Source organism: Camelus dromedarius, chromosome 13 (genome assembly GCF_036321535.1).
Source record: "Camelus dromedarius isolate mCamDro1 chromosome 13, mCamDro1.pat, whole genome shotgun sequence".
Taxonomy (NCBI): domain Eukaryota; kingdom Metazoa; phylum Chordata; class Mammalia; order Artiodactyla; family Camelidae; genus Camelus; species Camelus dromedarius.
The window spans coordinates 50,939,175-51,011,263 of NC_087448.1; the positions used below are offsets into that span (position 1 = coordinate 50,939,175).

The window sequence follows — 72,089 nt, forward strand, 5'->3', positions numbered from 1 at the left end:
AGCTTACTTACAACTAAAATTTTATTGGTTCCCTGAGCTCACTCCTGATTGGTTATTTCCTTCACTCCTGATTGGTCCATTTCCCTCACTCCTGATTGGTTATTTCTCTCCCTCTTGATTGGTCCATTTCTACAAAGCTTGCTCCTAATTAGTCAACTTTTGTTATACCTTATTTGCATATGATGTTGCAAAGTGTAAACTGGCAGCCTATAAAAGTCTGTGTAACCATATAGAGGGGGTCCAGAGCTTGGAGTGTTAACTCCTCTGGGCCTGCTGGCATAACAAACCTGAGTTCTCCAACTCTCCGAGTGCTGCTTGGTCTCTTGCCTGGATCCAGGTTGCTGTCACAACTAAGCTGTAACACCGAGCTGTAACACATTTTTTTCTGCAACACTACAAGAAGCAGAGGTTGTGATTTTCTATCTCAAAACTGGACCAGGTGAGCCAGACCATCTCCTCTGTCAGAATAAGGAAGTAGGTCTACAAAAGAGGACTAATAGGTAGACAAATATTAAGAAAGGTTTATTGCCTTGAGATCAATCATGACTCAACTGGCCCTAACCCTAGAGTTGGTTAAGAGTCAACTTTTTGGCAATGTGAACCCTTTCTGGAGAAGACTTCCTTAACCTTAGAGCTGGTTGAGACTTAATGTTTCTGGGAGCTGTGGAAAGAAGGTGAGTGTTGGCTAAAGCAGAAGTAAGGTAGGAGCAAAAGGGAAAAGCGTAAAAGGACTAAGGGTCTTGTCTTCAGCCTGATTCCAAGGGGCAGTGTAGGGCATTGCCAAGTGCCATGGAGCCAGTGAAGAAAGATGAATTGTTTGATTACAAGTAATGTATTAAGATAATTATGCAAAGTACTGATCAATAAGTTTCTCCCCTACCTCTGTACTTCATAAATCCCTTTGCTTATCTTTTTTTTTTAATTGAAATACAATCAGCTACAATTGAATGGTCCCCAAGTCTAAAGGTATAGTCATTCATTAGCCACCCACTGGGGTAGCAGAAACAAGGCTACTCATATCAGACAGAGCTAAAGAGAGACAAGCATCTGGAAGCAGAGGGCAGGACAAGTCTCCCAGCTCTCATAGACTTTGGGACAGATGCATGGGGTCAGGAAGAGGAGAGGAAGGATGGTACAGAATGCCTTCTTCTGCAGCAAGGAGCTTCCTTTGCCTGAGCTGGGAGTTTGGTAGATGCTGAATGGCCACCAACTTGTGCTTCCTGCTGCTTTCCATGACTCAGTTATCCCCAGGGTGATGGGAGGGTGGGGATCTGTCTACCTTCAGTGAGACTGAGAAAGGATAAGGTGGATCTAGACTAGGGTTTCTAAACTTTGGTATTATTGATATTCGGGGCTGGATAAATTTTTGTCATACTGCTGTTCTGTGCACTGTAGGATGTTTAGCAATATCCTTGAACTCTACCCATTGGACGGTAGTAGCACCAGCACTCCAGGTGTAATAACTCAAAATATTACTCTATTTTGCCCAGTGTTCATTGCGGGGGCCTAATTGAACCCCAGCTGAGCACCACTGGTCTGAACTAGTCTGAAATCTCCCTCTGAGCCACCAGGGTATATTCTCTCCCTCTCTCTTCTTCTCTTTCTCTCTTCCCCCTCTCCCACCCCTAATCTGCTATAGCTCCTGTCCTAATTGGTCTCCTGTATCCCCTTTTACCCACCCCAAATCAGCTTCCACATTGAAGCCACAGGGATCTTTTTTAAAATGTCTGTCTTGTGCTTAAAGCTCTTTGAACCTTCCTTCTGCATTTGCCATCTGACCCAACCCTGTGTGATCAAGTTGCTCTGCAGACTCTTCGTCTTCAGTCCCTCCCTTATCCTCAGGACTCCAATGACCCTGCCCTCTCATTTTTCAGGTGGACTGTGATACATCCAGCCCCAGGGCCTTTGCACATGCTATCCTTCTGCCCGAGACTCTCTCCTCTTACATATTTTCCTGGTTAAAGTGTAGCTCAAGCATGACTTCCTTGGGGAAGCCTCTCTGAAGGCTCAGAAGGAATCAAGCTCCTCCTGCCAAATGTACTCGTATCAGTACAGAGCTCCTTGGTAGTACTTATCACAGTTGCGATTTTACACTGGAGGGCTGTTACCTAATTAATGTCTATTTCCTCCTCTGAGTCGTAAGATATAGGAAACTGGCACTAATGGACTTCTTCCCTTCCTCCTTCCCTCTCTTTATCTTCTTTCCTTCTTTTCTTCTCTTCTTCTCCCTTCACTTTTTGTGGGTGCAAGTCCATATGAGTCTGCTGATCCAGGTCTGTAGCCCCCACGCTGGGCTCTGTAGCATGTGACATCTGTCTTTCAGTTATTTATGTTTCAACTGATCTCCCTTTCTAGCAACCTGCCACTAATCCTCCACTCTTCCTATGGGCTAAGGCAGTTTTTTGAAGGCATATTGAGTTGCTGGAAAGATGCCACCCAAAGCTGTCTTTGTGGGACCCCTCCAAGGTGAGTAAAAAGCCCCAGCCTTTTGTTCAAAGAAAAAGAGACCCTGAGCCTTCCAATCACATCTCAGCCATTGTGCTGTAGCCCGTGCAGCTGATAATAAAAATAGTTTAAAAAAATCAGACAATGGCAAAAAAGGAAAAATCTAGCTCACTGCATTTATCAAGCAAACTCTGCTTTCACGGGGCTTTTGGCGGCAGGCAAGAGAAAGTACAGTTAATGACAATGGCTGATAGCGGTATTGCTGATGGGCTGTGAACTTGTCTGGCTCCTGTGTTTCTGGTTTGTGGTTCTATCCCAAGTCTGTAATGACATATAAAATAATAGACTGCTTATCCTCTTCCTTCTTCCTCATCGCGAATCACGTTTCTCAAGACAATACATGGAATTTACAGGATGCAAACTTGTCAGTTATGAATGCGCATCACTCAGTAGAGTGTCACTTAATCAAGACCTCCCACCTCATTTGAACTTAAACCTATTTCGTCCACATGGTTCCGCTTTAAACAAGCTTTTCTTGTTTCCATTTTGTCTTTCTTCCATCTCAGTCCCTTCAGGCTGTTTGAAATTCACCATTTCCAGATGAAAGCTTCAGAAAGTGTTCTCTACCAGAGAATAATGAAGCCACAAACTCTTCCAGTCTCGACAAGACAGTGCTGGGGATCTAGAGCTAAAGATCATAATGCAGGCATAACAAAGGGGATTGTTACGGATCTCTACAGGGATGAGGCACTTTTCACATCCATTACTGCACTTTGATGACACTTGCAGTATCCTAAGAGAAAACTCAAGGCCCCAGGTAAAGATGGGAGAGACATTCTTCTTTGTTGGAAATTCCATCTTACTAGGATTTCTATTGTAAACACCCTGAGCCACATTCTCATTTGCTTTACAAACTCAAGGAGAAATGCTCGCTGAGAAGATTCACAGAAGAGCTGGATGGGGGAATTGGGTAACTGGCTTAAGCTCCATGATTGCAGAGACCATGTTTTCTTCAACATCACATTCTTAGAGTTTAACAGAGTATTTGGCAGTTAGTGGTCCCAGTAAATACCTGTTGATCTTCTGTATGTGTAGCAAGTAATACAGCATGAAGATGGATGGGAATTTCCAGTGTAGATGGGAAGTAGGAAGGAGAAAATGTGAAAAATGAGGAAAAGTGGCAATAAGTAAGCTTATGTTATTTTCTTTAAAAATATTTCTTCTTTAGTTATATTGTCCTTCTGAGGCTGTCTTTAAGATGACTTCTTAAATAATTGCTCTTATTTCCATTTTTCATAGCTGAAGAAAGAAAAGTACAAAGCGTGGATCCCCTTGGGTCATGTGGTGAATCTATTTCATTCTTTCCCTGTTTTAAAAATCTTTGTTTCCTTCTTGATCTTAAATAGGTTCGCGTCTGTCTAACATTATTAGACAGGGACAAAAACTGTGCTACCAAAAACATTAGTCTAATCTAGTGCACCATAGGGCGACTTAGAGAGATTTAAGAGGAGTCAAGAGTTACTTGCCTAAAAGAGGCAGCTGTATTTACAGGAGAGATCAGTTCTCAATTTGTGTGAATAAGTTAAATTTTCTTTTGACCTTCCATGACACTAGAGGCCCTAGTTCTGCTGGAAGAATTTTCCAGGAGCTTGGAGATGAAAGTTTATCCAACTTTTTTTTCTTCCTTTTTCCACCAGCACATGGTAGACATCATAACAGGAACATCTTACAATGGTTTTCTTGAGAAAGGAGGTATTAGAGAAAAACAAATATCATGTACTATCACTTCTATGTGGGATCGAAAAATATGATACAATTGAACATATTTACAAAACAAAAACAGACTCACAGACATGGAAAACAATCTTCTGGTTATCAAGGGGGAGGGAGGCAGGGTTAAACTAGGAGTTTGGGATTAACAGATACACACTACCATATATAAAATAGATAAACAACAAGGACCTACTTTATAGCACAGTGAACTACATTCAGTATCTTGTAATAACCTATAATGGGAAAGAATCTAAAAAAGAATATATATATATGTGTATATATATATAATGTATAAATGAATCACGTTGCTGTATACCTGAAACTAACACAACACTGTAAATCAACTGTACTTCAATTTAAAAGAAATAAATTGGCTACATTTTTACCATCTCACATTTTTTTATTCCACGACCTAACCACTGTTCTTGAGTCTGAATCACTCACTGCTACTTTGCTGTGTGATATCTTGTAGATCACTAACCTCTCTGTGTCCACTGTTTCACATCTGTACCTTGAGAATGAACGCTATTCTTTACACCACAATGTAGGGCTAGAGGGAAAAATACAAGTAGATACAAGAAGGCTGAAGTGAGTCATGTTTCTATTCCCAAAGGAAATTCAAATAAGTTTAGAGTTGCTACCACATTTCTTCGAATCTGTTACCTTTGATCTTCACCGTGGCAGTATTTAGGTACCACTAAGAAACAAACAAAAATGCTGTCAATTAAACTAAGACATGTGCCTTCTTATCACATCAATTTTAAGATATGTTTCCATTTTGGAGATGCTAAAACGTGAAAAAAAAATCAACGAAACATGTATAGCATCTTATGTCACTAGAGCCAGGGCCATGCCCAATCTGAGCTATAGTTCAAAAATTATAAAGTAAACATTATCAATTATATGAGCTATTATTTTAGAAGCATTTTGCTACCCACAATTATTATCATGTGAATCCTGAAAGCACAGAACTAGTGACAGCTGTTTTCATGAGCTGTGGATGGACACGGTCTAACAGTCAGCATTTGACTTACATTACAGTTTTATTCAGCTTCCATGAGCCCATTTATTTATTTTAAATCCAACATTCTTTCTATGAGAAGTTCTTTTAAAATAATAGCCACTCTTCCGTGCCTCCCACAAATAACCATCCTTACACACTTGCTGCTGACTCGGCACTGGCAGTTAAACACAGCCTGTTTCCCAGGGCTGCCCTGGCTCTCCCATCCGGCAAGGGGGACGCTAAGGCAGCGTCGGTCACAACGCTGCCACTCCAACTGGCCTTGGTTGTACCAGCTCATCAATCAGACTGCTGTCAGTCTGCATTTAAAAGGGCAGTGAGGTTTATACTTTCCAAGAGAAAAATCTCAAAGTCTTGCCTGATTCCTTTTTTTTTTTTCTGTTTATAATAGGAAACTTTGCTCCATAAAGAATATATACATTCAAAACTGTGGAAAGCGGCTTGAGAGTGACTGTGACCACCTTTATAATGAACAGTAATGGAATTTTGATGGTTTGCTTCCACATCAGTCGGCCCAACTTCCCTTTGAAAGCACAGCGGGAGCGATCTAGACAGATGGGCAGGGTTGGAGAACATTGTATATTCCCTTGTTAATTTGTGTAACACTAGCTGTTATTCGCTACACACTTACTATGTGCCAAGCACTGTTGCAAGGAAATTCATAAGCTTGAGAGACTTTATTTCTCATCACATGTAACAGGCAGGTAATGCTACCAGTGACTTCTCACACGTGGAGGAAACTGAGTGTTACGTATTGAGTTGTGTCCCCTCAAAATTCCTATGTTGAAGTCTTAGCCCTCAGTGTGACTGTATTTAGAGATGGGGTCTTTAAAGAGGTAATGGAGTTAAAATGAGACCATTAGGGTGGGGCTTAGTTCAATAAACTGGTGTCCTTATGAGAAAGGGAAATTTGGACCCCAAGACAGGCACAGAGGGAGAGCCCTAGGTAAACATGAAGAGAGCTACCTGGAACCCAGAGACAGATCCTTCCTTTGTAACCCTCAGAAGCAACCCACCTCACAGACTCCTTGATCCTGCGCTTCCAGCCTCTCAAACTGTAAAACAATGAATTTCTGATGTCGAAGCCAAGTTTGTGGTACTTTGTTGCAGTAAACCTAGCAAACTAATCAAACCAAACCAATGAAGGTGATGCAGTTTGCCAAAGGTCACCCAGCTAATAGGGGTCTATGGTTTGCACGTGAACTTCTCCGTCTGTATCTGGAGCCTGGGCCCCCCCTTAACACCATTCTCTACAGCCCCTGTGGAGACAGAATGAACTCTCTTCCCTGGGCCTCACGCTCCATGAAAATGAATGAGCCCATCAGCATGAGGTTGGTGGTTCCTACAAAAACTGTAACAGCACACAGCAGCTGTTTCCCTGCCATGCCACACTACAGGTGAAATATTGGATACACATGTCATTATTCCGCAGGGAAAAGTGAGGGCCAGACTGACCCAGTCCATCCGTCATGCAGTGTGTAAGCCCCGTGGGAGCCAGAAATGACTTTAGGGACACGGTTTTCCAAGTCGTCCTCTGAGTCTGATGATCAAGGTCACCATGACCTGTGACTCAGGTGCACCTCTGGAGGATGCTTCAAATCTTAAAGTCCTGATCTTGTCATTCAACTGCTCAGAAGCCTGGATGACCATCTGCCGCTGTGCCGTGCAGTATAAAATCCCCAATCTGGTCCCTCATGTGGCATCGCCCTGGCCTGTGTTTCCAGTCCTCACTAGAGTAATACACCTTTTCTCCCCACATGCAGGCACGTGTAGGTGTGCACACACACAGACACACCCTGGACTCACGGCCATGCTGGCTCACTCCCTTCACCCTGGACTCGCCGAGTAAGCTCCCCCAGCCGCACTCTTCCTCCAAGAATTTCCTTGACCTGAAACTCCCTTCTTTACCCCTGTTCACCTACTGGCATCCTACTCACTCACGAAGTCCAATTCAAACCTCACATTCCTCAAAGGCATTTCTCCCGTCCCTTCAAATGGAACTATTTCCCCTCTAATTCAAAGTCCCAGGCCTATTTTCCAGTCTGCCTTCAAATGGAGATAATTATGACTCTGTTATCCCCATGAACTCTTGGGAGAGAGGGCCTCTGCCTGTTCAATTTGTGTGTGTACTCCGCAATATCTAGAATTTACATAGTGGAATATCTAAAATTCACACACTCTTTACATAGTAGGTACTCAATAAATTTTTGCTGGATTTAACGCAGTCTCCTGGGTCATCCCAATGAAGGCATCCAAGCAAGCTCTAAAAAAATTCACCAACCTTCAAGAACAAAAATCAAAGCCCTGGAGCCTTGCCCTTGGCTTTCATTTTAAGCAGAGCCAGCTCGGAAGGGCAGAGAAACTCTTTCTCATGTTTTTCCTGGAAGACAAAGTATGGGCCTGTGATCACCAAGTATGCTTTGTGGTCTCAAGTTCATTGTCTACCAAACATACAACATTTTATTTTGTTCCTAGACTAAACGGCTTTGAACTCCAGGAGTCAATAATAGAACATACTCCACGATTCCTTCACTTTAGGTGACAAAGTGACAGCACAGATGACGCCGTGGCCCCGAACAGAAATGACATTCAGTGTCCGATTAAAAGGTGCATATGGTCAAAGTCAATTTCATTTCTCCAGGTTGCTTTCTTCTTAAGAAATGCAAAGGCAGCACAAAAGAAACACGTTTCCCAGCTCATAGGCCTCACCCTGGGTGACTGTCCAATTTAAAACCACTACCTGATCAGTGTCACTTGATCTGGATGGCAACAACTTCATCAGCAGCACAATCTAAAACTTATGCCCCTTTTCTCTAAGTTGCTTTTGAACTTGATGGCAATTATTTTGTCCTCAGCGGCAGCTGGTGTAATGTGGAATGTGTAATGGTGAAAAGAATGGTGTTAAAAAACAAACAAACAAAAAAGGAGCCTGGAACCATCTGCTCCAAAACAAATCCTGGCTATACTAGAAATTAGGGATCTTTAATATGACTTAACATTCTGGGCCTCGGTTTCATTATCTGTCAAATGTGGGCAGAGGACTGTTTTAAAGGAGTGTTATGATAAACTAACTGAGTCAATAAACCAGGACATCAGTGTTGGATTTAACGTGAACTGTTATGATTGCAAAATGTTCTCTTCAGCAAAGAAAGGAAGCAGCAAAGAATATTACTGGCTTCTGTTACGGGCTGCATCTCAAACTCCCTTCCCTCTGCTTTTTTTTTTTTTTTTTTCCTTTGCAGAATCCGTTGTAAATTATAAGCAAACATACGAGTGATGCATGTATATTTAGTTTCACATATAACCTCATTGTTACTTCCTGGCTTCCTTCCAAGATATCTTACAAGTTATCAATCTCGCCAGGACAGAGTGTGTTTTCTGACCACTTCCCCTTTGCAATTAAGGACTGTGACCACTCGCTTACGCAGACGGAGACCAGCAGCCTTAACCCCAAAGGAGGTCAGAAACTCCCAGCTCTTCCCGCCGAGGGGGCTAGCTGAGAACCCGACACCATGTGTTTTAAGGCTGTGGCTAAGACTGTGACCATAGGAACTGGGAACACCCACCAACACCCAGTTTCCCCCAGCCCCACTTCCTTCGCTTCAATGCCATTAAGCATGGTTGCAGTGCATTTGTGAATGTTTTGAGTGGAGTTAGGTTTCTGGTGTTTATTATTGAATTGCTAAAGATTTGGAGAGACGACAAACAGACGAGTAAAGAAAGAGACAAAAAACATCCTTGACAGACAAGTACTATAAGCAGACCTGGGGTCCACGAAGGTCGGGGTTCTCGCCAAAGCCCCAGGTTTTGGTCAACTGCTCTTTAAATAAAACCTGCCCTAGATGCACAGCAAGGAGGCTTTATTTGCATAGGAGACCTGCCAGTCTGGCCTTGCAGATAGTAGATAAGAGTCAGGCTGGTGGCGAGTTTTCCTGTTTACCATCTACTTTCATGGAGGCGTTGAATGCAAGGCCTTACAAAGGATCTGGGAGGGCCATCTCTTCTCCTCTTCCCAGATTTGGGGTTTCAATTGCCTCTTTGCTCTCTGTATCACCTCTCCACGTTGAACATGGAGAAGATAAACTCCCAAAGGCTTCTCTTCCAAGCGTGTGGGAGGGCTTGGAAGCGGGGCCGGCTGGGCTGGCTATGGAAAGGTCGGGTTGCACCATGTCGTCCACAGGCTTTCCCAGCTGGGCAGGAAGGCTTCCCCATCTGACTTCATGGTGCCACTTACATATATTCATTCACCCACAAAAATTAAACCCACGTGGGTAGAGGCCGTGTCTAAGCTCTTTGCCATTGCAGGCCCCACCTTTACTGCATACTTGCCATGCTAGGTTTTTGGTTTAGTCAATGGGTACACTGTGTCAGTTTTCTTTTCTTTTTTTTATTGTTGAGATAGGACTTCCAAGGACTGGGGAGAGACCAGCCTACGATTTCCTAGGAGAGTGAACTCCAAAGGCTTGTCCATCAGAGTTGAAGAGTCTTGAAGTGCGCAAGCATCCAAGCATCCAAGCATCCAAGACATATTTTATATTCCTTGGAAGTCTAGAATCTTATCACTCCTTTGAGAGGAGCTGAAAGTTTAAAGAAACTGTTGTTACTGGATCTGGTGAGGAGGATGCTGACTGGCACAATTTAAGACTATGAAAGGTCATGCTCTTTGAAGATGACATTGGCTGCAAGAGTGTAACTTACAGCTTCAAGAACCTTAAAATTTTACCTTTTCATCTAATAATTCTTCTAGGAATCTAGCCTAAAGATATAATATGAATATCAACAAAAGGTCTGTACCCAGCAAAGTTCATCACAAAATTACATACGAAAGCCAAACGTTGGAAACAATTTTAAAGTCCAGCAGTAAGCAAAGGCTAGGTAAATGATGGGGTGTCATCATTAAACTGGAAAGTAAGACACTTTGTTGTGGCTGTTTTGATACCATGGATATTTTCTGTCCCCAAAGAACAAACTACTCAATAGTTGGGGAAAAAAGTGATGAATTTAACACGTGCTCCATCTCAGGAATCCTACTTCTTCCTGTTTTGACCCTAAGCCCAGGGCTTTGGTGATTAGGTGGCTTTTAGACATAGGCTGAGTCTATCTGATGTACAAATAATCTGTAATTTAAAATCGAAAGCTTAATGATTTATTTTTAGTGTCATATCATATAGCTGTGATGTTAAAATAAACATGACAACCAAAAAATAGGGTCAAACCTTTACTTACAATGGTGATATTTATAAAGAGTATTTATCGATGAAGAGGAATATTTATAACAATAGCAAGTAAAAAAGAACAGGACATACATGGGCATGTACAGTGCAATCTAAGTAATGTAAACATATTTATATGACTATATAGGCTATTCATGTGCTAAGTTATTTACACAGATTTCACCAGTGAGAGATTATGAGTGATTACTTCTTTTTTAATATTTTTATATATATATTTTCTTATAGGTGCATATTACTTTCATATTAAATTAAAATTTCATAAGAAAAATATTTAAAAAGTGATTAAAATGACAGTTTATTGGGTTGAGTTAATGAGAAAGGAGAACTTAATGGTGGAGAATGTTTTTAAATACTTGAAATGAGATCCTTGGGTAAAATGTGTGGCTACTTCCTCCCTGAGAGTTCTGACTCCCGCTTTTATCCCTGAAGGGGCAGTGAATCTGAGGGCTGGGCAGTCTGGACCACTGATACTCCTTGTGTTCTAAATCTCTGTAAAATTAGGAGACTGAGCAAGGATAGGTTAGTGCTGCAGTATGAAACGGCCATGTTTTTTTCCCTTGACCATGGTTTTTCTGGCAAGTGCTTTATCAGTGAGTTGGCTCAAATCCCTGTCTCAGGCGCCCAGCACTATTAAGAAGTTCCCTATTTTTCAGCACTCTTCCTCATTCAAGCCCCCTTTGAGTATAAGCTCCTTTTATAGACGGTGGAACCCTTGAGGGCTGGAGTTGATCTACTTCTCCCAAGGCCTCCTCTACATGGTGCAGCACCAGGTGTTGATGGATTAGATGCCAGCTTTAGCTAACAAAGCCGGAAGCAGTCTAAGCTGAATGTTTTCTTATCTTCCAGTTGGCTCTGGCCCCTGCTCTCAATCCCTGAGGTCCAGCTCTCTCGGGGATCTAGATCCAGAATAGGATAGACATCAGGAGGGCAGGAGAGTCTCCCGTGGTCTTCAGTTGCCTTTGGGGTTCTCTAAATATGGCCAACTCTCTAATATAGTGGGGGTAATAGGGCAACACTAAATAGCCAATGGAATGGTGTATTTGTAATGGGCAAGAAAATAAAGACATCTCATCTTCTGAACAAAATTAGAGGCAATATCATTCATTTCATTAATAATTTTGACTACATAGGGGCCAGGATAGGGAAGGGGGTATTTTATGCAGTCGGCATTTTATTTCCACGGATCCTTTCAGAATACCGCTTGGACCAGAAACAGCTGGTAAGAGCTACTTTCTATGGAAGCCTAGGTTTTTCCTAAGGCCAACTTTGGGAGAATTGGCCTGAATTCTGGGAATCCCTCAGAGCTTCCCTGGCCTCCCTGGGGACGGGCTGGATCCTGAAGATGCTTCCTGGGGCTCTAGAGATTAATTTACTCTGGGGAATGAGAAAAAGGGGAGCAAAGGGAGAGAGGCATCAAAAGAACTGCCACAAATTACCTGCTACAGTTTGGATAAAGGTGTCCAGGGGAGGAAAAACAGCTCCCATCTAGGGCAGAAGGGTGCCCTGGTGTTTCTTCTGGCTCTATGGTCGAGATGGTAAAGGAAGATATGAGGCAAAGAGATCATATCCCTACTGAGAAGTTTATGGTCCTATAGAGATGGGGCTGGAAGAAGTCTGTTTACTTTAACAGGGCTGCCATACAAGGTGCCATGGACAAGGTGACTTAAATAACAAAAGTCTATTTTCTCACAGTTCTAGAGACTAGAAGTCTGAGATCAAAGGGTCAATAAGGTTGGTTCCTTCTGAGGGGTGTGAGGGAGGGATCTGTTCTCAGCCTCTTTCCTTGGCTTATAGATAACCGTCTTCTCCCTGTGTCTTCATATCATCTTCTCTTTGTATGTGTTAGTGGCCAAATTCCCTCTTCTTAGAAGGATCCCAGCCATATTAGATTAGGGCCCCCCCCTTATGATCTCATTTTAACTTAATTACCTCTGTAAATATTTAAATATGATCGCATTCTGAGGTCCTGGGGGTTAGGATTTCAAAAAGTATGAATTTTGAGGGGTATACAACCCAAAACAAAGCCCATTCATTTCTGGCTATGGTAAACTCTGGCACGGGAGTATTTCCCAGTCTTTAGTGTCCATAGGCCTAGGGTCCTCCACTCTTTATGCCAGTTAGAGAGCAGTGGAGAAAACCAACCCACAGACACACTGCATGCAAGACTTCAGTCTTAGACAGCAGGCACTGCATGAACCACCCACTCAGTCCCAGCCTAGACTGGACATGCTCTTCTTCTAAATGGAGCAGTTGCAGAAAAAGCAAAGTTCTATGGTGAATCCAAAATAGTCTGAAACTATGAAGCTGGGCAGTTTGGTTGTGTGGTGGAGCCCATTAATTATAGTATGTCCTGATCCTGTTTATTTGTCTAAACTCTTCTTGGTGCTGCAAAACTGTCCCCCTTGGACATCAAACAACAAAAAAGTGAGAGACCGTGTAGCGATAGTCATCCACCCTGTGGCTGCAGGTCTGTGGTGGGCAGGGGCAGGAGGACACACTGTCTTACTGGGCTGGGGCTCTACACGATGTGAGTTCACCTGGGTCCCATGGGGAGAGACGTTCCTGAGCATAACTGTGGGTTGGCTGGAGTGGTCTCCAGGACCAGCTGCCATCTTGTTTGTGATCAGCCAAATGTTTTGCAGGTTAAACTGATGGGTTTGGAGCAAGCGGGTTGTGTGATGAGGTGAGAGAAATACTCACAAAGCCTTTCCTAAATATCCTTCGTCCATGTCCCAGACTGTGGTCAAAGAGAGCAAAGACCAGCTGGCCAGTCTTGTTTGTTTAAGCTGTTGACTAATCTGTGAGTTCATGTGCTGAGCTGGTTCATGAAGTTCTTGAACTTTTATTATTCTTGGACTTTTGGCACAGTAAAAATGAAATAAGAAACTGATGCTTTCTTTAAAAGAAGCTATGAGATTGAGTGAATTCAATGTTTGAATTAAGAGATTCAAAGAATTCAAAGAAAAATCTGACTAATATTTTTTTGATGGATATTCTGTGCCAGGCACTGGAATTGGAGTAAAGCTGAACTTTTTTTCTCAGCTCTATCAAGAACTCTATTCACTTGGTCTGCTTCTAAGGTCCGTGGGTCATACTGGGCCTGAGTTTCTGTGAAATGATGTTTAAATGCAAAATACTAATGAGTATTTATAAATCAGGGGTAAAGAAAAGTGAATATAGATCTGTGCTTTCCAATATGGTAGCCACCAGGCTCAGTGACTGGTGAGAAGCTGAGGAAATTCATTTCCTCACTTGCACTAAGCACATTTCAAGTCCTCCATAGCTACCCGTGCCTAATGGCTACCATGTTGGACAGCATGAATCTAGAACATTCTCAACGTGGCAGAATGTCTATTGGGCAACAATGATGCAGATTATGAATACAGAAATCTGAGTTCATGTGGAATATTTTTCATTTCAAAACATTTTGCAAACTGCAACTCATGACAGCTGGAAAGGCCAATTAAGATACTGACTTTATATCTCAGGACTGAAGACAACCTTAAAGACTATCTAGATTCATTTCTCATCTGATGATTAATCTATTCTGCAACATCTCCACCAATCCTTTGTCTGTTTGGGGCTTGAAAATTCTGAGAATAGACATTTACTTTTCAAGGCAGTGGATTTTATCTGTGAATTTCCCTGGTCCAAAATGGTTGGTGTCATTCAGCACAAGGCTCTTAGAAATGTTAATTTTCCTTGGAAAATATTAAGGAAGTCCATATTCTTATTAATCTCTTTACAGATGAGTCACACAATTTCATTGCCATTGTGTATAGGAAGAATAAATGTCAACTGTAAAGGCAAATGTCAAAAATAAAATGAGGTTATGCAGTTGTTTGCCCCATGTCCTGTGGTACGCTAGTAGGTATGCTAATAATAATTTAAAAATTAGGTTTCAATGTATTAACATAGCCAAACAGATGACTTCCTACTAATAGTGATCTTACACATTTTTCAATGATTTTCTTTGTCGAAACTATTTCACCATCGAAAAATGAGTGAATTTTCCAGAGAAAAAATTAAGTTTACCTTTTAAAATGCCCACATTATGAGAATGAAAATCAAGCATGGTAGAAATACTTCCACAGAATGTCTCTGCTTGACTCAGCAGGGCATACTGACACACCCAGCTTTTTCTGAAGGTCTTGTCCTCAGCCCTGTGGTCCTGAGCTTGGCCCCTGCACCACTGAGGCTCACCGGCTATGCAACCCTGCAGCTGCTCTCCAATGTGTTCCTTACTTGTTCAGTAATTCTTCCAAGTCTTCCTCTGCTCTCACCAATCATTTCCAACCATAATTGGCTATCTTTTATTCTAGTAGAGATTTTATTGCTTCAGTTCTTGTGTTCCTTTTCATGCCCACTGGATTTATGTTTAAAGATAAGAACCTGAAATGACCATTCTTGGAAGATTCCTAATTATTGGACTAAACAAAGTGCATAGACTTTGGGACAGCTCTTTTCCTTGGTGTCTTTCCACAGTGTCCACTACTGACTGATGAGGACAGAAATGTCACTGGCTGATAAATGATGCCGTGTAGTGATCATAGAAATAATTACAAGAAGAAGAAGAGGAAGAAGAAGGAGAAAAAACAGGAACATGCACACATTAAGCTTTGTTCTAAAAGCTTTGGCTATGTTGACTCATATTGTATTTCTTACAACCCCATAAGGTAAATTCTGCTTTCTTTATTGTTCAAATAAGTTAACCAAGGCACAGAAACATCGGCCACCAAGGCAGTAAGTGGTAGGGCCTGGATTTCATCACCGGACCCATGGCCCCAGAGTCCCTCTTTTTAACCATTTTAAGGTAGATTTTTTAAATAAAAATAAAACATGAATATACGCATATTAAGCATCTCTATTTTGAATGGGGACCTTTGGTGAAACCCGTGTACTGTTTTATGAGAGGCAGCTTGGTACAACAGAAAGAAACATAAGATCTATAGTCAGGACTGATGGGACATTTGTTCAGGGATTCAATACATATGAGTTTGAACACAGTCCCTTCTGAGTATCTTTTAAGGCTTTTTCTTCTACCTTTCCTAGGAGGCTAATAGAGCCTGGTTTGCACAGGAGCATATAGTGCATGCTTGTGGTGGTGATGATATCTGCCATACTGGTTATTTCTGAAATTCATCTACTCAGAAACACCTAATCAGACATATTTTTGCATATGTATTGCTGCTTCAATATTTTAAGACTGAGGAGGACTCACTTTATTCAACAACACTAACTCAGTGCCTGCTCTGTGCCAGGCATTTTGCTGGGTGATGAGGGTAAATAATGAATAATACAGATTTCACATCCTCAAGGGGCTCATAGTTTACTGGGGAAGACACTCAGGTAAATAGATAAAGACACTATAATGAAGAAAGTGATTGGATAAAGGTGAGTGAGGGACAAGAGAGAAAGGGCTCTTAGAAGAATCTCAGGGAGAAGCCTAGGAGGAGTTGTCACCTGCTCTGAGACTGGAAAGTTGTGGGGACAACTAGATATCTCTCCCAGCATCGTACCCCCTTGCACCTATCACAGTGCCCGACTGACAGCTGGTCTTCATAAATGCTTGTTGTGTGAATAAATTATCAGCATGAACACAGATGCAGGGGTTTGAAATGAAGAGCATAGTGTACAGGAAAATTATAAATAATTCTTTATGTTCTAAAACTAGAACTTTAAGTACTAAGCAGAGAGTGAAGGGGATAAGCCTAAAGGTACCAATGCAAAAAAATGAAGAAAGGGTTTGTAAAGAGCTCAGACTTTATTTTAAGTAATCATAGGCCACTGACCGGTTTCAAATGGGAAAATTATACAGCCAGTTGCATGTGCTAAATAGATCATTCTGGAAATAGGGTTAAGTGGGAGAAGGTTGTTGGTGAAAAGGACAGTAAGGAAGTCATTTTACTACTATGGGCAAGAAATGAGGAGAGGCTGATTTAGAGACAGAGAGGAGGAAGCAAGCATTTGGGGAGGCCAGCAGCATAAGCCAATCCCTTGTCACCCCTCTGACTCTGATCTCTAAGAGTAAAGCAGATAGTATGTGGGGATAGGAGGGTTACCCGAGGTTTCACATCCTAAGGATTCAGGAGAGAAACAAAAACATATAGGCTAGTTTTTGAACAATATTATTTATAGCAACAAGTAGACCTAAGCATTAATAGATGCTGGAAAATCTGAAAAGACAATCAATCCCATAGCTAACTGAGAGGCTCTGGCCAGGTGATTCCCATGCATCCTGGGAGACATGGAATTATGTGATGCTCCTAGCCCTGGTCCCACTGGTCCTCCTCCCCATTGAGGAAGCACCTTCCTCACCACCTCACTCCCTGTGTGTCCACCATTGCCAAAGACACCTCCAGTAACCTGACCTACCCAGGAGCTGTGGGCACTCACACTAGCAGACTTTGGTAGGAAAAGAAAGGACAAAAGGTCAAATGCCATTGAAAGGATCTCAGAAACTTGAAAGAGGAACCCAGGCCAAACAGAACAACTGCCTTGCGGCAGAGGTTTGGTAAAGGAGTAGAGGTGAATTAAAAAATGATTTTAAGGAGAAGTCTTGAGACATAAGGAAGTATTGCAAAAGCTCAATTGAAGAGAAAAAAAATTTCTTAAAGTAAAATTTAATTCTGAATTTAAAAATCCAACAGATGACCTGAATAATAGAATTGAAACTGCTGGAAGATGAAACAAAGATCTTGATGATCCAATCAAAGAACACATGCATGATGAAAAGCAGAAATAAAATAAATGGAAATTACAAGTTCAAGGATAGAGGTCAGGAGAGACACATCTGGGAGACCTAATGTGGTGAAAAGAGGAGTTTCAAAGGGGAGGAAGGAAGAAGAAGAAAGAATAATTATTCCCTGAGCAAAACTGAAGAAGGGAAAGATTCAGGAGACGTTTAGAAGATGGATAAGGTAAGACACTTTAATATCATTAATATCATTTGATTATGTTTTCAGAAACAACTATAATCTCTCTGATTAATTTCTGTATTTCCCAAAAGTTTATTTAAAAGGTCTAATACTTGAGATCATTTCATTTTAAGAATGAGTCTGAGATAATGCTAGTTAATTAAAAACCTATCAAACACAGATGCTTCCCAGAAAGCTGGAGATAAAATTACTTTAGATACTTCCAGCATTGTGCACAAAAGAGATACACAGCTGTGGACAGGTGTACTTCCTTCATACATGATCAAGTTACTTTTTTCACCTCCACCTCCCATTCAGGATTCCCTGAAGTCTCATAATCTACCATTAGAAATGCACTCCTTTAGGGGTAAGGCAGTAGACTTCATGATGACTGCAAACATAAAACCTTAATTCAACTGTCTATTGACACAAGTCAATGTTAATGTGTTATAGTTTATTAGCTAATTTGTTAGCACAAGGGAATGTGATGAGAACAGTTTGCTGGTGGGTTATATTTTTAGGGAGGCCAGACCCAGATGGGAGATTTCAATGGGTCCTCAGTGAGCAGTAATAGCTTGGATCTGAGATCAGAAGAGACTCAGGGGAGAAGGAACACTCAGGGGAGCAAAAAGAATGATAAAAGAACTGGTAAATACAAAAGACAAATGACTCCAGCTTTACAAGGTGGCTCAGGCTGACCCCCATCTCCAGGATAAGATATTTTCTTATTCTTACTACTTATTACAGTAAAATGCATTTTAAATATTACCAGTATGAAGGAATGTAAAAAAATTTTTATAATTCCCAAGCTTATGTTTCCTTATATGGCAGAAGGAACATTGAAGATGTGATTAAGTGAAGGATCTTGAGATGGAGAGAGAATCCTGGATTATCCAGATGAACCCAATGTAACCACGGGGGTCCTTGTAAGAGAGTGGCTGCAGAGCTAGTCAGAGAGAGGACTGAAGGGCAGAAGCAGAGGTCAGAGATTGGAATGACGAGTTTTGAAGATGGAGGAAGGGGCTGTGAGCCCAGGAACTTAGGAAGCTGGAAAAGACGGAACTGATTTGTCCCTGGAGACTCCAAAAAGGATGCAGCCCTGCAGACACATTTTAACTTTTTTAAATTTTGAGGGGAAGGGGAGGTAACTAGGTTTATTTATTTATTTAATGGAGGTGCTGGGGATTGAACCCAGGACTTCGTGCATGCTAAGCACGCACTCTACCACTGAGTCCTTCCCCCTCCCCAGTAGACATGTTTTAAACTTCTGACCTCTAGAACTGTAAGAGCATAAATTTGTGATATTTTACACCATTAAGTTTGTGGTGATTTGTTATAGCACCAATAAGAAACTAATACACTCTCTTAGGGCGAAAGGGGCAAAGAGAGAGGAAGGTGTTACCAGAGCCTAGAAAGCACTGGAGCTGTGGGGAAGGGATGGCCAGTCAGGAGTTGTGGCCACAGGGGAAACGACCAGGACCAGAATCTCAATGAAGCCGAGGAGGGTGGGGTTGGGGATGAGGTTTAGGGGGTGGGGAAGAGAATCAAGACCCTGCTTTCTCTCCCCTTCTGCCTTCTAGACACTGCCAGTGCTTCCTACTGGCTGAACTCATAGGACAAGGGAGCCCAGGATATGTTGGCCACAGAGGTCAGCATCCTGGCCACAGAGCAAGCCAGAGAATGGATTTTGTACAGAGCACAGAGCAGAGGGTTGGACCAATGGAGAAGAACGAGAAAGATTCTTGAATTATGACATCTTGGTAAGAATAATTATATTCACTATTTTAAACAAAAAAAGATTGTATCATAATGTATCTTAAACTATTTATTAGAGATTGAAAAATCACCTTTTTCCTTCATCTTTTTAGCTGGAAGTTACGGTTGCAGCCTTGACTAACTAAATAAACACAGAACTCATTATTGTACAATTCTAATGGTGTGATTGCATAATTGCAGGCAGAGTACCAAACTCATCACACAGCCTGAGATTTGAGAATGTCTAACAGGCTTTCAGTTTTCACAGAAAATTCTAAGCCCTGGGCATCACACTTTCAATAATGATGTAATTAACTGAAAAGTCTGATGTTGGAATTAGAATTCCAATGTAGAATATGCGAAACATGGAGATATTGTGTCTTCATGGAAAGCATCTTACAAAAACCTTCTTCATAGAGATATGAATCATGAGGGCAAATGTACTGTGGAAATACTGACAAATAATGAGAATTCTCATCCTCAGAAGCTGGAGGAAAAGGAGGTCAAGGAATATTGCCGTTTCAATGAAGACCAAATTTAAAATATCTGAGTTTTTCCTATATATGTTCTGAAGAAAATAAAGTGGCAAGACATGAGAAGAGAATTTTGGAATTGCTAGTAAAGTGAAATTAACAGCATAATCTTGAGTCATCCAGCCCAAATACCTAATCTCAGAAGGAAAAAACGGTGCTTATAATATAAACTGAGCTAAGGAGTAGCAGGTCCTTCAGATTCAGCATGCCCAAAGTAAAACTCTTTGTTCTTTGCCCCAGTCTACCTACACCTGTTTTTTTCTCTTGTGTTCTCTCTTTAAGACAGTACTGCTCAGTCATCCAACCAGAAACCTGGGTCACTCTGGACTCTTCCCTTTTCTCACTCCCATGGAAGTTGCCCCCTTTCTTCTGAACATCTCCGAGATCAGTTATCCCTTCTCCAGTTCAATCCTTTCTGCCTTAATTCATGCACTCGCTTCAGCCTGGACAATTTCAGTTACCACCTAACCTGCCTCCCTGTTTCCCCCTTCTTCCTCTCACATTCACCTACGACATTCACTTATGTCAAAATAAGTTTTCTAAAAACAGTCATCCAGCTGTGTTACCCCTGTGCCTAAACATTGTCAATGGATACCTGGTGCTCAAATCCAGCTCCCTCAACATGGCTCAGAAGGCTGCCCATGATCTGGCCCCAACCTGCCTCATCAGGTCACTCACTCTGCAGAGGCTCCTTGTGCTTTAGCTGCACTCAATGTGTTCTTTCCCCCGAAAACCCCCACTCTTTCTGGGCTTCCAGACCTTTGCCCGTATGGACCTCACAGACATCTCTGAAGACCTAGACTGAGTGCTACTTCTGTAAAAACCTCTTGGAGTCCCCTACAGAGTTTGTTGGACCTTCTTTGAACACTTGTAGCATTTGGTTCAGACACCTAAGACAGCACTCACTTTAATTTGGCTTAAAAATCTCTTACCTGTTAAACAAGGAGTCCCTGAGGGTAGGAACTAATTCTTGCTCGGGCTATTAGAAGACCTTATTTAGTAAACAAATGAGAGAGAATCGATGTCCTTGGCAGTGGGTTTCAATGTAATTTTATAGAAAGGGAAGATTTATAAAGTCAACGACCAAAGAGTTACAGAGTATTGTTCAAATTACCCAGTAGGAGGGTATTAGAAATGACAGACTTTATATCACCAAATTAAGAATACGAAATATTTGTTTACTCTTTACTACAGAGATAGTGTGTATGTACATAAATAAAATACTTGTTTACTCTTTACTGCAAAGACAGCAATAATAGTAATGCAATAAAAAGGAACACCAAAACTTTTAAAAATGAGGAGATATTTGGAAGTAGGGAGATAAATGGATTAAACAAAATAGTACAAGTAAGGTGATGCTAAAATGGCAAGTTAAGTGTGACTGTTGATTCACAGTGGCTTCATCCTCTGTAGCGTCACTAAATATTCTTTCTCTGGATTCACAGCATCTTCATTCACCCAGTCACCCAGTCCAGTTCTCCTGCCAGCCACCTCTTATGAACAGTCATCAAGTTCTGTCTATTTTATCTCTTACATACTTAAAAATGTCTCCAAGACCTCCTTTCGAACAAGTGTTTGCCAGATCTAACAGAACGAGGCTGCACTATGTAGACTTTGCCAAGACATACCTCCATCCAACAGATTAGTGGTCCTCAAAGTGTGGTCCTCAGACCTCCTGGGGTCCTTGAGATCCATTCAGGGGATCCTCAATATCTAAGCTATCTTTATAGCAACACTAGGGTCAGAATTTGCTTTTTTACTTTGTAGACATTTGCACTGATGAGTAAAATGCTGGCGCCTTAGAATAATCAAGGAAAGTTGATGTGAAAACTCAGGCATTCTTCATGGCTACAGACTTCAAAGGTTTTTTTTTAAAGCCAGTTTCACTTAAGAATATCCTTGATGGAATAAATGCTATTATTTTTATTAAGTCTTAATACTTGAATATATATCTTTTTAATATTATGTGGGATGAAATGGAAAGTATGTACTGAAGCACTTCTGCTACATAACTAAGTATGATTGTCATAAAATAGATAAACAAGTTCATACTGTATAGCACGGGAAATTATATTCAATATCGTGTAGTAACTTACCATGAAAAAGAATATGAAAACAAATATATGTATGTTCATGTATGACTGAAGCATTATGCTGTACACCAGAAATCGACACAACTGACTATACTTCAGTAAAAGTATATATATACAAAAAAAATTTGATTGTCACAAAGTAAAGCACTCATGAGATTGTTTGAGTTTTAAGAAGGAAAAAAAAAATCCCTTTTCTGGAGATTGACAAAATATATTTGTATATTAATGCCACTGATAAAATCTGCGTTAAACAAAAAACAACAAATTTTTGTTGATCACAGTATTTTCCACTCGAAGGTGACCATGGGACCACCTTTTTTATTCAGCGAATGTTGAGAAACATCCGAAAGAGCCATTTTCAAAGTGTGGTCTGGGACGCCTTAGAATCTCTGATCCTCTCACGAGTTCTGTACCGTCAGAAGTATTTCATAATATACTAAGGCGTTCTTTTTCTTTTTCATTCTCATTCTCTCAAAGGTGTACAGTGGAGTTTACTAGAGGCCGCATGATGTGCAATACTGTAACAGATTCAATACAGAAGTAGATACGAGGCTCTAGTAAGCCAGACAGTAAAGAGATCTGAGAAAGTGTAAAACAGGGTCACTTTTCTCCTTAATTTAAAAAAAGGGATTATTTACCTATAATGAAAGAGAATCTGAAAAAGAATATATATATATACGACTGAATCACTTTGCTGTACACCTGAAACTAGCACAATATTGTAAACCAACTATATGTCAATAAAAAAATTTTTAAATAGAAAAAAATGGTTATTAAACAAATAAAACTGTACTATACTAACATGCTGCTGATACATCAAAAATCTCTCAGTTTAGATTTGTAATATTCCAAATATTTACAAATATAACCCACATAAACGAAAGCTCTATGAGGTCCGCATTAACTCTGATGAATGCGAAGGAGTTCCGAGACCAAAGAACACTCCTGAGAGCAGAATCACTCGTGTGGTAACTGTTATTTTTCCCTGCACAGCATCAATTCCTTTCTTTTTTGATATCTGTACTTTAATTTTCCCTTAACTCAATCCCCTGGCTCAAGGGAAGGCATTTGATTCAGGCTTGTGTATCCAGCCATGCCTGAGTCCAGATTAACTCTACATTTTTCAACTACATGAACCAGTAAATTGTCACTTGACTCCAAAAGAATCCCATTTCAATACACCAGGGTTCCAGGAAATACAGTTTGAGAAATGATGATCAAATCATTGTGCTGTTTATAGCTGAGTATTGACAAAAACTTGAATTTTCAGTTGTGTTCTTGATCTTGGCAAGTCTTACTATCTATTAGTTTAATGGGACTTTGGCTTAATTATGTTATGATTTTGGTAACAGATTAACTGATGAATAGATATATTTATACAATAATAAACATATTAGGAAATTCTCAGTAAATTCAGACATGTCCAATTGAGAAGATACACTAAACAAATAATTATAATAACACAGTCATCTTCTGCTTAAGATAGCCACTGGTCAATTTCTCCCGGGTAACTATTACTCAAGGATTAGTTTTAATCATTATTTTTGCCCACAAAACTTTCTCTGACTATCCAGAATAGGTTAGGCCCCATGATGATTAAAATGTCTTCACTGTTCTTACATTTTTGCCTTCAAAGCAGTCATCACAGTTTTAGTGAACTCTTTGATGATTTGTTCAACGTGTTTCTTTCCCATTAGAATGTAAGCCCCATGTTGTCTCTTGGTCACCACTCTGTCCCTAGGATACAGCTTAGTGCTTGGTATACAGTAGGCATATACTCAATTACATTGCAGAATGAATGCATGAATGTGGGGGTGTCATGATAGAAGTGAAGGGTGCTGTGGGAGAGTAAACAAAGAGAGTCAACCCGGGTTAGGAGAACAGAGAAGTCCTTCTGGAGTAAAGATACCTGAGCAGCAAGAGGAAGAATTGAGTAGGAATGTCATCCAGGTGTGGAGAGGTGGGAGAGGAGTCTACTAGAGTGAGGGGTAGTGTCTGAATGTAAGATGACCTAAGAAAAGGAGTCTAGAGCCAAATTATGAAGGACCACTTGAGGCCTTTATCTCAAGAGTTTAGACTTTATACCAATAACACTTAGGAGCCATTTAAAGACAGGAAGTTGGGAAGTTTCCTTTTTGCTTTAAAAGGAAATCCTGATCAGGATGTACAGAATTGTTCCAGGGCAAGAAAGACTGGAGGTAGTGGACCAGTTAGGTGACATGATTAATTCAGGTGAGAAACAGTGTGGCTTGGACTGGGCTGGAAGCAGAAGCTCTGTGAATTCCTTCAATCATTTTTTTTTAATTGAAGTATAGTTAGTTACAATGTGTCGATTTCTGGTGTACAGCACAATGTCCCAATCATGCATATACATACATATTTTCATTTCATATTCTTTTTCATCAAAGGTTATTACAAGATATTGAAAATAGTTTCCTGTGCTATACAGAAGAAACTTTTTAAAAAATCTATGTTTATATATAGTGGCTAACATTTGTAAATCTCAAACTCCCAAATTTATCCCTTCCCACCCCTTTTCCCTAGTAACCATAAGATCATTTACTATGTCTAAGAGTCTGTTTCTGTTTTGTAGATAAGTTCATAGTGTCCTTTTTTTTTGATTCCACATATGAGTGATATCATATGGTATTTTTCTTTTTCCTTCTGGGTTAATTCACTTAGAATCCATGTTGCCGCAAATGGCATTATTTTATTCGTTTTTATGGCTGAGTAGTATTCCATTGTATAAATATACCACGACTTTTTTATCCTTCAATCATTTTTCATTGAACATGTATTTACTGTGTACCTACTATATACCAGGCAACATTCTAGGAAATGGGGATATAGAGGTGAATAATACAGATAAAATCCTTGAACATACAGAGTTTACATACTAATTGAGGAGTGAAATGTTGGCAAATTAAAGTCAATTAATAGGCCAGAAACTTTCATTACCCTTGAAGAAGCAACATGTGGACTGACAGCGGGGTTTCCAATCCAGCCTGTGGATGCGGGAACACAGTGGGATGACATCTTTAGGGTACGATGGGAAAATCACTGTCATGGGGTAGGGATGTCACTTGAAGAACTCTGTAGGAATGTAATGTATGGTCTTATAAATGAAGCTACTGGGTCAAATAGACCAGAACATGATTCAAAGTTTTGAGGGAACTTCTTGTAATCTGAGGATCAAGATATCAAGGAATAAAAGACACATAACAAACACTGAAAAAGAACAGAAGGGGCTATAGTAAAGTCACTGTGGGTTTAGATATTATTACACATTAAAAAATCTTTGATCCTAGTAAAGATTTACTTTAAAAAGGTGAAATATAGAATTGTTTCCCAAAAGAAGAAAAAGAAGAAGGAAGAGAAAGAGAAGGAAATAACCCTTACTTCTCAAAGTTAACAAACAAAAAGTAGAAAGAGGCCCAGGAGTGCATGGAGTAGGGGACCAATGTTAATTATTTTTCTATTGGAGTTTGAAAAAAATTTTTCTTCCTCTTTCCCCGTCAAACTTGACGTACATATATACACAAATGCTAAAAGCATTGAATTTGAACACACCATTGCATTTGTCTGGGTGCTTTTTTAACACAACCTGGTTACTCTTCCACAACTTGTGCTGAGTTCTACGTGTTTAATTGAGAACCCAAGCTTTGGTAACTCAGAGATACGTCATTTGTGAAAGATCTTCCCCATGGAAGTGCCCTTTACAGAATTACGCAGAAAGAGAACATAAAAGTAAAACGTATTAACAAAAAGTGGAAACATCCTAAGTTTGTATACATGTTTAAATTGGCCAGAACCTCCAGTCCTTCCTGCTGAAGATGTATCAGACTCTGTTAGCGATGTTCGTATTTTCATTTTCTTCCCAAGGGGCACAATTCTGAATAGAGACTTTTTAAGAACCCTAGAAAGTTTTCCTTAGCAAGAAAATTAACATTGAACACCACCACCATCTCAGCTTTGTGTAACATCCTTCTTTCCTGAGTGCCAGCTGGATGAGCCCTCCTGGGTGGCCTACCTCTGCGTATACCCCTCTTATTTTTAGGACACTGAAAGAAAATAACTGCCCAGCAGTAGGAACGACATAGACCGACCTCTGGAGGAATGCAGTCTATGGTCTTACGTTGAGGATACTAGGTCCTACTCCTCTCACTGTACCGTTTCTTTTTTTAACTCAGAGTTAGTGCCTACAGGCTCTCCGCTACCACATTCCAAATCCACTTCGCTCAAAGACACTTTGAGGGCACAGAAGCAGGGATTTGGGAAGAGGGTTCTGGTTTTTCCAAGCCTGCCAAAAAAAATCAGAACCTATATTTGAAACCATGATAAAGACTGCACCCTCAGGATCCCTGAGGGTGTTCTTTGCTGAATTTTTTTGAGGAGGAAGGACTGGGAAGGGTGGGAAGGAGAAGTAGATAGAAAAGATCTTCAAAGATCACCAAGTCCAATTTTCTAAATGCTATCGGGGAAACTGAGGCTCAAGGATGCTTACTGCCCCGGGAATGTCTGTGATGTCACCTTTATCCCCGACCAAAGCGTTCATCTGCCTCTCTCCCAGCCCATCTCTTGGGCTGCCAGAAAGGCAGCTGAGGATGGGCAAGTAGCATCTGGAACCGCTGGAACGACCCACAGCCTCCTCCTCTGAGGGCCCCGAGGGGGGAAGGAGGAGGCCTTTCAGTGAGGGAGTAAGAGAGGGAGGGCGAAAGGAAGGAAGGGGAGCCAGAGGTGGGAGTGGAAGCGGCAGCTTCGCTCGGGGCTGATTGGCTCCCAGGGCCAGCCCTCCCAAAGCGGTTTATAAGAGTTGGGGCGGCCGGGCGCCCTGCCCGCTCGCCCGCGCGCCCCAGGAGCAGCGCCCGGCTCTGAGCGCCCCACGTCGAGGCCCGCCTGGCCGCGCGCGGGCTCCGCGCCGCCTTCGGAGTTGGCCGCGGGCAGACGAGCCAGGGAGGGCAGGCGAGTGCCCGAGGCAGCGGGCCGAGCGCCATGCGCCGCGCCAGCCGAGACTACACCAAGTACCTGCGCGGCTCGGAGGAGATGGGCAGCGGCGGCGCCGGCGCCCCGCACGAGGGCCCCTTGCACGCCCCGCCGCCGCCCGCGCCGCCCGCGCCCGCCGCCGCCGCCGCCGCCGCCTCCCGCTCCACGTTCGTGGCCCTCCTGGGGCTGGGGCTGGGCCAGGTCGTGTGCAGCGTCGCCCTGTTCCTCTACTTCCGAGCGCAGGTGAGTGCTCGCCTCCCAGGGGCGCGCGCGCGCGCGGCCGGGGCGCACCCACCTCGGTCCTCTCGCGCTCGCAGGGGATGGAGCCCGGGCCCCCGGCTTGGCTCCCCAGATCTTGCATATTCTGGAGGGCAAAGTGACTCCGAAAAGGGAGCGTCCGGCTCGGGGACAGCCTGGCGCGCGGCTGGGCGCACTGGCCTCTAGCCCCTGCGCGCGCACCCAGCCCCGCCGCGCGCTGAGGCTGGGCTCGCCCGGCCTCGTGCGTTTGAATTTCCCCCGGCGAGACCGCATTGGCCGCTCACCTTTTCTGGAAGTTACTGCACATTTTTCTCCTTCATACATTTCCCACTTGGAGCAAAGAATGAACTATGTCAACTTAGGGGGAAAAAAAAATTGAGCGCCTCCAATTAGGCATCGATTTTTTTCCCTTCCTACCCATCACTGGGAGGAATTGCGTCCCTGGGGCCGGCGGCTTTGCACGGCGCGCGGCTAAGCGCGATGCGTGGGCCGCCAGCAGCTGCTGGAGCACCGAGGGGCGATGCCCAAGTCACCAGATGGACCGAATGACATAGCGCGACCAGAGAAGCCTGGTCTCGGTACCCGGGCTCCGCTCGCGCGAGGTGAAAAAAAGAGAAAGGGGCCCACGTGCCTTCTCACGAAGGTGCGCCGAGGAAGAAAGTGTGTGTGGACGCGGTGAAGTGCTCTCTCCTGACACAGCCTCGCGACAATCTAGCGAATAACCAAGCTTTTCAAAGATGAGGAAGACTGCTAGGAACTGCAGAGAGATAGTAGGAAGGAAGGGGTAAATTTGTAACATTATGCTTTCTGGTGGTTTTTGCTCTTGTGTTTTCTTGGAAATTGCAGTGCAGTTGGTTGGATTCATTCAAATATTCTTGTCTGGTGCTGTGAACTCTCTCAAAGGAAGTGGGGGGCTGACTGTGCATTTTTTTTTTTTTATGGGAAAAGAGAGTTGGGTTTGGACTTCATTGGTTTTCAGATTCAAAGGTGATTACTAAACCAAACTGGATGCATCAAAACACGGCATTGCTTGGGTTGTGCGGGGTTTTGACATGTGCTAGTCTTGAACTCCATTACTTGTGATCATAGGCTTTATGTTATTCATTACCCATTAATTTGCATTTTACAGACTTAGTTTGATGATCTAGTAAAACAAATGTAGACATACTCTGTGCAGTGCGTTAGGAAATCTGTATTTCTATGTATAAAAATAATCTTTTTCTTTTGAGGAAATTTTGTTTCCTACAAAAAACAACTTTTGAGTGGTTTATTTGTGACATAGATTACACAAATCTATATGAAATTGATGGAACGTTTTTCTTTCATTGGAGTATGCTGCAGTCAAGAATGAGTGATTTATCCATTTTCCCATCCAGCATATGATTCCGTACCTCCATTTAATGCTTGCATAATTTATGCCTGTATTTCACATTGCACTATTAAACGGTATAGAATGTAAGTTAAGAATCATTTATTCAACATGCAGTGTCCATCTATTATGTGTGGGGCATGATGCCAGGTAATGAAGGGGCCTCTAACCAAAGACTTTACATTCTTAGTCAAATAAGAGAGGAGCTTTCAGAAATGGATAGAGGATGCCCTGGTTCTCTCTTTTTTGGCTGTTCTGACACCTTAGAATGAGGAATGAATGAGTTCTAGGGACCAGGGACAGCTTAGATTGGCAGGAACCATGGAAATCGGTGTGACCATTTAGGAAAGAATGACTTGCTGGGCTGTTCAGCTTCTTTGTAGGGATTCTCAGCATTAATGGTCTGGTGGGCTGAGGGCTCTGGCTTTCTGATGATCTTCATCCTAACTGAGCAGTCTTGATGTCACATCGATAATAGTGAAACGTTCAACTTCTTTTTTTCCCCCAAAGTAAACATGTAAGTTAGTAAGCCTAGCTGGAAGTTTTTCACTTGGAAAATTTAATGTCATCAAATTTCTGGGTACAGTTTTCCTAAATGCCACGAAGATTGAGTTTCTCCAAGACTTACGCAAAATATATTAGCCACTACTCTGAACCCAACTTTGTATTGCATTTTTGAAAGGACATCTCCTTCAGGAAAGAAGTAATAGTAGGGGCCGTGTTTTCATAGGAACACACCACTAGATATGATTGCATTTTACTGAGTGTGGTATCTGCCTTTGATACCTAAAGGAGTCCTCATCATTTACAGAGACATTCGGAAGTAGTTTCAAATAAAATGAGATGTTTGGAATTTGTTTCAAAATAACAGGTGGGGTGGGTGAGGGGACAGGGAAGTGGTTGCTTATAGATGAAACGAGATTGTCCAATCACACTGGCTCTAGTTGAAGCTCTGTGCCGGGTACCTGGACGTTCACTCTGTAATTATTTCCACTTTTACATATGCTGGAAGCCTTCTTTCAAACATCTGGCCAAGAGAATAGATTCAGTTTGACCTGACAATGATTTAATATTTTCACTTACATTTGTTCCTTTGGATTAGAACTTAGTACCGAATAAGAGAGTTTTCCGCTAAAGTTTTAGGTCAGCTACTTGGGTTTTCTGAATGCATTTGAATTAGAATGAAATCATCTACTATCATGTAACATGTTTGCAGTTTACAGTAAAAAAAAAAAAAAAAGGAAGAAAAGAAAAGGGATCTAGTTTTATTGTTTTTGTTTAAAGGTGGTAGCTATGCAAATTATTGAGAAAAAAACAGTTCAATTTAGTTTTAAATGCATTGAGACGAATGCACCAAATAGTGTAAAACTTATACTGACTTTAAACAAAATTTTCCCTTCTCAGCTTATGTTTAAATAGTTAAGCAGCCTCCTGAATGTTTGCAGATTGCCTGTGCCTAGATTAAAAAAAAAAAAAAAAAAAGTACTAGATCCAGTGGAGATTGGCTTTTCCCCCACCAACCTTGCCAGAGAAAAAACAGCATGTGGCTTGTGCTATATATTTACCACATAGTATTCATACTTTGGTTTACAAAGAAAAAAAGAAAAAACCTTCTAAAATGTTGCTTTTAAATTTTATGTGTGCTTTAAAAAAAAAAAAAGTCCATATAATCATATTCAAAGTTTAGAGTTTGGCTACAAGATAAACTTTTCAGAAAACTCAATCTCTGTTCCCTTTTAATTCCTTCCCCCAAGCCCTTAATACGCACACTAACCTCCCTGGGCTGTTTGTTACCCAAACAGGAGAGCAATCACTACCCAAAATCTGATGCAGAGATGTGTAGGCTGTCTGCTTGAAAAAAAAAACCCAGAAAACAAAGTAGCACAAATGTCAAGCATCCTGCCTCGTTTAACCCTACAAATGATTACTATTTTTTTTTTAAACTGAGTTCATGTCATATGAATTGCATTATATGATAGATGTATTCTTGAAGTCCATTTTCAGTCAGATGTTCAAGATTTACTTACTATGTTCAGTCATTTCTAGGCACAATGAATTCATTTGTAACTCAGTTTACTGTGATTTTTTTTCTTTGATGACGTTCTTCTCTATCTTCCTCTGTCATGTGTAAGTTCCTTGAAGATAAGGACTGCCTGTTTTACTTACTGCCTTATTTACAGCATCCAGCCTAGTGCCTGACATGTTGAATTTCCCGAAAAAGTTTTCAGATGATTTGCAACGCTAGAAACATACCCATTTTTAATTTGTAATGTGTAAATGATCTCATTAGTGGCTAAAATAGATGAAAAAGTATAATTGTTTCCATCCTGCAAATTCTCTATCCAGACTGCTGCGTCAGGGGATGGGTTGTTGGGGAGGTTCCATTGTTCAGTGAGGTTTGTGGAGTGTCCGGCACCAATCCCAGGCCCTGCCCTGCAGCCCCTGCAGCATCAAGACCGCAGGAGCAGAGGCCCTCATTGGCCCGTGTGTGCGTAGCTGGCCCTGCTTCCCCCCAGCATCTCTCCTCCTCCCTTTCTCCTGGGCTCCACTTTCAGGAAAGGAGAGATGCAGGAGCCCTGGAATAACAAAGATATTTGGTTCTAGGTTAAAATTAACATCTCTAACGTATGACCCTTAAGTACCCAAAATAAGTGAGTCTAGCAAAATTAATTATGCCATACTTTCATTTGGGAAAACAATTGATGACATTTTATAAATGTTTTAGCTCTAGTGTGACCTTCTGAAACAGTGGTTCCCACCTGCACCTTAGAAACACTTGGGGAGACAGTCGGTTGACCCTTCCCCTTAAGGGTGTTGATTAAATTGGCCAAGGGTGGGATCTGGGCACAGACTTTTTTTTTAAGAGAGAAGAGACAAAATCTTTGCATTATATATCTTTGCATCAAGCCATAAGCCATTATTGACCATTGCAGTATTTTTGTACCAATTGATATTATTTGTGAAAAAATTGTAAAATTGGAGTCCAAGGAAATTAGGAGACATTTTAAGAGCAAACTATATTTGTACGTTTGGTATTTGAAAGCAGAACTGCTCAAACTTTAATGGGCATCAGGACCTATATGGGATCTAGTTGGAATGCAGATTCCCAGGCACTGCCCAGGGTGGGGCCTGACCTTCTGCATCTCTAACAAGCTCCCGGGGAGCCTGGGACGCTGCAGGTGTTTGGACGGTACTTGTGGCAGGGAGAGTAGCAGGGGCTGCCGCTTCTGTTGATGGCGTTTAGCTTGTCAGCAGGATGGAAGCTTAGTCAGTTTTAGGGTCCCCAGGCATTGCCCACTCATTCCAAATTGTTCCTTACTGCCTAGCCTGGCTTACCGAGCCAGCCGAAGCCTTTGCATGACTCTTCCGTCTTGAGGTCTGAACCCAATGATCCTTCATATCAGTTGTCCAAGCTCCTCTGGTTTTGTGGGAAACTCCTTGGTATAAGTGAGCTTTAAAAAAAAAAAAAAAAAAAAAAAAAAAAAGAAGTATAGAATTGAAGAAAGCTTGCCTTACATGAAAACTCACATTTTCTGACTCGTACTAATTCTTTTAAAAAAAATAAAAAACAAACATAGGTTGCAAATAGTTTCGCTTTGTGAGTGACGCCCTTCCCGGGATTATAGATAATCCTTATATTTGCAAGAGTGGAATGACAAAATTTGTTTCAGCGGATGCTCAGTTGTTGAAAGGTGATTATTTCATTTTGCAACTCACGGATATGAAGAGGGTACGGACTCATTTATTTCTGTTGGTTGGTTAATAAATCCGCACATCTTCTGATGACTTTTAGAAAGATAGACCAGGGAAAGAGAGACATGGTATGCATTGACTGGGCTTTGGTTATTGCCAACTTTTGTTATTTTTCCTTTTTTCATCTAGCCTGTACCTAAAAAGCAAATGCACATGGAGTGCCTTGAATTTTTTGAGAGAAGAGGACAATAAATTAAACTGCTATTATTAAAACAGTTAGACAGCTAATTATCTCTACCCTTTACTTGGCAGTTGAAACCCCTCCTAAGGCTTGTCATAGCCGCAGGAGGAGAAGGCAGATAATTCCAACAAAAGAGTAATACTTACAGAAATGCTGTGCTGGTACCTGCTTTAACCGGGTGACCAGCTAATAACTTGATGGAGATATTTTGGTTGGGACAATCCCTTACTCTACAAGAATTTTAGCATCTTTTCAACGTGTATCCATGTAGCTTGCTTCTGCCATGAGCCTCTCTCATCCCATGTGACACCATACATCACCACACTCATTCTCAGGCATCCATCCCCTGACAGACGTACCAACAAGATGTACTAGGTTAAGAAAACTGATGAAAGAATCAACAAAAAGGGAAATTATGCTTCTGGCTTCAGATTTTCTTTGAGGTTAGGAAATGGATTTCTCCTTCCCTTCTTTGGCTGATTAAAATATACATTGGTTAAGGGGAAAAGCCAGACAAACATAGCAGCTAAACATGATGTTAATTTCACCTGATTTATGTCAGCCTCATGCGAATTAGAAGCCAATGTTTTCACCAACTCAAGGGTAATTGTATTTCCTATTAATTGTTGGGGACATAAAAACTTTTGCAAGATTTTTTTGTCCTTAAGTCACACTTCATTAAATAGCAGAATGATCAATGACAACCACACTGACGTCCTCACGTTCTTCCCTCAGATGGATCCTAATAGAATATCAGAAGATGACACTCACTGCATTAATAGAATTTTCAAACTCCACGAAAACACGGACTTGCAAGATACAACTCTGGAGGGTCAAGACTCAAAATTAATACCTGATTCGTGTAAGAGAATTAAACAGGCCTTTCAAGCAGCTGTGCAGAAGGTGAGTTGACCTTGAGATTATGAACGAGTCAAGGGCCCTCACTGGCTCTCTTACGACTGAAAATTAAAACTGGCTAAGTGCTGTTGGCTTTGTTCTTTTTTTATTTTAATAGTTTGTAAAGGAGCTAATGTGAATTTTTTTTAGCAGAATTCTTTTGAAGTTGGTAATAGTTAATTATGGTGACCAGTGATATTCATGCAAATATTCTTTTCTATTCTCTTTCTTTTCTTTCTTCCTTCCTTCCTCCCTTCCTTCCTCTCTTTTCTTCCTCCCTTCCTTCCTCCCTTTTTTCTTTCTTTCTTTCTTTCTTTCTTTCTTTCTTTCTTTCTTTCTTTCTTTCTTTCTTTCTTTCTTTCTTTCTTTCTTTCTTTCTTTCTTTCTTTCTTTCTTTCTTTTCTTTCTTTCTTAGGGATTTAAATTCACACTTGGAAAGAGGACAAGGATGGTTTGTGGTCCTCAGTGGATCAGTTTGCTAGCTTGAATCCCCTGTCTCAGAAACCATTCCCTCAGCTCACAGGATTCTCTGCTAGCTCTTTCCTTTATATTTGGTTTTGGGATGGTAGGATTCCCTATTCCACATCTGTTGACCCAGGAGAATAGCTATAGCTGGTCCACTGAGGTCATCTGAGGTCGGGGGGGAGGCAAGTAGAGCGGGAACTGATGTGGTGAGTGAGGTGGAAATTCTCTGCCCGTTTTTGCATTCCCCGGGAGAGCTGGGTGAGAAGGGAGGAGGTGGGGACAGAGGAGACTGGTGACTTCTCTTACACCGACAGCTCCAGTTGAGAAACACTGTAATAACTGCCTGTTTTACTTCCCTGGATAAAGCTGCTTGAGAATTCTGCGGCCCTGGAATTGCTTTGTTTACTGACTCCACCAAACACTGGGTAGAACCTAGTGATGCCACTGCTTGCCCATCTGTACGCATTGCATACTTACATGCCCCTCTGCATGGATTCTTGTGTCCACCCATATATTTGGGCTGTTTCTGATCATCTTAGAGGAAACTCTGAAGTCCTCAAATTCTTTAAATCTAAATTGAAGTTTAATATATATTTCAATATTTTATCTTTAATAAAATATCTGTTTCTTTTTTGAAGATTCACATATAGTGATAGCATTTTTAAAAAAGAGGCTATGTGTTGGGGGTAGAGGTAGGGTGATGCTTTGTGTAACCCTTAAAGCTGATATTTGCTATATTTCATCAAATCAAAGGTACCAGTTTTCAACTTTATTATTTTATGCATCACAAAGAAAGAAAAAAACATTCACTAAAAAATTAAACATGATCGTCATAAATTCAAGTTGCATCTCAATTTCAGTGATGCTGAAATGTAAAAACATATACATCATAGAATCAATAAAGTACATATTGCTCTAGAGCTAAAAGAGCATATTTCTTATAAATATTACATTTTCATTATGATTAGTGTGTAGGTGCTCAGCTAGCTTTATGCAGTAAATGCATATTTTAAAATTTGGGTCTAAATTTGATCTTTTTATCGTATATTGTGACTTTTGAGCTCTAGCAACAGCAGTCCCACTAGTCTAATTCATATTCTTATGTTCTATAACATTTTCTTTTTCCGCTTTTGCAAAGAACTAACTTTACTAAATAAAAAGAACAGAAAAATGGGCAACTTCAGGTTTTTCACTAGGAGAAGAAATTGGAAATTGAATGACTCATACCGTATTTACCTCTGCCCATAGCATCTTAATTCATGTACATATTGCAGGAAAAACTGTAGGATGTGAAGTCAGATAAACTGGCTTTTGAATAAGTGTGATCTTGGGAAAGTATTTAGTATTTCTTTGCTTTGGCTTCCTTATGTTTATGATGCTCACAGTACCTCCCTAGCAGGATTGAGATTAATTTGAGATAATAGATGTAAAGGTGCTGAGGGCTGGAAATACAAGTATGCACTCGGTAAATGTTTATATGTTACTTTTACTGCCACTATTATTAATTCATTGTCATTATTGATGATTTAATCAAAGGCATATTTTTAAAGTATAGAGCAGGTTTGATCATTTTTCCAAGAGTGCATCTGAACAGTATCACATTGAAGCAAGTTGCAGAAAACCACTGTCATGTTTTTACCATCAGCAACAATTGAGTTGAGTACATACTATCCTTTAGGAAACTTCTAGGTCTATTTAAGAGAGCGTGTTCTTAAGGCATTTACAAGCTACATGTTGAGGGATAGTGCCTTAGTGGAGGAGAGAAAGCCATCACATTTGCAAGACCCTCAATTTAAAATTATCATCAAAAATCCTGATCTACGTTGGGGCAAAGGGGACCTACTGAGCTGTGTGTTGTGAAATCTAATACTCAATTTGATGTATTTTTTAAATTGAGGTATCATTGATTTACAATATTGTGTTAGTTTCAGGTGTACAGCAAAGTGACTCAGCTTTCTTTTTTCAGATTATATTCCATTATAGGTTATTATAAGATATTGGATATAATTCTCTGTGCTATACAGTAAATCCTTTTTGCTTATCTGTCTTATGTATAGTAGTTTATATCTGTTAATCCCATACTCTTAATTTGTCACTCTTTCTCTCTCTTTCCCCTTTGGTAACTGTAAGTTTGTGTTCTGTCTGTGAGTTTGTTTCTGTTTTGCATGTAGATTCATTTGTATTATTTTCTAGATTCCACCTATCAGTGATATATTTAAAAAAGAATGAAATATTGCCATTTGCAGCAACATGGATGGGCCTAGAGAATATTATTCTTAGTGAAGTGAAGTCAGGCATAGAAAGACAGATTCTAATTCCTTTTTTATTGTTTTGTTCTATGTTTTATTTTCATTAGTCTGCCTTTTATCGTCTTAACTCCCAAATACTGAGTAATCTATCTATAGGCAACATTTACATGCATTAGAGATGATCTGTTAGTTCAAAACTGAACCACTAATTAAGGTAATTCTGGTTAAGTAAATGATCACCTCCTAATTTTCTGTTTAGCTCAATCCATATTTTATCTCCTTACCATGAAAAAAGAGGTAAACTTTCAATTTCACTGGTGTCTTGGTTCTTAAACATTATACTTTAGGTTGCTTCTGGAAGAATATAAATATGCAAGATCTGCCAAGATGATTTTGAAAATAAGTAATATTAAGAAGAACAGACACCATTAACAGTTAGTTATGAGAATGCAAGGATGAGTCATCTTAAAAGTGAAAGGAGAAAAACATTCTCATCTCACAGATACTGAGAAGGGATTGACAGAATTTTGCACTTATTTCTGATGTCTGAAATCCACTAGTAGATAGCACGACTTGGATTCTTGATGTTATCCTAAAAAGCTCAAACTAAAAGTCAGCTAATGATGAAAAAGAGGAGAAATTCTCTCAACATTAGGAACACATCAAAGATGCCCACCGTCCCCATGTTATTTAACATTGTTCAGCACATGCGATTACATGTGAGAATGAAATAAAATATATAAAAGGTGGAACTTGCACGTGATATGATTGTGTACTTGGGAAAATTCAAACCAACGGAAAGGCTACAAGCAAAATACACCAGTTTGTGAAAGTTAATAGGTAGTGATCACTAGCTGTCCTTATTTCAAATAACAACTAGAAAATAGGAATGAAAGATCTTATTCACAACTTTTAAAAAGCCCTAAAAATTAGCTTCACGAGGAATGCACAAAGCTTATGGAAATACAACTAGAAAACTCTGCAGAGGCATTTAAAATAGGATTGGATAATGTAAAGACGGAAATACGCAAAGTCATACCCACGAAAGAGAACGAACACCTTAGAGAAGCCCTCATTGTGTGCTGTGAATGTCTATGTGTATATAATTTAATATAAAAGTATTTTGAATAAATGGGCAGAGTTTGAATTATTCAAAAATGATACTGGGACAGTTTGTTTGCTATTTAAAAAAAAAAAAAAAAGTGATATCCTGAGTGAAAATAAATCCCAGATGGAGAGAGATGGCCAATTATCTGCTCCCCGGCCGTTCTGTGCCTTCTGCTGCCTCAGTGAACGTTCTGCCCCTCCCTGTCCCATCAGGACTTCCCCGGTCATTGTCCCGTTTCCTTTAAGCTTCCTAAGTGACTGTCTACAGTAGAGGATGACAAACCATTGTGTACTGAAAGATGCTGATGAATAAAAATGACAGAATTTTCATTATTTTATTTTATCTAAAAAAATTTTTTAGAACTGTTTTTTGTGCAATTTTATTTATTTATTTAGAGAGGAAGGGAACTAGGTTTACTGATTTATTTTTAGATGGAGGTGTGGGAATTGAACCTAGGACCTCATGCATGCTAAGCACCAGCTCTACCACGGATCTATCCCCTCCCTACAGAATTTTCACCATTTTAAGAGTCTGTTGGAGACCAGGTGCCTTGTTCCCGACGAGTAAGACTATGAGAGATTCAGTACCTGACAAGCCAGAAGGAGAAAGATTGGTGGGCAGACAAGCATAGTCAACTGCTCTTATTAAAGACACCCTGTTTTGATGATTACTAATAGATTAGTGTGACTCACAATATGAGTAGAACTTTATTTTATTAATTTCACATTTTTTGGTCGCTCTGTAGGATTTTACCTGTTATTCCTGAGTAATGATATTACACCCAGGTCATTCTTTTTAAAGAATAAGAGCTTGTCACATTCTACCGTTGTGTGTTTGGAGGTGGAAGGTGCCGTTTCTTCTCCCAGCCCAGGGGATCTTGAGGAAGGAGACACGCTTTATCCACAGTCTTATGACTGGAATCAAACAATGTTTATCAAGGGCTAGGCACTTTGCTATAACCTCTCCTAGCACCGAGGATTTACGCTTCTCTTATCTTAGCCAAATAATGATTTGCCAAATGTGTTGTCCTGATGAGGATTATTGGTTAGTGTGGCATTCTGCATATCTTGCCAAAATCATCAGATTTCTCATTTCTCGTGCTGATGCTAAAAATAGGATGGAGGTACCAGGCATTCATAAGGAGGTTTGTGTCTTAGTTTTAGTTCTAATATAGATATTGGGTGAACCCGTAAAACACAATTACATTTGTGGCTGCTGTCATTATTGAGAGATCAACCCATCCAGTGGTAACAAACACTAGACATAGCACAATATCACATTCTGTGTGTGCAGAAAGTGATGTTTACCCAGCCCGACTTTGGTCAGACAAGTAATGCTGTTTTATCCTCCCTTTTTTTTTGTTTGTGGCTGGGTTTTCTTGGCTCTTTTTCCTCTTTAGCACAGAACACTGAAAGCCTCTTAGTGATCTAGCCCCACCAACCACAATTTACAGTCTATCATAACAGTCTGTGACAATAAAGAAAACACTGGTACAAATACGGTGTCCGATTTATAAAGCAATTCCTGTTCCAGCTTTGGCAGCCCCTCCGGCCCCTGCCATCCTGAGGAGTGAGGTGGGGAGCTCAGGCCTGAGCCGGGCACTTGGCCCTCAGACCTCCGGCCAGGCTTAGCGGGAAGCCATCTGTTTATTCACTGTTTATACATCCTGAGCCCTGAGGGCTGAGACTCGACTTGATGTCAGCATGCCCGGTTGTTGATTTCACCTTGGGTACCTGTTTGTGAAAAACTTCCCGAAACTGACTTTTATAAGTGTCTGAGGGTAACAACAAGGTCCTACTCTATAGCGCAGGGAACTATATTCAATAGCTTGTAATAGCCTGTAATGGAAACAAATCTGAAAGAGAATATATGTGTGTGTGTGTGTGTGTGTAACTGAGTTACTACGCTGTACACCAGAAACTAACACAACACTGTAAATCAACTATACTTCAGTTAAAAAAATAAACATTAAAGCCATGAAAAAAAAAAAGTCTGAAAGGGTGATGTGGAGGAGAGAGATCAATATAGAAGTCATACCAGTCACCTTGCTGTTGTGACCAGAGACCCGTCACTCAGTGAACCAAGTAAGATAGAAGGTTTTTCGCTCGCGTGCACCAATCCAGAGGTGGCAGTTCAGGGCTGGCAGAGAGGCCCCCCCCCCTCCTCAACAGGTACCTTCCGCTGATGGTCCAAGTTGGCGTCTACGTTTGTTATCATTTCCAGACAGAGGGAAGGGAGAGAGAAAAAGTGAAGGCAAGACCTGGAAGTTGAGACGTCATCACCTCTAGTAGCATCTTATTGGCTGGAACTTGCTCATAAGATGACACTTCGATGCAAAGTAGGCTACACCCTCCAGCTGAAGGGGGTCGCCTATAACTAATCGGAAGGAGAGGATGGATTCCAGGAGCACAACGAGTGGTCTCCAATATTCACTAAACCCTGTTTAGGAAGGAAAATGGGCTCCCTATGTGAGCAAGAGTTAACTCTATGTACACACAAGTCTATGAAAAATTGACGTGGTCAAGATTGTATTTTATAAAAGTTAAAGCACTTTAGGATTACGCAGATCCCAGGAGACAGAGAAATTTAAAAGTAGATTTAACAGCATGCATCTTTTCGAGGAACTTTCACAGGCTGGTTTAGTCATATGCATCTGTGATCTTTGAATCAGCCTTGCTTCTCGCTTGCACAGTTTTTAGTCGGTTTTGTGGATTCAAGGGTATTAATGTAAAACCAGAAAGCTAGTCAGATGAAGTGATTGTCTTCTCCACATGCAAAGCTGATTCCTTAGAATTCCAATGTCAGTGACTGCAAGAAGCCTTGTAAGAACGCAAGTAGGTAAGAAATCAATTAAAACTTAAGTAGCTCCTAACTGCTTATGAAACTGTAATCATTGGAGTTGTTATGCAGCCATTATTTCTCGTCTGCTTTTTAGTGAAGTACACAGCAAAACCAACGGGAAAAAAATTAAGCCAATGCAGTATCTCTTTGCCTTTGTATATAAGAGCATGCGTCCCAAGAAAGTTTCTTGTAAACCCACAAGGCAACTTGGGGTTTGGGGGCAATGATGTTCCCAAATCATGATGTTAGTCATGTAGTGGTTTTCCAATGGGATTTCATCTCTGCCATAACAGTTTTGGGAACTGCAATTCAATCAACCCCAGTCATATCTAGCATTTATAAAAGCTGTCTTTATGGGAAAGCTGAAGTATGACCCACAGAATTTTCCTACAAAACCGAGGCCATCGACTGCCTTTGGCTCAACAACAGGCCATTGGCTGGGATGTGCTCAATCTCAGGGGAGACCCAGGGCAAAAGGTAGGAGGGTTTGCAAGAGGGAAATAACAGAGATGACCAGACAGCTGATGTTTGCTTGAACTTTTTGAAATTCAGGGTCTGAGAGGTCCGTTCTCTTGTGGCTTCCTCATCACTAGGGTGCTACCCCAGCCCTCAGTCTTTGCCCTTTGAGAATGCTAGTTGGTGGTGACGGTGGTGGTGGCAGCGGTGGTGATGGGAGTTGTAGCAGCTGCAGTAAAAATAATAATGATAATTAGAAACTGTGAGGCTGCTACCCATTAGAAAGTTTTGGTGAACCCAGAATCTCTTCTCCTCGGGGCCTCTACCTGCTTCTCATCTGATCTTCCCTTGCCTGGTGAGTGATGAGGTCAGCATTTCCATCAGTGCAAATCAGAAGCCAGAAGATGGTCTTACACACTTACTCATTGACTGTTCACCTCACCCCATCCTGTGAACTCCACCTCCTTACTAAACCTTCATATACGTCCGTCTACTCTGTGTCCTTACTGTTGTCACCAGTACAGGTGTTACCATCACCACCATCATCCTGTCTTGTCTGGACCACTGCCAGGGGCCACCCCATCCTTCAGCCCACTGCCTCTAGTCCATCCTCTCCACCGCTGAGTGACTTCTCAAATGCAGATCTGAACTTGTCACTTACTTTGCTGCTTAAGAAAATCCTTCAGCGGACCCCTGTAGTCATCAGGGTTAAAAAAAAAAAAAAACCCTATAGTCATCAGGATCAAGCCTGAGCTGTTGGACATGTAACACCAAGTCTTCTGTGTCTTGGAACCTTCATTCCAACCCCAGCATCTACAGACTCATTACCTTGTGCTCCCTCTCATCACCCAATCTCAGCTTGTGCTCAGTGGCCCCACCACAGGGAAGTGCCAGATGTTCCCTAACGTGGCTGTGCCCTCCCCCCGCCTGCTGTAACCATAAGCACAGTGAGGGCATAGAGGATATCTGTCCCGGACATGCAGCATCCTAACACCCTGCAGGATGCCTGCCCCTAGCGGCCATCAGCAAGCTTTGAGGGATGGACGATGGACCGATGGATGGATGGATGAAATATGGGTTTTCTGTACACATTCTTTATATGTCATTCTGGGCTCTTCTTTATGTACCGTTTTTAATTGTTTTTCAAAACTGAGCACAGGCATTTCTTCCCAAAGGAGTCCCCCATCGGTGCCCGCCTGCCCACCTTTGGGGTTGGCAGCCCCTCCTGTGCACACCCAGGGTGTCTCGTATTCACCCCATCGCAGCATGGACCACAGAAGCTGGGTGCGGGTCTGACTCACCCGAATGTGAGCTTTCCAGGGACAGGGACTGTGTGATGTTTGCTGTGTCTCCCCAGTGGCAGGCACACAGCGAGCACTCCATGAACGTTAAAAGAACCAGTTTAATGAATAACTGAGTGCTCTGTCTCATCCTTGTTCTTGGTGTCATCAGGTGACTGGTTATCAATGTTACCAGAACCTAGTCGCATTACCAGAGCCTGAAAGATTCTCATCAGGGGCTGGAGGTCACTCCCAAGCGTGGCCTTTTTCCTGCTTCTTTAAGGGGGGAGCTTCTTCCCTTTGGGGGGCATGAATGGGATGGAGACTTTGAGGCAGGCTAAGGAACCCTCCCTGGCCAGTCTGCCCCCTCCCCATCCCTCTCTGGCCTCATTTGTCCACAGTGGCTGGCTTGGTACTTCTGTTCCCCTTTGAGTTCCCTTCCTAGTAGTCAGAATCACTTTTGGGAGAGTCTGAAAGGGTGAGCCTTCTCAGAGGAGATGAGATTTTGTGGCTATCAGAAGCTGTGCTGATGGCAGGTGGCACGATTATGTTTCAAGGGGCAGAAGTGAGCGGAGACACGGTAAGTGGCACAGTTCGTCCCAGAGGTCCCACTACAGTTACTCTGCCGAGCCCTTCAATTACACTTTTTTAACCCTAGCGCAAGACATTTTTAAATTGGCCTCTTTATGAAGACTAATACTGCCGTCATAAGGCTACTTTATGAAACCCCGAGGGGACCTTTAACTGTAGCAGAAACTTCCTCATTTAAACCATGAAGGTTAAACAATAAAAACTAATTTTCTATTCCCAGCATAGCCATCATGCTGCCAGGAAAGCATCACTCTGCTCTAGGAAAACAAGGGCACGGGATTCTCCAGCCCTTTGGTGGGTAGAGTCCATTATCTGTGTGCAAAGACATGTCGCCTTCAATCAGCAGGCTCCTTCTGGGAGAAATGAGCCCCCCGCGGGCTGTACTTGGCGCGGGAGGAGGAGGCCAGTTCCCATCCTGGTAAAGCTCTTCCCTGAGAGTTTCCAGAGACTTTCCAGAGATGCTTGCAAAGATGGTGGCAGTGGATTCAAGGAGGAGACGAAGAGATTAGGAGTTTCAGGGGGTGAGGGGGGGCGTGCCTGAGGGCAGGGGAGGGAGAATCTGTGTTGCAAAGACTTTAGTTTTGAGGGAGTTTTTAAAATCAATAGTTTATATTAAGAAATAAGGAATTTCAAGGATCAAAGGCCAAAGTTACACTTTCAAGTTGGAGATGGTTCTTAGCTTCAGGAGTAGCAGAGCTTATGCCTCAGCTACTGTCTCCCTGCCTCCCCAACACTCCCTAGACTTTGGGCCCCTCCCATGTCCCCCGCCCCCCAGCGCTGGCCTCCCTGTCCTGGTACCTTGTAGGGCTCTGCTCCAGGGAACCTGAGCTGAGAAACACATGCCTTTCGGAACATATATTGAGGTTTAACAGGACACTTAATGGATCTCGCTCTTTAAGTTCTTTGCTTTGAGGTGTTTTTGAACTGTCATCATTGACTCTTCTCAGCAAGCCTGGGGGGCCTCCAGCTCCATCCTGGCGCATATAAAGTGGCCCCACATCCTGTGGATTCAAAGTTCAGTGTGAGCTATAGGGGAAGAGGGGAGGAGGCGCAGACATCTATTCTAATCTTGTCTCCCTAGTTGCCCACAACGCCTGGCGGGTGTTCTTTCTGTGCCCAGTGTCCAGGAATGCTATGGAAATAAAATCTTTACAATTAGAGATGAGCTACTGATAAAACGGTAAGACATCTCTCCGAGGGAGCAGGTGTGCACTAAGTCTGCATGAACGGGCGGGCAGGAGACTTGTAGAGAGAACTGCCTCTAAGTAGTTCTGTGTGGCTCGAAAGTCCAGCGTCCTCAGAGGTGGTGGGGTGCAGGGGGTGCGGGGGGAGGAATAGCAGGAGAGCCTGGAGTGGCAACCGGCCCAGTTGTGCAAGGCTTATAAGCCCAGGCCAGGCATGGAGACTTGTTCCTGTAGTCTGCAGGCAGCCCCTGGGGGGTTTTCAGAAGAGGCGGGACTTGCTCTCCTGAGTACTTTCCGATGCTCTAGCAACGATGGACCAGTCTGAGGAAAGCAGGAGACCAGGAGAGGCGGTGAGAGGCTACTGTTGTCATCCTAATGAGAAATGATGAAAGCTTGCAGGCAGGCAGTGGTACTCCGGCTGGAAAGGAAAGGATGGATTTCTGAGCTATTTACAAGGTGGAAGTCTGCAGGATTCCTCTGCAGGAATAGGAAACTGACTATTCATTTTCTGGAAACAACCCATGTGTGGCATTCATGTGCTAACTCGGCTGATGAATACGCTCTTCTTGTAGCTAAGTTGGAGAAGAATTACAGGAAGTATATCATTAAGATGTTAAAATGAATGCATTACATATGTTAACAAGTGTATGAACCCTGTATTATATCTGGCAAACGGGGTGTTAAATCCTTGTTCAACCAGCCAGATGTCCCTGCAGCTGCTGCTGCTATGGCAGAGGGAGGCAGCCACCTGAGACCCCAGCTAAGAGCTGGTGCCAGTGGTTTCCGGAAGCATCTGGCTAGACAAATCGCTTCTCCTGTGCTCTGATTGACAGGTACCACATAGATCACACAGTTCACATCACAGTGCACAGGTGGGGTTTTCAGTCTGATAAGCCCAGACTCCAGCAACTTGACCTTTTTCACCGAATCTTTATAGGCGTGAATGTCCTCATTGGGAATATAAATCTATTTGTACATATGATTTTGCAAGACCAAAAAAAAAAAAAAAAACCGTGGTCAAATAAACAAAGACCAATTTAATAACATTCACTCTTGAATTGGAATGCTATCAAAGTCTTGTTTGGGGCAGTTATCCAGCTAAGTTTGCAAAGGCTGGTTTAGTGTTTGCTGTAAATGTTTGAATTACCTGGAGCAAAATTTCCATAACTGCTCAAAAGAAGTTGAAAGTCCCTGAGAGGTGTTTATATTTATTCTTATAGAGTACAATCTCTCCTAAGTGGCTTTGATTTACCACGATTGAGCCAATTCTGGGATGTCTCCCTCCTCCCTACGCTTGGCAAAAAGATCCTAAAATATTCTAAAAGATGTTCAGAGGAGTCTGTCCCAACCGTCTGAAGACACGGGCTTCACTCTTGAAGTTCTCCCCATCACCCTCCTGGGAATTGTGCCTCTTGGATATTGAGTTCAGGAGAAGTGAAAAGAGCAGCAGTCCGAGAGACCACAGTTACACAATCACATTGATCTTTTGTGTACGTTCTTTCCTGGAGGAGAAATTGTGAAATCCCAACATTTTCCTATGAGTGAAATAAAAAAGCTGAAATTAAAAAAAAAAAAAATCATCATGCCGGTTGTTTTCTTGTCTGTTCAAATGTACTCTGACAGCAGAGTTGAAAAGTCAGTGCAGTCTAAATAGGAAAACACCACAATGAGAAGATTTTCAAATGTTGTGAAATGCCCTCATCTGCATTGTTTTTAGACCTCTGAGAGGGGGCAGAGGGCAGTTTCAACTTTGCAGTCCGGCTCGGGCAGCCCAGGCGCGTCAATGTTGGGCAGCGCCCACTAGGTGGCAGTATGTCAGAGGGTTTCTTTCATCCGAGACTTGGCCGCGATCGCTTTGGCGGTCTACCACTAGTTCGGTTTTTCTTTGTCCTGTTTTGAAGGGTTAAATGAAGCGATCGTAATTCAGAGATCCATTATGCTTATTTAAAAATGCATAAATTCGCTGAAAAGCCTGCTCGTTACAGTGTGACCATAAGTAAGTTCATTCATTTATGGGATTTTTTCTTAGTAATTTATAGGTAAGGATTCTAGTGGTCATGAGTAGTTTTTGGAAAGCAGGGGGTCGTTCGTTTTGTCCTTCCATGTGATAGATGCGAAACATGCTGTCTTCTGAGAAGGTGGATCGCTGAGCTCCCTGGGTTGCGGGACATGGGGTTGTCTTCAGTGGCTTTCAGCCAGGAGAAGATTGCGGGGGGGGGGGGGCATCTGCCCAGTTTCCTCACCCTGGAAACTGTTTCTGGCTTCTGCCTGAGGCTGTTTGCCAGGAGGTGTGTCTAAACTACCTGTATTTCTTTATGCAAATCTGTGGGAATTCTGATAGTGTAGACATCATAGGATTGCATTGCATGTGTATCCAGAGAGTTAACTATTTTTTTCAATTTATAGCTGAATATCAAATAAGGTAAAACACATATAACATTTTTTTAAAAGATCTCTTTCATCTGAATAATTTGTTCAGAGGAAAGGAGTTAGGCTGTTCTTTGTAATGTCTTCCCCAAATTAGATGATCAGAACTTTCTGATTTCAAAGAAACCAGAAGCCATGTCTGAATGATAAGATTTGGGAATAAAGAACTCTGCAAATTTTTAAGCACTCTAATTAATGTGACAGAAGTAGGGGGGCTAATGCGGATGAAAACAAACAGAAATGCAAAGCTTAGGAAATAAATGGAATTGTCAGCTGGGGTGAAGTTTGGGTACTCCTTTGGAAGAGTTTCCTATAATCTTGAAAATTAAAAATATTCGGGGGTCATTCCAAAGAGATCTATGCTTGATATGTACAGAGCAAAGTATCTGACCCTTGAGAAAAAGGACCAGAGTGGCCCTGCTCTGTGGCATGGACTTGATGGAGTCATATTTGGAGATGGGGGGTTTATGGATTAGGTTGGGGGTTCACCAGCCAAGCCTTGAATGAGTCCTGGTCGGTTCTGAGCATCCTGTTTTCTGAAGCCCCTGGGAATTCTGAGACCATATTCCCTGATGTTGAGGCTCCTTTTTGTCAGACTCCCCAGGTACCCTGCAGCCAGGTCCCCAGGTAGTGAAGGTGTGTCTCCTTTCCACTTACTGCCTCAGGGAGGGACCCACCCTCTAAGGATTTCTTGATGGGGACAGAGAGGAAAGAAGACCTTTCCTTCTTCCCACTTAGGTTCTCCTGTCAGGGTCCTATAAATCAGACTGATGAAAGGCAAATTAGCAAGAGAGAAAAGCACACCAATTATTTAACGCAAGTTTTGCATGACACAGAAGGCTTCCTAAGGAAATGAAGACCTGCAGGAAGGGCTAAGCTGAGTGGATTGGGTTCGATAAAGAGTTGGAAGGTGTAGAAAAATGGGACAGGACAGGACTGGACAGGGTCTGAGCAACGGGTAGTGACCTGAGGATTCCTCTGGGTGTCCTTCCATCTTAAAAGATTATGATGCTTCTTTCTTCGAGATGGGGAAGGCATCTCTCACCTGAGGGTCTATGAACTGCTTCAGGAGGTTACAGGAGGAAGGAAGTTACTCCTTCCAGCATCTGCCATTTCTCAAAATCCTTTCCCTTAAAATATTCCATATGCCAAAGCACCCTGTCTGGGGGGAGCATGTTCTGAACCTCAACACAGGCCATTGATACTTTAACCTCAGCTTCCAGGAGCATATTTGATGGCTACATCCTGTAAAGGAGGGTGGGCTTCTGGCCCTAGAAGAGGAGTGAGAAGGCAGAGGCTCAAGTCCCAGAGATATCAGTGGCAATCTTATTCTCCCTTGGCCTCCATCTCCCAGTCTGAGAAGTAAGGTTAGTAGTAGGTACCCTGTCTCTGATTCTAATATGAATCAAATAGGGTCATACAAGGGGAAACTGTTGGCTCCGAATGTAAGGGGTTATTTAATTTTCAATTTTATATAAATATAAATTGTGAGACTATCATAACTCTATGACTAAATAGAGCTGTCACCAAGAAACCGTTCATGCGGACACTCAATTAATAATAACATTTCTCAACACCTGCTACATCTTAGAATCACCTGGGGAGAGTCTTGTAAAAAATTACCAAGTCAACATCAGACTAATTGTATTACACTGGCTGGAGTTGGGCCAGGACCCCCTAAAAGTATAGTTTTAGAAGAATGTTATGTTTATGGTTGATATCTATGCACATAAATTATGATCTTCGAGTTAAGAAGATTGGGGGTGGGGTAGGGGATACAAGCAAAGATATTGAGAATACATTTTTTGTAGCCTGAGGCAATAAACACATCTTTCTTTTCCATTTTTCACACACTTGCTTTTCATGTAGACACTTCCCTGCAGAGTTTCAGAGAGGAACTGCCCTTCTTGGAGAACCGACAACATATAACATGAAAACAGCATTATCTTGTGGGTCTTCAGCTCGAGTTTTAATTCATCCTGGGTCATGACACACCTTTTTATTTTATTATTATTATTATTTTAAGCAGACACTGTAAGTGCTTCTGAATGGCTCTGGTTTTTGAATTTTTTTGTAATGAAAAATTCTGTGGCAGCTCTGACCTGGCAGCTGCTGATGAACTGGGCAGGAGAAGTTCATTCCCAGATGGCAGAGGACAAACGTTCTCTGTCCGCTTCATCAGCTTGGGCCTGGTCTCAGGCTTCAAGAAAAATCTCATATTGGCCCATCTCGGAAATCTCTGGGGATGTCAGAAGGATTGCGCTTCTCAGACTGAGGCCCCAGGTCAGCAGCACCAGCTCACCTGTTAGAAATGCACATTCTCAGGCCCCGCCCCCCCCGACCTAGTGGGTCAGAAACCCTGTGTTTCATTCAGCAAGCCCTCGGGAGACGGTGCTGCGTGTTCTCATGTGAGAACCACCGAGCTAGCACCAAGGTTCTTTCCTTGTTTTGCTCAATAATAAGCAGCTTTTCTCACCCAGCAGGCACTTGTAGGCATTGGTCGTATTTGCTTCCTTCTTCCCTCCCGCCTCTTCCCTCTGATGGTGAGGCAGGTCGGGGCTAGAGGGGAAGTGAAGGGTAGCTTTCATTCTCTGAATTAGTCTGTCACCCAGGTTCCTATTCCTGTTCCAATCTTTCAAGAGATAGTAATCAGATGAAGATATATAGATAAACACGTAAAGAGATACATAATATATAAAGACATATTGCATCAGAAATGTATAAAGCTATATACAATGAATAAAGATATATTATATGTACACTATATGTAATATATTATATATTCTTAAAGGTAAAAGATATACACAATTTATAAAGATAAACTGTGTATATATAAATGTATAAAAATGCACACAGTGTATAAGGTACTTTGTGCATATATAAATCTCCATTGCGAATGCAGGGAAGACCAAACCAGGGAGTCCCAGAGATCAGGGTACCATTGGGAATCCAAAGATCATGACATGAGACTTGGGAGATTGACAGTCAGCACTGGAGAGAACTAAATCTTGGATGGAGTGGGGAGAGGAGCAGGACCTGGTAGAGGCCACCGCGTTGCACAACCCAAAAGGGCCAGCCGCCACTGGCCTAGAATTCCGGGCAGTGATGCTCCCTGAGCCGTGCAGACCAGAGACCTAAGTCAAGGCAAGGGCAGGAGGTCGTCCTGAAAGAGGCTATAAAGTTTCCTTCTCTAAGTCAGTCATGCTGTGACTTCTTTAGGATGTTAGAATAGGTAACTGAAGGCAGCTCTGCTGTGTCCTCCAAGGGTCTTTAAAAATAGAATAGATTCTCATCTCTCTTGGGGTCCTACAGGCAGAGAGAAGAAATCAATGAAACTTTATGACCAGAACCCTTCCTGCTGTTAACAGCTGAAGTCATGTTATTTCCTCGATCTATCTACCTGTCATCTCTCCAAAGCCCTTCTCTCCAGACATTCAAAGAACCGGAGCTATCTGGTCCATCTTTCAGACGTCACGGGGCGGGAGCTAGTTAGCCCGGATGGTCCTCCCAAGAATGAAGAAATTAAGAATCTCTCCAGAGTGTTTCTAGTATCTAGATGTATGGATTTACCAGACCGCCTGCTAAGTGCCTGCATGCGTTACCCCACTGAATCTTCACAACCACCTGTGATGGAGGTGCTGTTAAATATCCTCAGTGTACGGAAGTGACCGAGAAGGGATTTGAACTGACATCAGAGCCTGCAGTTACATCCACTTGACTTTACTATTTAATGGTAGCTAAGGTTTTGGTTCGCGTGGGCCCGCAGTTACCTATTGGGTCCTTCACGGTCAGAGCTCAGATTGAGACGTGCAATTAGCTACGCTCTTTATGTACTTGTGTTCTTTCTTTTTCTGGCTTGTGCTTCTAAACCTCTATTTGTGGCAATATTTTAAGTTAATTGTTGGTAATCTTAAAGCTCTTAGACTTCCATGTAGTACTTTAAATATGCTGTGACTTTTTTTAAATAAAAAATTAACCACTGGGAACTAGGCATCTTTCTCTTCCTTATGGGCTGAGCGTCAGTGTTATAACAGGGATTCACTAATGAAACAGACATAAAAAGAGCCTCCCTAAAGATTTAGGAGGGTCATATACTCCATGGTAATTGTTATTTTCCTAGTTAACTTCATCTCCATTTGTGTACCTGCTACAAATGTTTAATTATGTTCAGTGATTCCATTTTTTATCATTTACATTGTCTTTTATTTCTTCTTATTGTCCAAAGTGTTTTGCTAGATGGTAGGCACGCAGCCTACTTTTTAAGCACATCAACATAATTCTTCAGGGGTGGATTTCCCTTGATAACTACTTAGAACATCAAGAAATGTTACCATCTTGGCATAATTTTGAATAAGGATTGAAAATATACATCTAAAGTTCTCTCGGAAAATATTGGAGAGATTGGAGACAAGTGAAAGAAGAAAGCTTCTCTGCTTAAGGCTTCTGATGCACGAAGATAAAATGCTGATTATCTAAGCAAGAACTTTATTAACAGTGTAAATTTTGAGATGTCCTTTGTAGGTCTGAAACAATCTCTTAAGATATCCTATATCTCTCCTTACAATGAAGTCTCATGACCACATCTTCCCAAACTCCTGAAATATTTTTATATCTTTTATAAATCTAGTTCATTAACTTATAGTATGTATGATCTGAAATTATGATAACTTGTTGGATTGTTATCTTTAGATATGAAAGAAAGACCAGTTATATTAGGTACCTGGAGTTAATAAAATTGCATCAATTAAAAAAAAAAAAGAAGGAAAAGAAAGAGGATTGATGTATTGTATGCCCAACAGTCCTGAATTCTTACTGCTCTATCGGAACAGTGAGAGTATAAATAAGATTCTTCTTCCCTTGTATTTCAGGAAATGCAGCATGTTGTTAAGTCACAACACATCAGAGCAGAAAAAGGTAAGTGTGGATCTGTCTGAATATTTGAAAACCCCCAGGGTCACCACTCTGGGCTAACATGGCTTTTCTTATCTCCAGCGATGGTGGAAGGTTCATGGTTGGATCTGACCAGGAGGAACAAGCCTGAGACCCAACCCTTTGCCCATCTCACGATCAACGCCACGGACATCCCATCAGGTAAGTTCCATTTGCATCCCAGCCTGGAAAATATCTCAAGAATTCTTTTATCAGCCAATTTGAATTCTCAAACCTATTCTTAGTCTGTGACCAAAAGTTTGAGAGCCCTTAACTTTCAGGCCAGAAGAAAGGTCATTTAGTCTTCAGTTAGTAATCCACATCATGGAAACAGTGATTCTCAATCATGCCAGAATGGACACCATCACTGTATTCAGGCCATCAGAGTGATTTTCTTTTAAATGACAGCTAGTTGAGGTTGCAGAGCTAGGAAGGACAGTCCCTTGTTAGGCTTGTCTCCATTTACCCAAGCAGAAGGTGGCCTGCAGTGCATGAATTCCTCCAGGTAGTCATACACTCAGCCATCTCTTGCAGAGTTTTACGTAGGAGCTCAGCAGAGTGACATTAAAAGGCAGTGGCCCTCTAGAAAATGAGACATACTCCTTCTCCGGGGGGATTATCACCTTTTTCTGGCTAAGAAATTAGCTCAATGGACTGGAGACCTGATTATCTTTTGGAAATGAGGAAGCCCAGAGTTCTATGCCTCCGGGTACCTTAATACACCAGCGATCTCAGCACACAATTCCCACTGGTTACTACACCTGGGGTTAGGTGAGCATCAAAAAGATTACAAAGGCCATGATGACAGAGTGACAATTGGACATTATTATTATTGTCACACCATTTATTGAACACACACTACGTATCAGGCATTTTGCTCTGTATTCAAGGTCTCTGATCCTTACTACAACCCTGCAAGCTAGTGGTTATCATACAGATTCTGCAAACAGGGAAACCAAGGTCCACGTGGTTTAACTGACCTGCTCGAAGCTGTGTTGGTGGCAGGATTAGAAGTTGAATTCCATTCTAGCTGATTCCCAAGGCCATGCTTTTTACGCTATAGGTTATCATCTAAGTACCCGGGGCCAGTTGGCTTTGTCAGAGGGAAATAAATTCAGAGCTCTTATGTTCCTCTTTTCCTGTAAGAAGTAGATTAATGTAGCTTTAACAGCATGTCGTCTTGAGTCTGATGGCCTGGGTTTCAGGACCCACCGTGCTGCTTCCTGGCCAGGTGACCTTGCGCAAATTATTGGAATCATTTGGGAGTTGGCTTCTTCATGGGGATGGTAATAGCTACACTGGGAGTGTAGTTTGGTGCAGCCACTATGGAAAACAGTATGGAGATTCCTTAAAAAACTGAAAATAGACTTACCATCTGATCCAGCAATCCCGCTACTGGGCATGTATCTGGAGGGAACTCTAATTCAAAAAGATACATGTACCCCAATGTTCATAGCAGCACTATTTACAATAGCCAAGACATGGAAGCAACCTAAATGTCCATGAACAGATGCCTGGATAAAGAAGATACAGTGTGTGTATATATATATACACACATATATATGTACACAATGGAATATTACTAAGCCATTAAAAAGGAATGAAACAATGCCATTTGCAGCAACATGGATGGAACTGGAGCTACTAATACTAAACAAAGTAAGCCAGAAAGAGAAAGAAAAATACCATATGATATCACTTATACATGGAATCTAAAAAAATAACACAAACGAACCTCTTTACAAGACAGAAACAGACTCACAGACATAGAAAACAAACTTAAGGTTAAAAGGGGGAAGGAGGGAATGGAGGGATAAATTAGGAGTTTGGGATTTGCAGATACACACTACTATATATAAAATAGATAAACAAGGTCATACTGTATAGCACAGGGAACTATATTCAGTATCTTGTAATAGCCTATAATGAAAAAGAATGTGAAAAGGAATATATATATATATAACTGAATCACTATGCTGTACACCAGAAATTAACTCAACATTGTAAACCAATTATACTTCACTGAAAAAATGATATCTATCTCATGAGGCAGCTACAAAGACTTCATGAGGTGATGTTGTAATGTGTTTACATGGAAGCAGGTGTGTAATAAGCACTCAGTGAATGTAATTTGTTAGTATTCTTTGAGTTTAATTAAATAATTATACATATTCTAATTTTTTCCCCCAAAATGATTCAAGGTCAGTTTTTCTTCAAGTTAAAAAAAAAAAAAAAGAATTCAAGTTTTAATAAACCGTTTTGAAGCCGTTGGCACGGTATGGGCCACGAAGGAATTTTTCCTGACTGCAGACATGGAAAGAAACCAACTCTTTGATTTTTAGAAAATTTTCCTAAATTATCTATCCCATCCCAGATATGTTCCCTATAAATGAATTTTCCCTGTGTGTGTGTGTGTGTGTGTGTGTGTGTGTGTGTGTGTGTGTTTGTGCACGCGCCTTATGGTGGAACCACACTAATCTTCTGGGTGAAAAGCTATTTTGCATGTCAGCAAAGGTGATCTAATTCATACTGATACATCAGCTGTGTGTGCCGTGGATGGGCTGTGCATTGATCTTTTCAGTTCGTTTTAAACGGCAAATGATAAATCTTGCCTTGGACTGTGTGCCAAAGTCTATTTGGCGGGAGCAAGCATGTTTTAGGTACAAAGCTCTCCCTCCAGGCACCTAGCATCAAATCATTGCCAAAAACAAGGCCAAACTCCTGGTTATTTTCTGATGGTTATTGAGCTTGAGACAGAGCGAAGTGAGTGAGCTAGTGTATGCTTCTGTTGAAGAAAATAGAACTTGCTTCTCGGGCTTGGCCAACAACTCCTTGGGTCCGTTCGTCTCCCATCTGGGGCCACTACTGGATGCTTCCGGGGAAGATGGCTTTCATTTTGCACGTTCCTCTTGGGCCTCTGTTTCACACTTACCTGTACTTATTACACATGAGAAAGAAATCAGAATCTGCCTTGTGTTGATTGTATTTCAAAGCTTCTTGGATAAAATGCGTGGGTAGAGGGGAGTATTTATTTTGGGAGGTCAGAAGTCGTGGCTTTCTCAAGGGTCACTCAGATAAATATTTGAAGAGGCATCTTGTCTAATATCTAACAGCGGTCACCCTGAGGGCTGGGGAGGCGGGGAGGCTGGGGAGGCGGGGAGGCTGGGAGGCGGCATGGAAACCCAGGCTTGCTCTTGTGAGGTTCTTCAGCCTGACTGAGTGCACATCTTCCTCATCTTTCCTCCCGCTCTGGTCTAGGCTTTTATAATAGGTATTCATACTAACCACTGACTTGGCGTTGAGTAATAGCAGCTGACGCTTATTGTGTGAAACTATTTTAAATATTTTAAATGTTTTATTTAATCCCACCAATATGGCACTTCTATGGAAGAGGAAAGTGGGATACACAGTATTAAGTAACCTGCCCCGAGTCACTAAGCTGTGAGTGTCAGAGTCTGGCTCCCAAGGGAGCAGCGCCTTTATCCTCCCAGTGCGTCCCAGGACGGAGCTTGTAGTCAAACCACGGTTCATCCAGGCTTCCTCTGGTGCTCATGTCCTTATGTTCTCAGGGTAAGAGAACAAATGACTTCGCGGTGGGCAGCAGACGACGCGTGGAGAGTCTTCACGTTACATCCATGTAAATTATACCAAAAAAATTTTTAAAAGTTTAAACAGACCATACTAACCTTTGGTTTAGTTATCATATGATTTCTCGATTTCCTTAAGGTTTACCTTCAATCATTTTAGGTCTCAGATTTCAAAGCAGTACTCATTTTCATAATCCGATTCCAGAGAAAATCTGAAGTGCGATCGTGAAGGAACAAAAGTTACTTCTGATAGGATGTCTGGACTCATCAGCATAACTCAGTAAAGAATAGAAAGAAGATTTACTGCTCTCGATGCAGACTTTTCCACAAGTGTGCGAATACACACAAAGGAACGTGTAAATACACACACGATGAGGGCACATGATCTTGGCTGGGCTGGTAAATGTGAAATCACTGATGGGTAAATCTAACTGTAAGTTCTATGTTTGCCTGCAGATGTTCACGGGGAGGTTAGGCACAGGAGAAAGAATAATGTTATTCCTATGTTTTTAATATTGCATTCATACAAAAGGACTTTAAAAGCTTTCACACGTCTTCATTAACGAAAGAAAGCAGTAGATTAAGATTCTTTGTAATGGCGTAAATTCTACAATATTTTCTTCTCTGGGTGCATTCCATTCTTTGCTTGAACAGTTTTCCTCGGTCACAATCCTTTTCTCAGCCCATCCACATTTGACCCAAGTCCTCCCAGCCCTCTGGCTCCTCTGTCCCCTCTCTGGGCTGAACTCACCTGATCATTTCCGCAGCTCCCCCTTGGCAGTTGCTGGAACTGAGCTTCCCCTGTGTGCTATGTGACACTCCGAAATGAAAATGTTATCTTTTTTCCTTTTGTGTGCCCATTTCTTATTTTCTTCACTACGAAGTGGTAAGTGCCTTGAGGGTCCACTGCTTGGTATAATTCTTAATCATGGGTAGAGTGAACGCCCATAGAAAGGACCATTCAAGTATTTACTGAGTGACCAAATTGATCAGGGAATAGATAAAAACTGATATGTTTAGCAGGAAATAAGGACATTCCTTCACTCCTTCCACTTAACTTAAGCTATCAAAGGGAGTGGTATGTGGTCAAGGTTTCTGTATTCTCCCCTGTTTCATGTTCCTTCCCTGCCTTCCCAGACTACAGCGCCAAGCCCTTGCTCTAACGCTGGCTGATCCAGCCCGTCGAGAGGGCAGACTTCACCTTAGCCATTCTGCCGCTGTCTGTTAAGAGCCATCATAGGAGATAAACTGTAAGACCAATAATTCATTGGCTAAAGGATTGAATACAAGAGTAGAGTAAGAAGGAGGTAAACACAGATGGTTTGAGATAGGAAACACATTGAGTTTTATTAGGTTTGTCAATGGATTGGGTGGCTGTTTACCAATCTGGAGAAATGACTACGGTTTATGAGGATGCAATGAACTGAGTCTTGTAGTCTCATTTTGACTCACTTGGGACCACAGGATGATGTTTACATCTGGGATACTTTAATCTGGGATGACCTGAGGTAGGATCTTTGATGGAAAAGGGTATGTGCTGTGCTGGGGCCTGGAGGCAGCCTTGCCTGTGATGGCTTTGCAGGTTCAGTCTAGCGCCCTCCTGTGGATAAGAGGAGGAGTTCAGGAAACCTTTCCTGACCCTGGATAGAGGGATTGGAACCACTGGATTCTTCACCTTTGCAGGCCTGTCTAATGATAGGTTGCCCTACTGTCACTTGGAATCCACTGCAATTTTTTTCTGCCACTTACTTTCCCACCTGGTTTGTTCGTGCAGCAGCCTGGTATTGAGGTCCCCAGACCATATCCCCGCTGCCCAGTGGCCCTCCAGACACAGAACATTCTCCTTTTTGTGACTCTCTAGAGACAAAGGCAGGTGTTCAAGTTTGCCCAGGATTCTGACCAGTCTTGAAAGGTAGCCAGTGTGGGTTTCTGATTCTACAAGGATCTCCCAAGGACCCACTCTAACCAAAGTGTTGTCAGCTCCAGTGGATCCGTGGAATCCACTTAAGCTATGCCCCGTGGGCTGATTTCTCTTGGGTTACAAGCAGCAAAAAACTTCTCCCTGGCTGCAGGAACTAATCCCAACTCCATTCTGAGGCTCCTCAGCTCTGTTTTGCCTTGTTGAAATCCTAGCAGAGGCCAACCTTAGCTTAGCATAAGTATTTACCAAATCCTCTGGAGGAAAACTGTGTCTTTTGACTTTCCATAAAGTGACACCTTTTTCCCCACCAGCTGACACCTTTTCCAATTATATAATAGGTATCCACATAAATACAAATGTTTGATTAATTTTATCCTGGAGGTGGTCGCAATTTTCAAAGACCTAGTAAAATACACCAAAGACCTGAAATATTAAAAGCATTGGATGTATGGCTGATATAGATTTTCTAGAAACTTCTGCCGCTCCAGCAACAGTGGCATGAAGATCGGGTGTCACATTTCAGGTGTGAGAAGGAGCTAAAGGAGAATTCTGGCTCATCAGGAGAGATTTTACCATCTTTGGGGATGGTGTGACGTTGTGAAGTGGGGAAGTGCAAAGCCAAGAATATTTTCTTTGTGAACTTCTCCGGGGGCAGCTTTTCAGTCATGTGACCTTGGGAGGCATCTGGGCAATTGGAGGAGGAGAAAATCAGCGGTGATGAGCATAGAATTTAAGAGGCTGACTTTTTGGTTGAAGTTGCTGTGACCCAGATTTTCAGTTCCTTCTACATACCTCTCTCCATGAATTAAAAGAGAAGGTGATTAGAGATGATCGTACCGAGTGAAGTAAGTCAGACCACATCTGAGAAAGACAAATACCATATGATGTCACTTATATGTGGAATCTAAACAATAATGATACAAATTCTATTTACAAACCAAAACAGACTCATGGACATAGAAAACAAACCATGGTTACTGAAGGGGAAAGGGCGGGGAGGGATAAATTAAGAATTGGAGGTTAACAGACACATGTTGCTATATATAAAATAATAAACAAGGACCTACTGTATAGCACAGGGAGCTATATTCAATTTCTTGTAATATCATAATGGAAAAGAATCTGAAAAGGAAAAATGTATATGTATGTATACGTATAACTGAATCACTTTGCTGTACGCCTGAAACTAACATTGTAAATCAACTACACTTCAATAAAAATTAAAAAAAAAAAAAAAAAGGTGAGGGTCCCATGAAGTGTGGACGGTCTCCTCCGAGACCTGTTCCTTGCTTTCCTGTTTGAACTGCCTTTGATTGATTCTCTTCCTTCAGCCTTGAGTGACCTTTATGCTTCTGTTGGCTGAATCGTAGTCCTCCTTTAAGTTATCAGGCTCAGTTGCTCAATAAAGTCATTCTTGACTCTTCTGGGAGGAGGTAATCTCCTTCCTTTGAATTCCCACTACAGCATTTGCACCTTTCTTGTCAGGGCCCACACCTTGCTTCCAATCTGAATCCAATCATACTTATCCCACGAGGGCAAGAAAAATGAGATTTTTTGCCTTGGTACCCTCTCAAGTGCCTAGCAGAGGGCACTGGTACATCTTACCTGTACTCATACTCTGGCTTTAGAAGATACATTCGGAGAAGCTATTCTCCCATTGGAACAATGACTGTTACAGTGAGTTTTTCTCCAACCTCAGAATTGTGAGGGTGATGTCCTTCTCATTTGAAGGGGTGGGTTTTAAATCACATGTCTCATCAGGGAGGGTGAGAGCCCAGTGGTTGAGTACATGCTTAGCATATACAGGGTCCTGGATTCTATCTCCGAAAAAATTAAAAAAAAAAATCAAGTGTCTCTCTTTTCCTTAGGTTCCCAGAAAGTGAGTCTGTCCTGCTGGTACCATGACCGAGGTTGGGCCAAGATCTCCAACATGACATTCAGGAATGGAAAACTCATAGTTAACCAAGACGGCTTTTATTACCTGTATGCCAACATTTGCTTTCGACACCACGAAGCTTCGGGAAACCTCAGTGTGAAGTATCTTCAGCTGATGGTGTATGTCACCAAAACCAGCATCAAAATCCCGAGTTCTCACACCCTGATGAAAGGTGGAAGCACCAAATACTGGTCAGGGAAAGCTGAATTCCATTTTTACTCTATAAACGTTGGAGGATTTTTTAAACTACGGTCTGGGGAGCAGATAAGCATTGAGGTATCCAACCCTTCACTACTGGATCCAGACCAAGATGCAACGTACTTTGGGGCTTTTAAAGTGCGAGATATAGATTGAGCCCCATTTGGTGGAGCGTTTTCACGTTATTTCTTAGGATGTATAGAAAACTTTTTTAAAACAAGCCCAGAAAGATGTATATAGGTGTGTAAGACTACTAAGAGGTATGACCCATAGGGTTCAAGAAGACCCCAGCCATGCTTTTGACTCTGTAGAGAGCAAATGTATTTACAGCCAATGGGAGGTGTTGAACTCAAGATGTGTTACAATCTAAGGGTTTTCTTACACAATGGTTTTTCAATTTTGTAATGAATTCCTAGAATTAAAAGTGATTGGACCAGTTACAGTTGCCTTTATGAAAAACCACATTTGAGCAATGGGAAGGGTTAGTTTTCTGATTCTAGCCTGTGGTTACGTGCCACGATGCAGCTGAAGTGGAGAGGGGTCATCTAATGGCAAACTGAAAACAATCTGAAGGGTTAAATTCTTTTGAATTGTTACATCATGCTGGAACCTGCAAATAAAGACTTTTTCTAATGAGGAGAGGAAAATATATGTATTTTTATATAATATCTAAAGTTATATTTCAGATGTAATGTTTCCTGTGCAAAGTATTGTAAATTATATTTGTGCTATAGTATTTGATTCGAAATATTTAAAACTGTCTCGCTGTTGACATATTTAATGTTTTAAATGTACAGACGTATTTAACTGGTGCACTTTGTAAATCCCCCAGGGAAACCTTGCAGCTAAGAGGGAAAAAAATGTTGTTTGCTGATATCAACTGTATTATATTTCTTCCTCGTTTTTAACTTAATAGGTTTTTCAGACTTGTCAAGTCTGTGCAAAAAAAATTAAAATGGATGCCTTGAATAATAAGCAGAATGTTGGCCACCAGGTGCCTTTCAAATTTAGAAGCTAATTGACTTTAGAAAGCTGACATTGCCAAAAGAGATACATACTGGGCTACTGGGATCTGTCAAGAGTATTTATATAATTATTGAACAGGTGTTTTTTTCTACGAGTGCTGCAAATTGTACATATTTTTTTTAATGGCAAAGTTATCAGTGTCTTATCAGCAAAAACAAAATCCATTTTTAATTTAGCGGAAGTTATTTTATACTATACAATAAAAAACATTGCCTTTGAATGTTATTATTATTATTTTTTTGGTATGAAAATAAATTTATAAGAAAACCCGCCTTGTGCTTTTTGTGCTTCTCTTTCCTGTCTGTCTTGCTCTGTGATCCTGTTCTCGCCTATATGCTAATGTGGCTTCTATCTTTCCAGAGGTTACTGGGAGAAATGCAGATTTAATTAAAAATTAGGAACAGATTCAATTAAATTAACAAACCTCGGCATTTGAAACATAATTTACAAGGGATTTGGAGGCAAGAATGGAGCCAGATAGAAAATAGAGGCTTCCTCGCTCAAAAAAGATAAGTTTGTTACGCTTATGTCATGAGGAAAAAAAGTGTTGCTTTGCACAAGTTTGTGATGCCCTGCAGAGCAACTGTTTAACCTGGAGGAACCCCTGAATATTGTATCCCTTACGGCCGTGAAGAAGCATTAATGGTGGTCTGCGTGTTTATCCTCACAGGAATTTACATGGGGGAGCCATAAAATTTTTAACAGTAGATCCTTGATGGTGGGACTTAATCATGGATCAAAATACACTTAGGGTTTTAAAACTATCCATAAATTGGAGGTCGATTGGTACAGAATATCTTTGAAGTGTTACATATCTCACTTACTCTGATCCTGTTTATTCTCAGTTTAAGGAAAAATGAATTTTGAGGGGCAATTGGAGAAATTCTCCACTCTCCACTGACACAAAATCTTGTCATATAGACTGCCTTTCTAACTCCCCTGGCTCCTAGAATACGATTTGATCATTTCCAATGGTGAATCACATTCATTCACTTTTGTTTGTTTGGTTCACATCATTTATGGAGCACCAACTATGTGTGAAGCACCGGGGATCCTATGGCCCTCTTCTTGCCCTTGAGGAATCTTCATTTTAATGGGAGCCAGCCTAGTAAGAGCGTGGTAAGCTCCAAGGTATAGGCATCTAGAGAATAATGTGGGAACAGAAAGGAGGTCGTTGAACCCAATCTGAGTATCACCGAAGGTCAAGAAAAAAATCAGACTGGATAGGAGGTGGGCTGAATGGCTCCAAAAGTGTTATAGAATATTCATTCTCACTTTTAACTTAGAGGCAACTAACTTACAGTGTCTCAAAGATGAGCTAAAACCCAAGGTCTAGGGATGGAAAAACACCTGGAATCTAGCAAGAAAGTACATGGTGGCACGAGCCAGACCAGAGAACCACCATGATGGATGGTCTGCAACATGAAGAGAGACCCTTTATACAAGACCTTGAAAATTCAGGCTGACAGTAATGTCAACTTTGTGTATGTTGCCCGGTAGGTCAGGGATATTTAGAGCTTCCCTGGAATGAATCTATGACAATGAAATGTTGGTGAGAACTGGCTTATTCCTTGAAGGACGCAACTGTAGCAAGCGGATATGACAGGAGGTAAAGGAAAGGTTTTTTCTTTTTTCTAGTGTTGCTCAACATTTCCAGGATCTGAAGAGAAGGATCCAAAACGCGAGATCCAATACCTTACTTTTCCCGCCTACATGCCACTTTGTACTCTCACTTTTTCTTCTCAATTACCCCCTCTCCACCACTTCCACTTTTAGGTGTTTTAATCCTTTCCTTTTTCCTTTTCCCCTAATGCCTGATTCTTGCCTCAGAGGACCATTTAGTTTCTCTGATGGCCCTTGGAGACTAGAAGGCAGCTGCATCTGATTGAGATGGAACCAGACCTTGTCAGTGCTCAGCACAGGGAAGAGGATGTTGAGGAATGACAGGACAGATCAGGAAACTAACAAATACTGGATGCTACGGCCAATGGAATTGTTTGCTCATGTTACCTGCTCCATTTCTTCTTCTTCCTAACACATGCCAAATCCAAAGCAAGGGAAGTGGGCCAAATTTGAAGTCATCTGTCTTTTTTTGACTCAGTTTTCACAGCTAGACCAGATCCCTGCCTCCTTGCATCTTCTCAGAACAGTACACAGGCGGCCATTCTTGTTTAACAAAGTTGCTTTCCTCCGGCTTCCCTTTGGCTCACTCATCTCCATCAGGACGTCCTAGAGAGCTACGCAGAGCAGACCCGTTTCCCGGGTGTCTCAGGTAAAAAGCTTCATCCTCTCTTTGTGTGTCTAATTATGGATGTGGCTAGAGATAGTGGCAGGGGATTATACCTGCACATTGTAGCGGCACAACTTTGACTCAACTTGCGGCTTCACGGTTAGCCTGTGGAATCCTTCTGGGCCACTCCAAGCATGTGTTGGCTTCATTGTTGGCTTTGTTAATCGAATCTATAGCTTCTATGCTATGAAATTGAAATATGTTTCCCAGTAGCTGCATTTATAAATGCTAATTAGCTATTGATTCACATTATTATGATTTAGCCTCGCGTCACTTTACGATAAAATATTTTGTACACAGGGAATGTTAGATTTTAGCTATAAAACAGAAATCTATCCTTTTGATTAATAACACTTTTTATGGTACTGCTGCTCTTCTATTCTTGTAATTAAAAAATTCTATTTCCTTATCATCTACCCTCACCTCCCCTCTCCTTTGTTGACTGATATTTTCTGTTGTTACTGCGTCTTGACTAGCTCTCTGGCTATTTGCAGTGACAAGCTCTTTGATATTGTCAGACATGGACCACTTATAACATGATTCATACCATTCCTGGCTTTCAATCTCTATAGAAGTTTGAAAATTCAAAGAGGGATCCCTTCCTGTGACAAAGGAATGGGCTAGAAGTTACTTAGTCCATTAGAAGCCCCCAGAGCTAAGAACATGGGGATCAGGGCTGGTTTCAGAGACAATATACGTTCTCCTAGAAGGAGGTAATAGATACTTCAATCTCCCTTATCAGGGTCTTAAAATCACGAGATGTTACTCTCTTGGGCAAAACCCATTTTCTTCCTTTTCCTATGGATTCTGAAGAAGCTTTGTTTCCTCAAAAGACTGATCTCAACCATCTCAGGTTGGTGGAATGAAAGCTCCTCATGTGGCATGAGCATCTTTTGGAAGAAAGATCACAGATTTGGGTATCAGCCAGACTCAGGGTTGGAATCTGAGCTCTGTTGCCTGGTGACCCTGGGCCAGCAGCCACCATTTAGATTTCGGTTTCCTCCCTTGTAAAGCAGGAGCCTCCCTGTCTGTGCGGAAGAGTTGCGAGGGTTGGCAATAAGAAGAGCTCAAATAAGAGCCACTAGTTTTATCCTCTCATCCCATTTGCTACATCCCGAGTCCCCAGGTTGAACACACAGTTTGTCCTTTTTCTCCAGCTGCCACGTAGCCTGTCTTGAGCAAAGCGCCACACTCTGCATTGTGGGAGACACCAGGATAGAGACGGTATTAACTTCCTAGGGCTGCAGGATGGTCACGTGGCTGATGGCAGGAAGGGCAGGGCAGTTGAGAGATCAGAACCTTACCTGCGACCCTGAAATCTTGGATAAAGTTACCCAAGCATCCTCATGAGTTTGTTTTTAGTTGAGTTTGCGTTTCTGGTGGGAGCCAGTGAAATAACAAGAGTTTGCCCGAGCACTGTGAGGTGCGGAACAGAACAGCCTGCAGACGCAGGAGCGGAGGAGGGAACTTTGGGGCCACAGCCATGATCTCAGGGTGAAGGTGCTGGTGCTCTGAAGTGGTGACCTTGAAACTTCTCTGGGTGAGGAAACCTGTGCTGAGGACACTCGTTCAGGTTTAAAGTTAGAGTATTCACATTGAGAAGGAAAACATTTTGGTCCCTAATAGGTAAAAGGAGAAAACATCACACAACTCTAGGGGAAGCACAAATAATAAATAGGACTTGTCAGAAATACCCAACTGAGGGAAAATGTTATGAAATAGGGAAGGGGAATCTGGAGGCGTTTACCTAAATCCCAGAGAGACATTACAGCAGAGGAAGAAGGTGAGGCCCACAGAGTCAGCACCTTCCATCCCTTCTCTCTCCAAAATCACCAACACAGGTGGCCTGTGATCCAAAAGGCGAGTCCCATCCACGTCCAAGCTCAAGTCAATGGTGAGGGGGCTGGGAGGAGGGTCTGGCCCGTGGGAATGAAACAGGAAAGCAGCTTGTGGCTGAGCATCCATGTCGGTTCCGGGAGGAGGTTTTTGTGTGTGGCCAGAGGCTCAGCAGGGGTTCAGTTTTGAAAGAAGACGGTCAGGATGCCTAGAAGTGGTCTGACTCCAGCTGCCTGGAGGGATAGGCGAGCCCACTGCCAAGACACGGGGGAGCCCTGGGCTGGGGAGAGACCCCAGTGTCCATGTCCCCGGGAGAAGAATGGGCCTGACAGGCAGCAGGGCTTCCTTGCGAGTGAGATCAGGAAACTTCCATGCAATCCTGTTCCCGAAACCGTGAAAGGCTGTTTTCCTCCATGAGTGTCATGCAGCCGCTAAACATATACCACAAACTTGGTGGCTTACAACAAAAATTCATTCTTACAGTTCTGCAGCCAAATATCTACAATTGAGGCGAGGGCAGGGCCACACTAACTCCAGGGCTCTGGGGGAGAATCCTTCCCTCCCTCTTCTGGCTTCTGGTGGCCCCAGGAGTCCCCTGTGACGGCTTCACATCAGTCTCTGCCTCTGTCTTTCTCCTTGTCTCCCTGTGTCTTCTTTGCTTCTGTTTCTTCCAAGGACAACTGCAACTGGATAGAGGGCCCACCTGGATAATCCAGGAAGATCTCCTCTCAAGGTCCTTAATTACATCTGCAATGGCCCATTTCCTAAGTAAGGTGACATCCAGAGACCCTAAGGGTTAAGATGTGGACCTGCCTTTTGGAAGCCACCATTCAACCTACTAAACTTTCCAAATCCCAACGAGTCATGGGACCAGCCACTCTGCTAGTCTCCTTTTTGGGGGTGATGGCTTCCAAGGAGGGACCGGAAAGAGGCCGAAACTGGAGAGACTATAAGTAAAACACTGAATGATCCCCCCAAAATCCCCAGATCTGCAACCTGCATGGGCACAGACAAATAGGAGAATGTTGCTGCACTAGGAGAATGGAATTACGGATATTTTCTTCCTTCCAAAATTGCCCTGCTGTTATGCTACCATTGAATTCAATAATAACGGGCATTAAAGCCGATCTTTTCAATAGAGAAACATCAGAGCTTTTGGTGCTAAATGAGCCTAAAGCCCCGTGATGTTGGCCTGTGCGCTTTTGAGATGGAATAACCGAGAAGTTTGGGGAAAAGTGTGGCAGCTGGAAGGGTGAGGAGAGGCTTTTTAGAATGAGAAAAAGTGACTTCTCCCCGGTGTGCTGTCTCTCTCTGTTTACACGCTTCCACTTAGATCGTATTTAGAATTAGGCGCTGACACACCCGGCAGGAACCAGACTTGGTGTCCAGCGTTCCCGCCTCCCCTCCTAACGCAGGTTTTCCCACCATTGTCTTGATTTGAGGAGACAAGATGAGGAAACAGGACAGTTTCAGAGAAAAATACTTTCCTGAACGTGTTCAACAAACCCATTAATGAGATTGTTAAAAGAAACTCAACAACTCAGCTGAACATTTTTGTTTGTGATCTATTAAAGACCGGTGATAAAGGCTTTCTTTTAACACAGAAACTCTGATGTATCAAAACCTAGGGATTTTTTTATTTAAGCCTGAAATATTGGCCCGCAGAAGTCCAGCCCTGCCAGCTGCAGTGTCTAGAGAACACCTACTGGCCTGAAAAAAAGAGTTAAGCTTCTGGTCCAACACCACTGCAAGAATTCTGCTTTTCTATTGTAAAAGCTGGCTAACTGGAGGAACACAGGCAAACCCGAGGAGAAAACCTTTCTTATCTGTGCTTTACAATAAAATCCTTTGAAGTTTGTTGTGTACTATTAATATTAATGCAGCCTTCAAATTATTTTTTAAAAGCTACACATGGCATAATCTTGTTTCTATAGGGGACTTACGGAGATTTCTGTGGTTATTGGTGTCCCTGAAAGAAATGAGTCATTCAGTGCCCTGGGTCTAACAGGAATGCAGGTCTTGACCCAGAAGAGATAGACCAATTTAGTCCACTCGCAATGAATATTTTAAAATACCTGCTCAAGATTTCTTAAGGAGAGAAGGAGAGTGACACAGATGTATAGGCAGAGAAGGAGGTTGCTGGTGACAACATTAACCCCCCTTTTGTCTGTCCTGAGCAATTCAGATCTGGCCCAAACTTGCCTATTCCACACAGTAAAAGGAGAAATTCATCAGAATCCCCCTAAATAGTCGGGCAACTCACTTTTGTTAGAGGAACACACCCCTTGGAAACCAGACCTCTAGGGATGGCCCTGGGGCCAAACATGAATTCCTTCCTGGCACACAGAGAAGTAATACACCTTTTCATCTCTGTCTTCTTACATTTCAAGTGCCCCAGCCACGAGCCCCTCCAGCCCTCCCAATTTGGCTCTGCAAAATGTACCACTGCAATCTCCAGTCTTCCCACAAAAACTAATTTCCCTTCTTATCGCTGAAAAGGGCTTATGAACTATATTACATCAAGTTGTTTAAAGTGATCTATAGTCCATTAATGTAGTTGCATCCACTTTTCTTGGCCTTGATCAATGATTAAGAAATATCTGGGTTTGTTTTAGGAAATCCATGTCAGCATTTGTCCCATGATTAAAAACTGTGCATCAGGCAGGAGTCAGACATCTTTTCAGGTTTTGAGAGCCTCTGATATATTGAACATCATGCTAGGGCTATTTTCTTGCAAAATCTCTTTGAACCCTGATGACAATTCCATGAAGTGACTGTTATGATTCTGTTTTATAGACCGGTGAGTCAGGACATCTGGCTTGTGTGTGTGTGTGTGTGTGTGTTTAGGATTTGAATGTAAGACTACCAGGCTTTCTTCTGCACTCCTGCAGTCACACACCATGTGGCTGATGTCATTGCTTCTACCTGAGACGTCCTCCCATTTCTCACCTGGCCAGATTCTCACCGTCCTTGAAGTCCTTGGGTAAGCCCCGCGAATCCATCTGCCATCTTTTCCTTGTGAACTCCCATTGTTCTTTGTGTTCTAACCACACAATCTAAGACGCAGTTATCTCTTGGCTCCTACCACTTTTTGATTATTCCCTAAGACTTGGTCTTACCTTCCAAAAGGAATCTGAGCAGCTTCAGCATAGAAGAGTCTGTTCTCTGTGCTTCTTCAGGGTCCCCAAAGGGGTGGGGTGGACAATGAGGGTAGAGAAGAACCCAATACAGGCTGGTCGAGTACATGATTGATGAATTCACCTGTGTCCTCTGTCAGTCATGAGCATCCACAGCCTAGCTTGTGTGTGTGTGTGTGTGTGTGTGTGTGGCTCTTAAAAGCCCCTCCATTTTTGACCCCAATTTCTTGCTGAAGCTATACAGAATTGGATGAATGGTGGTGGATGGGGGGAAATGGAGCCATTGGGGCCATGTTTGCATTGTGAGTTTTTTTAAGTGTAGCGCCTTTACATGGAATCCCATGTCGGGGAGGTACAACAGAGTGGAAATATGAACAAATTTGACGTTGTGAGGTCAGAGATCTAGTCTTTCTCTGCAACAACTGTTTTAAACTTTGGATAAGACACTTAACCTTTCTGCAGCTCTGCTTCTGTATTCACAAAATTAAAATAATAATAGCCACTTCATCTATCTTGTGTTGTTGAGAATTCAAGCAAAACAAACGTGCAAAGGTGTCAGAAGGAATAAACCGAAATACGGATTGAATAATGTCATCATTCCTGAAGTCCGTCAGATCTGTTACACAGTTTGACCTGATCAGCACTGAGCACCTATCCTGCTCATCCTCACCCCCTTTGGTACCATCTTCCAACCAGAAATCATTTCTGGGGAAGATTTTAGGGGTCAGTGGGGTCAATACATATTCTGGTGGCCATGCTGACCCAGATCTTCAAATTCATTCTACTCTGATTTGACATTTCAAGTGGGTTTTTTTTTCCCCTCTCCTTTTGAGCCCTGGCTTCACATCCCGGAGGCTGAGCTCACCTCTTGCCAATTTTCCCTTTTCTAAAGTAGAAGAAAAAGAAGAAAAGGCAGAAAGGGAGTGCATTTTAATCATAGTTGCAATGGATCACTTTCTCTTTCCTGCAGGCAAAGTAAAAATGTCCTTGAAAGAGTAATGAATTAGAGTCTCAGGACCAAATCCATCTTCTTCTCCCCCTCCACCAAGCTCTTCTACATTTTCCTCTCTCAGCCTGAGGGGAGCTGATCAGCCTCGTGGTGAAAATGAGGACAGTCCAGGAAGATGGCGGTCTAAATCATTCTTCTTCATTTAAAAAAAACCCCAAGTCTTTAAGGACCACCCATGTCTAAAATCCTCACAGCTTAGAAGGTCTAGCACTTAGTAAGGACTCCATAAAATGTTGAACTCATTTAAAACCAATTTTTAGAAAAGTAAAGCCTTAGAGGGGATTCCCCAGAGATGTGTGTATTACAGTAGAAAGGAAATTCCCCAATGGCAAGAGTGGCTCATAAGGAGAACCATTTCAGACATCAAGGGTTGGTTAGAAAAGAGATATTTTGGGGTGCGTGTGTGTAGACAAGTGAGTGTGTCTGTGATGCGTCCTTGCGTTTTCAGGAGGTATAACTCAGGAGGCTTTTATTGGTAAGTAACAGAAAACTCCAATTTGAAGTGACCTAAATAGTGAGGAAATTTGCTTTCTTGTCTAATAAGAAATTCAACTGTCAATCAGGCTACAGATACAGTATGTCAAGGCTCCAGATCTGCCTCTTACTGTTCCCTGTGATCTGTTCTCCTTCACGTGTTGGCTTCACCCTCTTGGAGGCAGCAGAATGGTCACAGCTGTTCCGGGCATCCGATCCAGGCACAACAATGTTCAGAGGAGGAAATAATAAACACGACTTGTCCAGGCTTGGCCAGTGCCCTTGAGGGGCTCCCAGTGGTGCAGGGAGTTAGTTTTGCAATCCCCAAGAAGCTGGCTTCTAGTCAGAAGCCAGGTGAGAGCAGAGAGAATGGTATGCTTAGCTTCTGGAAAACCATGTTGATAAATGTGGCGTAATTTTACATCACGTTTGTGTACAGAACACAAACCGGAAGATTTCTCTGCAGCAAAACCCCACTGAGCACTAATCCACTCACAGCTGGGTGACCTTCACCTGAACCTTTCCCTCCATGCTTACTTGGCTTCTAAGTAATGATGTGGGGCTGAATTTCCAGCACACACACATTCTTCTGAAATCTGAAATTCCCCTTAAATTCCATGCTCTAGCCAATACAGCAAGGATCTGGTATAAAAACTTTATTCTTTTAACATGAGCCCTTCCTGGCTTGATAGAGGCTAATTCCTCCAAACTTGTTTGGCTGCTCAAAACATGAGCTCAGTAGTCATTCTGAGTTCTGAGATGACTCAACAACTGCTTTGGATCAGCTGCACAACTGGCCCAAATGACTGCGAAAATTGGTCATTAAGATGATTGAGAAACATGTTTCAAGTGAGTAGCAGTCAATTTTGTGCCAGCAAGTTGATGTGGACAAACCCCAGCCTGATTTTCCTACCCAACCCCCACCTCTGCCCTGTTCCCGGTCCTTCTACACAGTGCCCCCTTGGCAGGACAATTTTCTAAAACACAGTCTCGGTCAGGTCACTCACTGGTCCCAAAGCCGAACATCATTTCTCAACGCCACCAACAGATTAAATGTAAAGCATCTCCTGCAATCGACTGGTTTTTGCAAGTTTTTCTCCTGAAATCTCTGTCCCCTGGCCTTTACCCACTCTGCCCCATTCACGCCAAAATACCACCTGTTGTAAGAGAGGTCCAGCGTCTTAGCCGAGGGCACACAGTAAACGGCAGAGCCTGAATTCAAATCCAGGCACTTATGCTACAGAAGCCACTAGTCAACACTGTTATGCACAAAAATACAGTGGCCACTTTTACACTGTCTTCCATTTTCTAGCCGCATCCTGTCTGAACACCCGGCAACAGAATTACGAAGAGCTCAACACAGTCACAACCTTTAGACAGGAGAGACTGGGCAGGAACTGGACTTCGACGTGGCTTATTCGGTCCCCTAATCAGTTCCCCAGTGACACACAGTGAGGGGAAGGCACGGCTGGATGTGAAATTTGGATTTAGTCACAAGATCTGCCTGGAGTCTAGGCTGTGCGATTTGCTAGTTCTGGGGTCGTGAACAAGCCATTTCACTTATCTCAGGGCAAAGTTTTCATCATTACTAAACTGAAGAAACTAACACTGTAAACGATGACTGTTACCTTCACGACGGTGAAACTGAGGGGCCAGAGGGATAAACAGGCACGCGCCCCCTGCTGCGGGGAGAGTGGCCGAAGCCGGCCAGAGGAAGACAGCCTTCGCTCCGAGACCCATTCTGACCACCGACGGTGCTGAGTCAGTAAACAGTGGAGTGAGTGAGAAGACTGGCCACACGGGGACAGGAACTTCCTGCACAAAATGACAATGGGGAAGTTAATCTCCTTTCTCCCCAGCGTGAGGCTACGGGGGGCAGAGACCAAGGGCCGAGAGTGGATTCCTCTCCCCTCGCCAACTCCCCACGACCCGGACACCATCAGGGTTGGGGGGTACAGTGGTCTCTGATGAGAATGCGAGCGGCTGGGGGAGGATGGGGGTGGGGACAGGGACCGCAGGTGGGCTGACACCCAAGCTCCCAGCTCATGCTCCATTGTCCTATCAGACTTACAGTTGTAAAGCAAAGTAATTAAAGGATAAAATTATTAAGAACTGTAAGTCAGCGCAGCTCAGCTTTGAACCCCAAACCCCGTTCCCTCGGGACCGCACGAATCTTGGGCTCTGCGCAGGCGCAGAGTTGGATGCACTGCAGCAAAGCCTGGCGGGCTTGGCGGAGGCGGCGGGGGTTTTTCTGCCCTGAGGTCTTCTCAAGGCAACAGCAAAGCGAGGGTTTGACAACACTAAGGAACGTTTATTAGGTTTCCTGCCTCAGATCTAGGGGTTCAGCCTCCTCTGCCCTCTTTTTAGGGAGACCGAGGATGATCTTTCTTTGCATTGGTTTTTGCTGACCACCACCTATTGGGAGGAGGGTCTGGACACTGATGTTCTAAGGCTGAGGTTGTTATGCTAAGTGAAAATAAACACTAATAAATCCCGCTGTACGCGCTGGGTCACATGCTGGCTTTAGGGAGACATTCACAACCATCTATATATTTTTTACTGAGTCTTATAGTGGAGAAGAAACATCATTCATGTGTCTCTATTTGACATGCATTTTATTATACATAGGACTGCTGGAAAACATCCCCCACCAGCCAGCTTTAACTCCTCTGCTGCCACACAATTGCTGCTAATGTCACCTTCAGGGAGTGCCTTGTTTAGACAGGGCCACTTTTGGGGGGGATCTGCTTCATGATTAAAAATGACTTATCAAAGTAAGTTGCTATAGAAATGAGTTGCATTATTCTGGATATAAGTCAACTAATTTCTGACTATAAGATGCCGCCAATGATATATAATATAAAAGCACAGATATAATGCATTGCTTAAAATCCTATGGCTGTCTGCAATAAAAGCATTCCTCGTACAATTTAAATTTTATATACATTGCCTAAATGCACTGTATGTTTTATCTAAAACTATATTGGCTCTGAGCCATATTAATTAAACTCTTAATTAATTATTAGAATTTGGGGGGGTTCATTTCATCTTATTTTTTCCAGATTGATTGAGATATTGACATAATGTATGTAAGCTTAAAGTATATCACCTGATGAGTTCATACATGTATATATTGCAAAATGATTACTAGAATATTTTAAATTAATGTTATTATTTGGATGACTCAAATTTCTTACAAAATATGCAGGCAAAATGGATCAAGTCTCTTAAAAAGTCCATATACTTTGACAGAGAACTTCTACCCTAGAGAAATCAGAAGGGGAGAAAAACATATATGTAGAACATGTTTATCAGAGAAGCATAATATACAATTGTAAAATACAGAAAGTTACTTAGTTATCCAACAGGAGAATGATTACATAAATGATGGTATTAGAAAAAAAATATAATCTCAAGATAAAGAATGGACTTTGGAGTCAACAAGGTCTGAGTTTGAAACCTAGCTCTTTGATTTACTAACGATGTGAGCTGGAGAAGATTAGTTTTCTCATCTAATGCATTGATTGTCTATTGCTAAATTATGAACTGCCCCTAAGCTCTGTGGCCTTAAGACAACAATCAGTAATTGTCATAGCTTCTACGTGTGCAGGTTGGTGGGGGTTGGCCTGATGGGGGCTGGGCTGGGCTGTGTACCTCTGCTTGTCACTGTATGTCTGTGTGTCTGGCGGGGACCCTGCACCACGTGTCCCTCATCCTCCTCTCTTAACCTAGTGGGATAGACAACATGCTCCTTATGTGGTGATAGAAGAGCCACAAGAGGAAAATGTGGAAGTACGTAAGACAACATCACATTTCTTCCTCATTCTCTGGGCTAAAAGCAAGTCACATTGACCAGACCTCAAGTCAAGGAGTAAAACAAATCACACAGTAAAGGTTACAACTCCATGACAGGAATTCTCAACCTTGGCACTC

At 42.1% G+C, this 72,089-nt stretch overlaps 1 protein-coding gene across 1 annotated transcript; it reads left to right on the top strand.

Moving 5' to 3' along the window:
- The first annotated feature begins 26,763 nt into the window (after nt 1–26,763).
- TNFSF11 (TNF superfamily member 11) lies at nt 26,764–59,603 on the top strand. The gene is made up of 5 exons (XM_031466054.2): nt 26,764–26,997; nt 33,051–33,218; nt 50,682–50,727; nt 50,806–50,904; nt 58,119–59,603. The coding sequence occupies exons 1-5, from the start codon at nt 26,764–26,766 to the stop codon at nt 58,538–58,540; spliced, it is 969 nt and encodes a 322-aa protein (XP_031321914.2). The 3' UTR covers nt 58,541–59,603.
- Nucleotides 59,604–72,089: the final 12,486 nt, after the last annotated feature.

What these genes read in the sequence shown, in the direction of transcription:
- TNFSF11 (XM_031466054.2), top strand. Translation starts at nt 26,764, where the DNA reads ATGCGCCGCGCCAGCCGAGACTACACCAAGTACCTGCGCGGCTCGGAG. An exon ending in TCCTCTACTTCCGAGCGCAG is followed by an intron (nt 26,998 to 33,050) that starts GTGAGTGCTCGC and finishes TTCTTCCCTCAG; the next exon opens with ATGGATCCTAATAGAATATC. An exon ending in ACACATCAGAGCAGAAAAAG is followed by an intron (nt 50,728 to 50,805) that starts GTAAGTGTGGAT and finishes TCTTATCTCCAG; the next exon opens with CGATGGTGGAAGGTTCATGG.